This window comes from Vigna umbellata, chromosome 9 (genome assembly GCF_029865625.1).
Source record: "Vigna umbellata cultivar VRB3 chromosome 9, Vumbellata_1.0, whole genome shotgun sequence".
NCBI lineage: Eukaryota > Viridiplantae > Streptophyta > Magnoliopsida > Fabales > Fabaceae > Vigna > Vigna umbellata.
In genome coordinates this window covers 10,663,751-10,735,839 of record NC_142173.1, presented here as the reverse complement: position 1 = coordinate 10,735,839, position 72,089 = coordinate 10,663,751, and the positions used below count along the sequence as shown (strand labels likewise).

Sequence of the window (72,089 nt, the reverse complement as noted above, 5' to 3'; positions counted from 1 at the left end):
CGAAATCAAACACAACCGGTCTAACACTCCAAATTATGGAATATCACGATTTTATAAAAAAAATCTATAAATTTCAAAACTTTACCATAATTTTTAAAACCCTATAAAATTTATTCAAAACATAATAGTTTCAAAGCATCCTCCAATTATATTATTTCAAAACTAATCAAATACCTACATTATGTAATAACAATAGGATTCTTAATCTTCTAATATAAACAATTCAAATATAATTAATTACTCGATCCTCAATCCCTGATCTTAAATCGTTATGTCATTTCTAACATCTCACACTTAAACATTTGGTCTATCAACCCCATTAGCAATTATGCAAACTACCTACTATAACCATTACAATAACATCACTATCAACATAGCAATACCTTGAACATCTAAAGTACCATGATCATCATCATAGATACACCACCGTCATGACTATCTAGTCATGAACAACACCATGAGCATCATCATACCATAACACCATAGTGGAAAGAGTCCATCTCACTCTTATACCCTACCTTATAGATTGTAGCTGGTCCTACAACCCACCTCTAGCCCCCCCTAGAGGACATATGTAGGCTCCCATATAGGACATCTGTAGCCTCCCCTACAGATCATTTATAGTCTCCCCTTCAGATATGCTCGAGTAGTCCCGCAATCTAGCTAAGAAACATGTAGTCCTGCCATACAAGGACACGAAACACACCTTTACCCAAAGGCTCAATACCCGAACAACCATTCCAATGCACACAAGGCAACAGGAAACACTTATCTGTCGATAAAACCAGGATTTACGAGGTACAAGTGGTAGATTTATCCTCCACTCTCATTTTCATCAATCACATACTCATGTACATTCCAACACTCAGCCATGCTCCACTCTCAACCACAAGTCAAATTAACCCTAAACATAACCACTAACATCAATCATCATGTTCCACAACTTCTCGGGCTTGATCCACATCCATTCTTCATCAAATTTGTCATTTTTCACCAAAATGCATTGTGATAACTGATTATCACTTAAGATAATCGATCATCTCAGTGAAATTTACCTAAAAAAATCACGTAGGAAGGGATAATCAATTATCATCCCAATAATCGAGTATTCCTGAAACCACACTCAAAACCAACGTACAAATAGTCAATTATAATTAATGATAATCGATTATTGCTGAATCCAAACACATCCTGAACATGATTCAAGCATTCAAATATACATACATTAACCCTAGATCACGTGGAAACATACTTAACACATCGTACATGCATTCAAGCATCACATACCTATGTAAACATACTCAAACACATATAATACATCACTTGAATCATCCAAATCCAATCATTTACATGTTATACCATAATAAACCCAATTATACTGCATATGATTATTACCACACCCTTACTGATGGGAAAAAGAGTAAAAAACAATAACAACTTAACAAAGAGTAATAATGCAACAGAAATTCAATCCCCCTTCTTGTGAGAATCTATGAGGAGCACCAAACAAATAGAGAAAAAACAGAATCCAAAACACAAAGAGACACCAACAATTTTTAAAGTGGAAACCCCTTCAATGCAAGGGTAAAAACCACGAGTTGTCCATACTAAAGAATAATCTCCTATGATCAATAATAGGGTACAAAAACGTCTTTGATAAAACACCAAATGGGGTTTTCAATCATCCAAACTAACTAAGCATAACGCTTACAAATGAGAACCAAGAAGATGAAAATTCTCCAAAATAAATTTGTTGATGCGAGGTTTTTTTCTCCCAAAATAAACCTCTAATTGATGATCCGAACGGTAATAATGAAGAACCATACGTTTGGAACCCACTGTCTAAAATTTAGCTCGATCCAACGGTGAACGACTTCAAAACAACGAAAACATCAGTGCAGGTTTAATGTTGTGCAGGAATGACTTCTTCTCTTCCTTTCTCTCTCACTTGGTTTTTTCCTCTCTTCAAATGAATCTAATGTGCTCTATTAATCTGACACATCTCCACTAAAAAAAAGTGAGACATAATGGTCCACATTATTTGGCTTATTCTCTACATAAGGGAGTCTAATAACCTAACACTTACAACATATATTTGCATGAAAACTCCAAACATCATGATTTTGTTCTCTCTTAACATCAAACCCTTTGTTGAGATAACCCAACAAAAAAATACATAATACATTTATAGGGAAAACCCATCACAAATATTACCAAAAACCTATTATATGCACACAAAAACCCTTGTCCAACAATAGCACAGATAATCATAATCATATAACACATATCAAACAAGTACTTCATGCAAGTAAATTGAGAATGTATAGCATACAAAAACCAATGGTAAGTTTTCCCATACCTTGCCAATACTAGAGTTTTATCTAACTTCAAAAACAGCATAAATCCCCCATTGCACTAAGGTTTTCTTCATCTCTTCCTCTTTTCTCCTAGAAAACGTCTTTTCTCTCCCTTATCTTTTTAATTTTCGTTTTTTGATTTTAGGGTAACAAAATGTAGACTCGTTTTTACTCTTCTCCTTTCTATCTTCTTTTATTCTAACTCTATCTTTTTAGTTTTAATAAAATCTTTCAGTTTATAAAATCTTCTTCTATTCATTTAACTAATTTTTTAAATAACAACAACTAAATCTTCTAAAAGATTTACATAATATCATTTTATTAAATATATCTAGATTATGTAATTTGCATGTTTTTTCTTTATACACCACCTTAATTAATTTCTACATTAATTAAATAAAGGCAAAAGACTATTTTGCTCCTAGACAAAAATAAAAAAAAATAACATAACAATTATGTTCTAACAAAAATATACACTCAATAACACTAATTTCTAAATAAAATCTCAAAGTCTTAAAACTACTTTATTTTTAAAACCCCTATTTTTTTTTTCTAATTTTACACAAGCTAAATGTTTCTAACATCAAATCCTAACATCAACAACTTCTTTTTAAGATTTATTAAGTGATGTCTTAATTTAATCTTGGGTAAAATTATCAAGTATATATATTGATATGACTTATTTTTAATACACAAACTATTACATTTTTTAATACAAAAACTTTTATGTTATTAATTTTGGCATAACTCCATTGATGATTAAGGTATTTTAATATATTTTTTTAGTTTTTTTAATAATTATTACGTGTATTTATTTTTAAAAAATAATAATTTTAATATGTAATTATTAATTAAAATTTTAAATTTACAAAAAAATTGAAAGACTACCTCCTCACATTTACATATGAATGTTGATTTTTTCCATATATATATATATATATATATATATATATATATATATATATATAATGTACAATTTACTAAATATATATTTAATTACTTTACCCATTAAAATATTTAAAATAAAATAAAATTATTGAAATTAAAAAATTTATACTGAAAACGAAAATATATATTTATAATACTTATTGTATCATTTGATGGGTTCTAACAATAATATCTTTTTACCATGTTTACTCCATATACAAAAGTTTTATAAAAATTATACTCTCATTAATATTTGTTTTAGTTGCTCAGAAATATATATTTTAACATAGAAAAATAATTTTTTATTTGTATAACTTAAAGTCTTATTTAAGACTCAACCTTATTTTTAATGTTATGTTAACATATTTTAATTGAAAAGTGGTATAAAATCCAAATTGTAATATAATGATCGAATATATGACTCTACACTAAAGATGTTGTTGGGCTCTTTAATTCCTTTTATAAAAAAAAATATATATATTACAGAAAAAGAAAATGCACTTAATAGGGTAAGATATAATGAATAGGGTCACGTGACCCTTTCGCACGTGATTGATCCCAAGGAACACAAGAATATGCGATGAGTGGAAGATCTGACAAGAGAGACAATCTTAGATTTATCCAACAGAGAGTGTATGATTGAAAGAAAGAAAACGTACAAAAAAAAAAGTGTTTTCCATTAAAATTTAAATTTAAATTTTAATCAAAATATTCAATAAAATAAATATAATTTATGATTTTTTTATTTGAACTACTACTCATATAAGTGATATACAATTATACACCATAAATAAAATGTAGTGTGTTTTTAGATGTTGTAGAGATTTTGCTTAGATTTTACTGTTAAACGAAGATACTTGATATTAAAATCATGTCACCACTTTACAAATATGTCATCTAAAATGAACATTCACCATCACAATGCAAATATGTAATCTAAGGAAAATCACGTAATCTATTAAAGTAAATATATTTTCTATTTATTATAACAAATTTGTAGGGTTATAAATCTAAGAGGGCCCCTTAAGATAAGAAAATAAAACAAATTTCTATAACCTAAAGTCACAGCTTTTTCACTAGTGCAAAGTGAATGAAGACAACATCATTCACTTCATTGTCCATATTTGCATGACCTATTTGTCAAACCCCACCTCTTTGACCAAACTCATTTTTCTTCTTTTATTAAACTTCATACCCCACACAAAAACATTATATTATGTTTGATAAATTCACATGATGATCAAGCATGATATGCTTCTATGCTTCTATGATAAATTCTCTACTTAACATAGATTGTACTTATGTGGAATGAAAGAGGTGTATTTAATGAGATAGTAAAATAGCATTTAATTTAAACTAACTTTAGTTTAAAAAAGAATACTCCAATTCAAATTATGTTGTATTATTTCTTACTTTTTCTTTTTACTGTTCAATAAACATGAACCAACCTTTTACTCTTATAAGATCAATTTCCAAAGTGCAACCAATGATAGCTCGTAAAATTATAAGAGCTGACATTAACATTAATATTAGTTTATGTCATCATGCCCACAGTTACTCTATAACCTAATTCCTAAAGCCCTTAGCAGTTGACCAACCTTCTCCTTTGAATATAAATTTCTTTGAAATTTGCTCCTTTTGGTCGTGTATGCACCAACTCAATTATCTTTCCTTTCTTGAAGGTTGAGCTATATAAACATTTTCAAAATTCAAATGTAAGTTTAAATTCGGATAGAAATGAGAAAGTTGATAAAAAATGAATATTTCTTAATTTATTATATCAAATTTTTAGATTATAAGTTATGTTCATTTTTTATATTGATTGATTTCGTGTTTTATTAATGTTGTATTTTTTGACGAAACTTTTCTCTTAAAAAAGTCAACAAATGATATTAAAATTGATTGTTAGTCTTAGATGTTAAACTGAGTATAATATGAATGAAGACAAAATTTAGTCTATACAAACAAAATTCAAGTATATTTGTTGCCAGATACTAGTGAATATTTATGTGAATTTTTTAATCTCAACAAAAATTTAATTGAAATACCATCTTCAATACCAAAATATATAGATTCAAGAGTTATATATATATATATATATATATATATACGTGTGTGTGCGCGCGCGCGCAAACATATATAGTGAAAGATAAAAGGGTAAAAAGAACATGAACCAGAAAAGTAGAAATATTGTTTACACAGCTGTTATAATCACATCATTAGTCCTTTTTTTCCAACTTTGTACATCATTTTCTTATACTCACCTTACACTTTTGAAAAAGAGTGTCTTCTTTTCTCTGTCTTTACGTTAAGTAATTTGACATAACAAGAAGTGTAAGGAGAACGCAAACAAAAGTGGGGTGAAAATGTTAATTTCATTCTGAATATAGAATTATGATTTTTGATGTTTTGGAAGAAAATACTGCATAATATATACATTAGATATACCAAAAGTTCACTCTTTTATTGTCAAGAAGTAAATATATGTATTTATGCATCATGAATGAACTTGTGGTAACAGCATCACCCATGTGAGGAAAATCCCTCTCTTCTCTCTCGCTCTATGGTTCCCAAGTAAAAAAGGGCTCTGAAATCTGCATCCAAACAAAGTCTGCACCACGTTTATCTGCCTCAAAGCACCAACCCCTATGCAAATTGACTCACACCTCTCATTGACCATCTTCATTTTCAGAGCTCAGACTTCAAAATTTCATTGAATGAAAGGGTTCCAAAAGGGGTGAAAAAGGAAGCTGCATCAGATCTTTGTTTTTCCTTTGTCTTTTAGGCTTTGTTTGGTTTGCCCTTTTGAATCAGATCCACAAAGGAAGCTCTTTTGGCTTTTGCTGTCTATGGACTTTTGAGAATGTCACAGTTTATCCATGCATGATCTGTGCAGTGAGACCATGAGGTTGATGGGTTTGGCCTGTTTCTTTCTCTTCATGTTGGTTCTGCTGCTATTACAGAGCCTTTCTACTGCCACTCAGGAGTCAGGAAAATTTCAAAACTTTAAAAGTGGGTATATGTCCAAGTCCAATTCCATTGAAGACAAACATGGTTTTAGACAGAATTCAGGTGAAGGTGCTAGTGAGGCAATTCTAGGTGATGAGAAAAGAAAAATCTACACAGGTCCTAATCCTTTGCATAACAGATAAGTGGAACATTCATTCAGATCTTTTGGCCTTTTCTTCTTTTGTTTCAAGCTATAATGTAAAAATGTCAGTTTATGTTTGATATTAGATAAAAATGAGAAAATTGAGCAAACATATAAGATATATAAGATAGAAGACCCCAGATCCAACTCAGGTTTTGGTTTTGGATTCAAAGTGATGTTAATCCATTATATAATCCTTTGAGACCCATCACTTATGTAGAGTAGTTTCTTCACTTCTCCGCATGTTCTTCTTAGAATAAGCTGCTGAGTTTTGATAGATTAGTTTCTTCTGGTCCTGAGATTGTAGCTTCTAGTTACATGTAACAACTCCATACTAAAGAAAACAATTTTGACTTGAGAACAATTTGCTTACACTACTTTTTTCTTCCAAATCCTATAAATAAGAACATATATATCACTGTGTGTTGCCGTAGTGACTGTTTGAAATCTTCTGTCAAAGTTTCTTAGTTTCTTCAAAAGTACATTCATAAGGGAATTTGGATTTGTGCAAAGTTTACGATTTTACATGTCAAGGCTATTTATTGATCAGACAATCTTGTAATCAGAGAGTTGATAGTGATGTGATTTGATAACAGTTCAGAAATCAGATTCAGAATGGGTTTACCCTTTATCACTACCACCTCGTGGCACATGAACGTTGATGCTGGAATCAGACTCGTAGGTTTGGTAAAAGATGAGAATAACAGATGTTACGTGACCTGAATGGTTATTATGATAGCTTCACAACTTTTTTTTTTATAACATTTCATGACCAATTACATAATAACCTGTAAATAATATTAGGTTTAATGTCTCTATAGGTTCTTATTTTGGTCCGGAATCTCATTTAAGTCTCCTTTCTTTTTGCCGTCTCAATTGAGTCTTTATTTTTGTAAAATTGGAGCAATTAAAGGTCTGCCGTCAAATTGGAAAAACGGCCGTTTAATTGTGCGTTACGTGGCATGAACAGTGTTTTCACTAATCACACGTGGAATTAAAAAAGAGTTTTGTATTAAAAATTTGGATTAAATCAGATTTAGGGAAGGGTAAAATGGGAAAACTCATTCGTTAAAGTTCTGGTTTTTATATTGTTAATTAATCTTTAGAGCATTTATCTCCCTCATCCAAGCTTTTCTGATGTTTCATCATCATGCTGTGAGTGAAAGGTGTTACATTGAACTTAAACAAAACCCCGTTTCTGTCCACGAATATCAAGTAATAAGTCTTACCATCTCAGGGACACTTGAAATCAAGTTATCTGATAAGAAATTTGCATGAAATCAAGTCTTACCATCTAAGTCTAAAGCCACAAATGCTGCAATGATGTGGAAGATCATCAAATAATCCACTAATTACAGATGAATGGAATTCTCGTAACACTGCTTCAGGACACCGGTACAAGAACATACAGACGATGGCATGGTTGACTCATCATAAGCCACTTGGTTCAATCCCAAGTCCTGACCTTTCCTAGATGAATCAAATCCCTAATTCCCAAATGAATCAATCTGCAGAGAAAACAGATGAATCAAATCCCTAATTTCAATTTAAAAAAAAAAACCCTAATCTGAAACTCAACCAAGAACGTGATCCGCACCACCCACGAGAACGCCATTGAGATGCCGAAACGAACCCTCCCTCCTTGCACCACGAAGCGGACCGACCAACGTCCTCGTGCAGTCGCCGTGACCTTGTTGCTCCATCGATTTGTTATCGTCGCGCCTCCGCGTCCCCTCCACAAGGTCTCTGCCTGTGCTCGAAAACGCAGAATATTCTCTCCCCCAACATTGAGTCTGTTTGCGTCAAAGGAGAAAGGGAAGAAGCTTCAAACTTCTGGAGTTTTGCTTTTAACTGGAACAGAGAAGAGATGGGAAAGAGTTTTCCCTTACGCGACCTTGGGGCTGCACTTAAATTAATTTTACATTTTCTCCACTTTGCCCTTCCCTAAATCTGATTCAATCCAAATTTTTAATACAAAACTCTTTTTTAATTCCACGTGTGATTAGTGAAAACACTGTCCATGCCACGTAACGCACAATTAAATGACCGTTTGTCCAATTTGACGGCAGGCCTTTAATTGCTTCAATTTTACAAAAATGAGGACTCAATTGAGACGGCAAAAAGAAAGAGACTTAAATGAGATTCCGAACCAAAATAAGGACCTACAGAGACATTAAACCATAATATTAAAATGTTATCATAAAAATATTATCAAAGTATCGTTATCTCGTACTAAGTTGTGCATAGGTGTTTATTGTGTAAATTGAATGAAAACTTATTCATAGATATTTAGTGCATCAATATTTAATATAAAATTCGACGGAGAATAAAAATGATAAATTTATGTTAAATGATGCTATAAAAAAAATAAAAAGATAAATTAAGTATATAATAGATGTTGAATGAAAGATCACCTAGAGTGAGAATTTGACGTAGGCAGCATTAGATTTTTAAAAGATATATCTTTTTTTAAGTTGACGATACTAACTTATTAATATCTTACCAAATTAAAATTCTTAATTCTAAATTTTTTTCAGTATTTTTGTTTTATATTTAAGATTAAAGAAGGAAGCTAATTTAATTTTTTCAATTATTCTAAATCTTTTAAATTAACAGGGTTAAATATGATGACTAAATTAATATATTTTCCGCATATATGGATTATAAACAAATTATTCGAAATGTTTAAGATTCCAATTTTAATATATATCAATTTGAGGAAAAAATTTATTTAATTTGTTCTATTAATGAAAGAAAAAAGAAAAAAAAAAAAGGCACGTTTGCTTTATACGTGGAATTAAGTCCCACTGAAAAAACAATTAATTTAACGATTCTGCGTTGATAAATACATGAAACGCTTTATATTATATTATTTAGAATATGGTTCCACCTTAGAATATGATATGAAAGTTAAGATTAGTGATAAGTAATTAAATACAAATATTGCATGGCCTATATTTTTTTTATCCAACTTTAAAATATTTAGACATATGAAAGGATTACTAGTCGGCATTTTCTTCTTTAAGTATAAAATTACTATGTTCGTCTTTATTTCAGATACTAATGTATCACATTTCAATTCTTTCTTTCAAGTATCAAAATAATTTTATAAATGATTTACTGTAAATCCTAGAAGATGGTGGTGCTCAATTGTGATTAATTGTAGGTAAGTTTATTATCACAAGATTTGGGGTAAATTTTTTCCTAGACAACCAAGTTTATAGTTCTTAGAAGAAGTTAGAATACTATCTCTTCTCATCTAATAATAAGATTATATATATATATATATATATATATATATATATATATAACTTAATTCAACTATAAAATCAACAACATATTTTAAAACAAAAAGAAAATCAATCAACATATTTTTCCATGAACCCTAATACGAAGCTTCAATCTTCTTTCCCCATTCTGATTTGGATTTCTCAATTGCAGGGCTGCACTTAATTTATTTTCTTTTGCCTAGTTTGCCCTTAAGTAAATCTGATTTCCTCTCTTTGCAATCCATTTTTTAATACAAAATACAATTCAAACTCGTTTTTAATGTCACGTCTGATTAAACAATACACTAACCATGTCACATAACCCAATTTTAAACGACCGTTTGTCCAATTTGACGGCAAGCCTCTATTTGATTCAATTTTACAAAAATAAAGAACCAATTGAGACACCGAAAAAAAAAGGGACCTATTTGAAATTCTGAATAGAAATAAAGACCTACCGAAACAAAAAGAAAATCAATTTGTAAAAAAAGAGTTCTAGTATCCCTTACAACTATCATTATCACAACTTGCCATATTATTTCACTAACAGTTTTCATAGAATCATTCAGTACAAATATTATGTAAACAAGACAACTTAGCTCCTCTTACCTCAAAATATTTATATCTTAGAATTCAACTTTTACTAAATGCTAACAAAACTATCTCTTCTAGAGACTTTGTTTTGAAAAACTGATTAATCTAAAATGTTCCTTGACACTCCAACTATTAAGAGGTGCTATTAATTTCTAAAATGGATGAAGAGAATATGTGAATTTGAGAGAACAAAATGGAAGAGGTATAGTTACGCTATGGAGAACCGAAGGAGAGATGAGAAAGAGCGTCGACAATCTTCCATCTCCTTCCCTTCTTTTATATTTATTATATTGTTATTATTATTTTTCTTTTACTACTTTCTTGTTAATGATTTTCATAAAAGACAACATAAAAGCATTGATAGATAAGCAAGGTCATAGGTACACTTTGGAAATTTGACATAAAAAAATAACATAGGAAAAATGAGTGTTAAAGAATAAGATAAAGAAAGAAAATTTTGAGTAAGAATAGTTTAAAATGGAGTTCATAGGAGTTACCAGTGTGATGACATACTTTTTTCTAAGTTAATCTCATATGTGAAAGAAAATGAAACAACAATGTTTTTAAAACTCATAATTTCGTTAGGCTAAAGAACAATGATACTATGGCTTGAGAATATAATTTTAGGGCTAAAATTGTGGAGGGGTTTAAGATTTAGGGTTTAGTTGATACTAGTTCTAGTTCAGATTTTGGGTAGCAGGATCTTTTGTTGGAACAATTTTCCAAGAACTTAGGGAAACAAGATGAACAACAATGTAGACTTGATATAATCTTCTAGGCGTGAATACACACTTTTCTAAAAGCAATATTTCGTCCCTTATAAGAGTGAAGGGGATCACGAAATCTGCTTTTGAGATACAAAGAAGAAATACAACGATAATACTCACTCTTAGTATTAACGTCAAACAAGAATAAAATTATCACAAATTAATTTGTGTGTTAAGTGAATGACCGAATGTAGAGAAAAGTCTCTCTATTATCTGTACATCAATAGAGCACAAGATCCTTTTATATAGATGTTGATCAGGCATCTTTCAAATCTAAGAGATACTAGATTCTGATCAGTTATATTTCTTCATAAATGATTGTAACTTTTCATGAATGGTTGTAACTCTTCATGAATAATTGTAACTCTTCATTGGTTATAACTCTTCATGAATAAATGTAACTCTTCATGAATCTCAAAATGGTCTCTAATACTCTTAAATTCCAATAATCATCCACCATTTGAGAGTATTGTATAATTACTTAACACAAACATCAATTTAATAATTGTAATCTTACACATAAATGAAAGTGTACATAGACTTGAACATTCACTTAGTAGAATACACATTTCAGGAATTCGTATTTTATTGGTGTCGAAACGATTGAACCAACATAATACATAATGAAGTCTTCAAGATACTATACATTTAAGATAAATTACATATTCTTGTTATACTTGACACAATAGGGCCATGCATCCATATCTATTCATAAGTGCAATAAAGTCATGCCCCCTTGACTTCTTGAAGCGGTCAAACTTCGCACTTATACAGGATGATTTCTTAGGTAAACATGTTTCTGTGACAAAACATAAATTCAAGAAATCAATTAAGAACTAGTCAACCTCATAAGCATCACAGATCTAAAGCACTCTTGAAATAATTATTTATGCTTTCAATCATCAAATAAGAGATTTAATCTTATTGAACTTAAGACCCAACGTCATATTAAGCGTTAAGTTAAGATTCCCTTACTTGTGATTAATCGTGGGCTACATTCCTATTCCAATTGTCATTCTGGAAATGGAATCTTTAGCCAATGCCTTAGTAAATCCATCAGCCAAATTAAACTTTGTTCGTACGAAATCTATTGTAATAATTTCATATTTGATGAGTCCTTGGACATAACTATGTCTCACACCAATGTCTTGATTTGCCATTGTATACTTGACTATAAGCCTTTGCCAATGTTGCAACATTGTCACTATGTATTGCTATTGGTAATATTGGTTTTGGTAACAATGATATTTCAAACATGAGATTCCTCAACCATTCAACTTCCTTTCCTGCCGAGGCTGGAGCTATAAACTCTAAAGTCATAGTGGAATCTGTAATGCAAGTTTGTTTCTTGGACGACCAAGAAATTGCACCTCACCCAAGGAGGAAAATCCAACCACTAGTTGAAGAGTGATCTTCTGTATTTTTAATCCAACTTGCATCAGAATATCCTTCCAAACCTGAAGGATAACCACTACATGTTAATCCATAATTAATAGTTTTCTTTAAATACTTAAGTACTCGATGTACTACTTGCCAATGTGATGGACTAGGGTTATTAGTATATCTACTGAATTTGCTTACCGCAAAAAAGCAATATCTGGCCTTGTACTTGTCATTGAATACATTAAATATCCTATTACCCTTGCATATTCCAGTTGTGAAACTGCTTTACCACCATTAGGTAATATCTTTAAACTAGGGTCCATAGGAGTTGAAACAAGAGAGCATTCATAATTGTTGAATTCTTAACATCTTTCCAATTTGGTGGTAGTTTGTCAATTATAGAAGAAAGATTGAATGTCATCCATTGAAATATTATGTTGCTTAAAACTTCCTAGGATTCTTTGGATTTAATGAAATTGTTCCATAATTGGTCTAGCATCAATCATTTTGTAATTATTCAAATTACTAACCAGAAATTTCTTGCTTGATGCATCTTCAGAAATGTATTTGCTTTCAAGTTGATCCTAAAGTTCTTCTGCAGAATCCACATATTGATATATGTCAAATAAAGGATCAAACATACCGTTCAGAATGTGACCACGACAAACATAATCATCATTCTCCCATTTATTCCTTTTTCGTTGTTCCTCTAGTGTCTCGGTTTCGCTTTCTTTGGGTTGAGGAGAACTTAGAACATATGCCACGTTTAGAATCGAGAGAAGGAAATGCATCTTCTTTTGCCATTGTCGGAAACCAACGCCTTCAAACTTGTCAAATTTGTGAAAGTTTGCAGACATCTCACAAATTATTGTCATCTTAGGGAATATATTGCTTTTAGACTGTTGGAACAATTTTCCAAGAACTTAGGGAAACAAGATGAACAACAACGTAAACTTGATATAATCTTCTAGGCATGAATACACACTTTCCTAAAAGCAATATTTCGTCCCGTATAAGAGTGAAGGGGATCACGAAATTCGCTTTTGAGATACAAAGAGAAATACAACGATAATACTCACTCTTAGTATTAACGTCAAACAAGAATAAAATTCTCATGAATTGATTTATGTGTTAAGTGAATGACTGAATGTAGAGAAAAGTCTCTCTATTATCTGTACATCAATAGAGCACATGATCTTTTTATATAGATTAGGGATGGCAAAAAAATCCGTGCCTGCGGATATCCGCGGATAAAACCCACGACGGATAGTTACTATCCGTGGATATTTATTACCTATGGATAACGGGTAGCGGGTATTTTAATACCCGCTTCTAAACGGATCGGATGCAGGTATTATACTATCCAACCCGCAGATACTCGTTACCCAAAAAAAAATAAAAAAAAATTAATTAATATTTTTTAAAATTAATTTTTTTATTACTCTTAAAAAAGGGAAATTTTAATAACAATGACTTAGGATTCCTTTCAATTACCTTTTTTGAAAAGAAAAAAAGAGGTTACATTACTTTTGACCTAACCCTAATAGAGATATCAGACATATACATAGAATCCCAATAGAAAATTCTCTCTTAACGGAGGACTCCTTTCTTCTTCCTTCTGGTTCAGCTCGCGTAGGGAGTAGGCTCCATTCGCTCTTCCTCTCTCTCTCGGTTCTGATTAGGGTTTTGTTTCAATTTGGGATTTGAAATTAGGGTTTTATTTGTTCTCTGATTTTGGGGGTTTCTTTTGCACGTTTTGATTCGCATTTTTGGAGTTCGTTTCTTGATTTCTTCCCTGTTGATTGGTGATGCGATTTTGGGGTTATGATTCGAATGAGTGTTTTGAGTGTTTTTGGATTTTAGTTCATTGATGCAGATTGGATTTTTGAAGACCCTAGTGGTTATCGCGATTTGGAGATTTCTGTGATTGGGTTTGTTTTCGAAATTTAGGTTTAGGGTTCCTGTTTGCGTTTTCTTGGAAATTCTTTATCTCTCTGTTTCATACATTGATAGGTATTTGTGGGTTAATCCTGTCACTAAATTGAGACTTCAGTTATTGGGTGTTTCTTTCTCATATATTTTTTTTTTCAAAAGTTGTTCAGTATTTGTTTTCTTTAACTTGTCTAAAAATTACATTATGTCTTTTTAATATGTAACAAATATATTAAATTGTTCTCTTTAACTTGTAATTTAACTTAAACCTTATTTAAAAATTCACAACATATATTTTTTAAATATTTTTGGGTTGAAAACGGGTATCCGCAGATTGAAAAAATCTGTGGTTTTTTTTATGTGGATATCCAGCAGGTAGCGGGTCGGGTTGCGGGTTTCTTCATAAATGATTGTAACTTTTCATGAATGGTTGTAACTCTTCATGAATAATTGTAACTCTTCAATTGTCATAACTCTTCATGAATAAATGTAACTCTTCATGAATCTCAAAACGGTCTCTAATACTCTTAAATTCAAACATCTTTGAACTTGGATTGATCATCATTGTCTTTGTACATTGTTATAACTTTTGTTAATTAAGCATTAAATAAGTGTATTATGTTAAAATTTATATTATATATATATATATATATGTGTATATATATATATATATATATGTATATATATATATATATAAAAGATTAAACAAATTACCAAATGTATTGTATGGTCGTATAATCATATTCTCGTGATGGACCGTATTGTCATTACGTAACTGGCCGAACGGCCAAGTTTTCACAAAATTAATGCTAACATTAATCAGCTTAAAGCAAAACATGTTTATCAACAATTGGACCGTGATTAGGCTACCGTTAATCCAAAGTCCAGTCCGAAAACTATAAATACAGGTTTAAGATAAAGAAATAGGTGATTGCATTTATTACACATTAACTGATATAACTACCGAACAAACAGTAACTTTGACTTAAGATATACCTTCTGGAGGTAAGTTTCAAGTTTGACTCTACATATTATTCTAAACCCGTACATAACTATATTTTATATGTCTAAATGTGCTTCAGTTTGCTAAATTACTTTTCTCCTCTTGAAAACTTTCTCTATACTTTTGCATTAATGTTTAGTGAGTTTTCAGAATCCAATGAGACATATCCTCTGTTTCCTTAACATTGACTTTGCTGTGAATTAGTATCAAAATCAGCCGAAACTAACCATCATCAATCATCTGTCATTGGATTTTCCATCTTTTCTAATGTTATTCAACAACAATCTGGACTCAAGTAACTGACTGACAGTTACAAAACAACTCGCATGAATTAATTGATGTTTTTTAGAAAATACTAAACCAACAGCTTAAGCCGGTCATGTTTCTGCTGCTACTGATAAGCTTACAAAGGCTCTCTAACCCATTTTGAAGCATTCAAAACCAAACTTAAGCGTATAGAAAAGAAACATCAAAGGAACTAGTAATACATTCAAACAAACTGTTATTTCACAGAATGATATAATGTGCTTGAACTCACTTGTCAGTATGAGATTTGAACAATATATCTGATCTCATCCTAAGTTATTTGATTTTAGGACCTAGGACATGGACGGAGCAAGCGAGTCATAAAGTCCCACATTGAGCAAGGACCTGAGAAGCAACTGAAGTTCAGAATATAAAATTGAAAGACTTACATTTCATTTAGCATACCTTTCTCGGCCTTTTGGCTAAGATCAAGTGTAGTATCTGTTCTTATCAGTTTAATATCTGATACGTGAGCCATTGGTTCACACGATATTAAATTAATTTTTTGAGGGAGAGGGTTTATTACAGTGGCTTCACTGAGACGCTCAAGCATTGTCTTTGCTATGCACTAATGCAAGGACCTGGTGCGTCCCACCCAATTTAGTCAAATTTGTTACTTTTGATAGATAGTTCCATAATAATATGGCTAAGATTTTTCTGATTTAGATTGTAACTTAATAATATGGTTTTACTCAAATATCAAATTTTGTTATGTTCTATTTCTACAAGTAAAAGTTCTACATTCCCTATTGTATTTATATTCTTAGTTTTTATATTCTTAGTTTTTATATACCTGAGAAAGATGTATCATGTGCTTTGATTATATTTTTTATATTTTTGAATTTCTAAGAACAGTTTAAATATTTTAGAAATGCGCTGAGACTATGGGGACCAAATGACTTTGAATTTTCTAACAAGTTTTCTTTCCTTGAGTTAAAGAATCAATATAAAGGTCAAAGGATTATAACAGTACATTTATTTTCTAAGGTTATATGAGGGTTGGACCTTGAACAATGTGGGCTGGAAGACCAACTAGTCATCACAAATGAGAGGGGATCACTAAAAGGCCTAATAAAATAACTATTTTATACCTTGTAAACTTTTTGGAATTTTTAGAATGAGTTTTGGAACATGTTTTTTGACATAAAATTTCTCCAACACTGTTCCCCAAACACATGAAATGCAGTATGAAACTGTTTCGGGTTTGGAGGTCTCTTGTTCAAAACACTCCATGTTGTCTCTGAGATTGGATAGACCTTGAAGATTGGACAAACTTGAAGACTGAAGGAACCTTGAAGATTGCACAAACGTTCATCCAATGGTCATTCACCCAAAAGTCATTGGGTGTAAATGGATTTTCAAACGCAAATTCAATGTGGATGATACTCTCCAATGTTATAAAGCATGCTTAGTTGCCAAAAGGATTTTATCAAAAACTAAAGGTTGTGACTAAAACCTTTGGTTCTGTCATCAAACCAACCACTATTCACATTGTTCTGACTAAGTGACTAATGCTTTTCTAAATGGTGATTGGGAAGAAAATGTCTACATGCAGCAACCACCAAGATTTGTTGCTACTGATTCTACTTTGGTATGCAAACTGCGGAAAGCTATATATGGCTTGAAGCAGGCCCACCATCAATGATCTGTCTCATTCGATTTTCATTCTTTCCTAATGTTATTCAACAACAATATGGACTAAAGTAACCGACTAGCATTAATTAATTGCTCTCTCACCTATTTTGAAACATTCAAAACGAAAATTAAGAATTCAAAACGAAAATTAAGTTTATGGAAAAGAAAGATATCACATGAACCTGTAATACATTCAACAATATTGCTGATCTAATCCTAAGTTATTTGACTTTAGGGACCTAGGACATGGATGGAGCAGGTGCCTCATGAAGTCTCACATTGAACAGTGCTCTGAAAAGCCGCTGAAGTTCAGATTATAAAATTGAAAGACTTCCATTGCAATAATCATACCTTTCTCGGCCTTTTGGCTAAGATCAAGTGTAGTATCTGTTCTTATCAGTTTAATATCTGATATGTGAGCCATTGGTTCACATGATATTAAATTAATTTTTTGAGGGAGAGGGTCTATCACAGTGGCTTGCTACTGAGACTCTCAAGCATCGTCTTTGCTATGCACTAATGCAAGGACCTGGTGCGTCTCACCCAATTTAGTCAAATTTGATTTCTTGATTTTCTGATTTTCCAGTTTATCTAGTTCTAAATGATTGTGACTTCCAATTTGATTTATAACTGTGATTTCGTGAATTTAGTCAAATTTGATTTCTTGATTTCCTGATTTTCAGACAGTTTATCTAGTTCTAAATGATTGTGACTTCCAATTTGATCTATAACTGTGATTTCCTGAGTTGGTATGTGTATCTAGTTCTTAATGATTATGATTTCAAAGGCGTGGTTGTATTTTTGTGCACTTTTTCTTTTAGGTGATAGTTTCACTATGCCTAGTGTTGTATTTTTGTGCACTATTTCTGTTAATTTAAAGTTTCACATTAGTGTTGTATTTTTGTGCACTATACATTGCCTAGTGTATATATAAGTGGGCTTGCAAGAGATGTGTGAAGGCTTAACATGTGCTTTGCAATTACGTTCTGCCCTTCTCACCAGGGTATATCTTATTATTAAGTTTACCACTTCTTCACACTTAGAATCAGAGCATGGTAAGTAATAGTAACATCCACAAAAGTATCTGGAAATAGTATGTGTTTGAACTGAGTTATTATTTTCACATTTGATAAATAGCTGCTGGAAATTCTGACTATGAAGTCTTATCAGTTCAACACTAGATAGGGGAATTACAAGTCTGTAGAGGAAGACAGTAGGGATTTATGGAGTGTGTGTTGGAATGATTAATGGAGTTCTTAAGGTGTGTGAACTAGTTTATAGGTCAATTTGTGCGGGGCTTGAGGTTGTGTAGACCGATCTTATAACGTTGCAGAAAAAGGAGGGCATATCAGCAAGTAATCTAAGACCACTGGAGATGCCTTATGCTGCATCAGGTCAGATCTAGTAGTTTCTATTTTTTTCTTTCTGGTTCAATCTGTTATGGAGTTCATAAACATAGTAGCTGATGAGTGATGGAATTGGCTGTTGTTAGAGGAGAAATTTAGCAGGTTTGGATTATACTTATTGACACTTGGCGTTTTATTAGTTTTTGCTGAGAAAATTGTAGTAATCTAGCCAAAAAAATGGAGTAACAAGGCAGTGAGATAACTAGGATGAATTCACATGATTAAAATTCACATATGAACATTAAGAAATACACAAAAGACGCAAACATTTTTTACCACCACCCAAACTCGAATGATTTGTTTTGAACCTTCTCCAGAAAATTCAAGGTTCGGATGTGCAGTAAGTCGGCCTTTTTTAGCTACCTCGATGACCCTTTTAGAACATAAGATATGCAGAGAATGAACCCCTCCTCAAATTCATGGAGACATTCATAACCTTATCTCTCATAGTGCTAGATTTGAACTAATTTGAACCCAATAGTAACCATACTTACCATGATGACAGAATTTGATAGGATATGATGTAATAGGTTATAATGGGTAATGTGTGCAGAATAAAACGAAACAGTTTAGGAATTAGTTGGGAGTTTTGGTTAGTTGGCTGGGGGGCCTGTATAAGAAGGCAGGGAGCTCTTGTGTGAAGTTACTTTTGGATAATCTTGTAGATTGAGCTTTGGCTCTTTGTGAAGGGGAAACCCTTGGAGGAGAGAGCGCTCTCCTATTCTTTGTGTTCTATACACTCTATACAATAAAGAATATTACTCTTTTGTCTCTTTTCAATTCTGGGTTCCTATCAATTGGTCTGACCTGCCGGATACCCTTAGGAGAGGACGGTCGGATCAAAGGTTGCGGATCAAGAAGTGATCAAGAAAGGGTGGAAGCATGGAAGGAAGAGACAATACCTTGGAGAGGAGGACCAGCGAACAGAGCAGGGCAGAACTGAAAATGAGCATGGTAGAATGGAGAAGAAATATGCAAGAAATGCGGCAGGAATTTAGAGAACTCTTGCAAGTTCTTGGAGGAAGGATGGGGAACCAGGAAAAGCGATTAAAAGGCAGTCAGGGTCTGTAAATGGAGATCAAGATTCTGTTAACAGAGGAAAAATAGGAAGGAGAGAGGAATTTCTTCAAGATGTCTTGAAAGGAAGAAAGAAACAAAGATAAGTATGGAGGCTGGGCAAGATAGTCTGCTAGACATCAAGAAAGCCAAGAAACCCTCATATGGAGGAGAAAGTTCAACCAATAGTGAGAAGAAAAGCGAAACGGAAGCTGCTGTTTTGAGTGTTGATGGTTTTGCAACCATTAGAGGGCAGGATAGGAGAGAAGAAAATATATGTGGAGAGGAAGGCAACGAGGAAAACTGTGATGGAGACATTGATGTGACTACTGCTGAGAAAGTTGCAAAAGTTGTTTTTACTGCTAATGAGAAAGTTGCAAAAACTGCTGTTTTTACTGTTGCAGAGAAAGTTGAAAAAGTTGTTGTTTTTACTGTTGTTGTAGAAAAAGCTATTGTTTTTACTGCTGCTGAGAAAATAGCAAAAGCTGTTGTTTTTACTGCTGCCCAGGAAGTGGCAAAAGCTGTTGTTTCTATGGGAGATAGTGGGGTAGGTTGTGGTGTGTATGTCAAAACAGTGAAGAAGGGTGAAGACAGAGGAAAGAAAGCAGAATATGGTGGGAATAGGGTGACTATGATGGCTGGAAATAAAGTAGAAGATGCCGCTGTTTTGAGTGGAGAAAAATTCATCCAAGAATTCAAGATATGGTTGTCACAAACATATAAAACAGTAAAAGACCAATGGCAGAGATATTTCTTTGCAGGGCTGCAATATAACATTCAGAGGAAATAATTACTTCAACATGATGATGATGAAGAAATTGGATGGTCAGATCAACAAGTTCTTTCCTTTTTAGCTTTCAGGATGAACAATTCTGGACAAGGAGAGGGTTTATCCAGTGCTGCTGCTATAAAAGTACAAAAAAAGTTTCGGGGTTGGAAGAAGAGAAAAGAATTCCTGATCATTCATCAAAAAATTGTTAAAATCCAGGCCCATGTAAGTGGTCACCAGGTCAGAAGACACTATAGAACAATCATATGGTCCATGGGAATTCTGGAAAAGAAGCAACTCTTAAAGGAGTCAACAATTCTTTCATATAGACCACCACCCAAGCCTCCATACCTTAATTGGAGGGCAGTAGCCAGTGGGTTCCCTTCCTATGATGAAGATGAGCCATGGGAACAAGCATTACTATACCAACCTTGAGGACAAGGTTGTTTTGCAGCAGGTTGTAATGATAGGATATGATGTAATAGGTTATAATGGGTAATGTGTGCAGAATAAAACGAAACAGTTTAGGAATTAGTTGGGAGTTTTGGTTAGTTGGTTGGGGGGCCTGTATAAGAAGGCAGAGAGCTCTTGTGTGAAGTTACTTTTGGATAATCTTGTAGATTGAGCTTTGGCTCTTTGTGAAGGGGAAATCCTTACTCTCCTATTCTTTGTGTTCTATACACTCTATACAATAAAGAATATTACTCTTTTGTCTCTTTTCAATTCTGGGTTCTTATCAGAATTACATCAATGGACCATTTTTGGATATCATGTACATCAATGCCGATATATATATAAATATCTCACTATAACTTTGTTGTTGTAACGACACAGAGAAAATGAAGAGTTAGAGTACAAAAAACTGAACACAAAATAAGAAAAGTAAGGGTACGCCTAAATTCTATACAATGATCTGCTGCCAGTATGAGGTTGCACCATCAAAATTCACCTCCAACTTTCCATTTACATATTTACACTGTTTGAATTCAAGCAAGTGGATATTGAAAGTTGAGTTTCTTCTATAAAGGGACATTAAACTAACATTTCAATATGTAAAAATTAAGAGAAGTTCAGTCTCAATTTAGATGTCATTAGTAGTATCAGAAAAGTTCATCTGAATTGGTACTTGAAAAGGATATGTCGTGAACAATAAAAAACTGATGAGGAAAATCACATTAAGAAGATTTTAACAGTTTCGATCATCTGAACACTTTATACTTTGTTTTAACTTAATTCCACAAATAAAATGAATTTTCAAAATCTAATGAGACATATGTTCTGTTTCCTTAACATTGACTTTGTTGTGAATTATTATCAAATTCGAAACTAACCACCCAGCAAGGTCTGATTGTTCTGTATATTAATAGCATGATGGTGAACATGTTCCAAAATAAAATAAAATACAGTCAAATAAAAGGAAATAAAATAAAGAGCACTAACACATGTGCATATACCAACTAAGAGGAAAAATGAGTAAAAACATACATCTATCTCAAAATGAACACCAAAACCCAAGTAAGTTTGAATAGTCTTTAAAATTTAAAAAACAAAGCATAAAAATCAACAAATCTCTATTACATATCTCCAATGCTTAGTGGCAGCAGATTGTATATCTTGTTCTTCTTATGATATCGACAAACTCTTCATTACTAGTGACTCGGGCTGCTTCTTATGATTGCAAGTCTTCAGTTCTATGCGGTATGCTTGTTCTCATGCATGACTCTCAACATATTTCTATATTTCTTCCTCATCATATACATATGAAATCTGGATTGTTGTCAGTTTTGTTCTTTCCTAATGTTCTTCAACAACAATCTGGACACAAGTAACTGACTGACACTGTTACCAAACAACTAGCATGAATTAATTGATGTTTTTTAGAAGATACTAAACCAACAGCTTAAGTCTGTCATGTTTCTGCTGCTACTGATAAGCTTACAAAGGCTCTCTTACCCATTTTGAAGCATTCAAAACCAAACTTAAGTGTATGGAAAAGAAACATCAGAGGAACTAGTAATACATTCAAACAAACTGTTATTTCACAGAATGATGTAATGTGTTTGAACTCACTTGTCAGTACAAGATTTGAACAATATTGTTGACCCAACTTTAAGTTATTTGATTTTACGACCTAGGACATTGTTGGAGCAGGTGCCTGATAAAGTCCCATGTTGAACAGGACTCTGGCATGCAGCTGAAGTTCAGAATATAAATTTCAAGACTTATACTTGTTGAAACATACCTTTCTCCACCTTTTGACTAAGATCAAGTATAATATTTGTTATTATCAGTTTAAGTTTAATATCTTATATGTGAGTAATTGATTCACACTATATTAAATTAACTTTTATGATAAGATCTACCTTGTAACTAAACCAACCGAGAAAATATAAAATAAATGTTATTTTTCGTGATTCCTGTATCTTATAACTAATCTTAATCACAAGGAAATATAAAATAAATTGTAAGAGTTAATTATGACAAAATATAGAAAAAAAAAGCTCATATTCAACAAAATATAAAGAAAAATCTCATTTTTTTTTTGTTTACTGTAAACAAAAACCAGTGTCAATCTTATCATGCACTTTCAATAAGAAATTATATACATAAAAAGAAAAAAATAAATAAATAGAATTTAATATCATGTGACTAGTGCTGTAAACATTAAAATCTTTTGTTCCATGCACATAAAGATTCATTAATCTTGTAATAACTCCCCATTCAATGAAACTGTAACTGTAACCTTAAAATTCACTTCGTTTCATAATTCCAAGAAGATAACACAATCATGCAACTTTTTCTTTTCTTTAACTGTCTCCAATTTATTCTCCTTAATTCTTCTGGAAAAGTAACTCTTATCTTCTCTCTCCCTTTCTGTTTCTCTTTATATACCTCTTTCATTAGCCTTCATCCATCTCAATCTCAGAAATACTTTCTAAGTACCCTTAAAAATGGTTGAATCTGATATTGTGTTTCCATCATCCTATTCTCTTCCTTCTTTTGACCACTCCACTGATACTGATAGTGTTGCTGGTTCACCCTCTCTGCAGAAACCATCATCTTCAACAACTCGTCACCACCATCAATCAAGAAAGAGAAAACTTGGCAGACCAGTAGGTTCTAAGAACAAGCCAAAACCACTACTTGTGATTGACAAAGCCAATAAGAGTGTTGTAAAACCTGTTTTCATTGAAGTTCCTGAAAGCTATGATGTGATTAGGACAATTGTTAAATTCGCTCGTCATCACCAAGTTAGCATCATAGTGCTGAATGCTTCAGGAACTGTTTCCAATGTCACTATTCGTAACACTCACTGTCATGCTTCTCCTTTCACTCTATATGGACCTTTCAAATTAATTTCCCTCACTGGTACTTACATACATAATGCTTCTTTATCATCAACCCTTAACAAGGACCCTCATTGTTCTTTCGGCATTTCTGTTTCTGGAATCAAAGAACAATCCTTCATCGGAGGAGTTGGAGGAAAAGTTGTTGCACAGAATGTAGTTATGGTGACAGCTGTTATTGTGAACAAATTTTAAAGTGTATCAACAATTATAGATGATGGGATATAATAATTGTAACCCTAATGCATATATATTCAAGGTAACAATTAAAGCATGTCTAGCTTCGATCTTATTACCTAACATCTAGAGACATGTGTATGTAACAGAATCAAGTGTTTTTCTCTTTTTTTTTTTATATGAATTCACATCAATTATTCCCTTTAGGTTTTCCTTATATATGTTTTCTTCATTTTCCTTTTAATAATAGCTATTTTAATTTGACTAAAATTCATATCAATAAATGGTTAGTGAAGCATAAAACATAAAGTTTATGTAATAGGATCTCTTTATAAATCTTTCTTAACAAGTTGGAAATATATATATATATATATATATATATATATATATATATATATAAGGGCTTTTTAGTTTAATTCACTTATTTTTCTTTCTTTAATATTTCATTGATTCTACCTTGGAGAGAAGATATGGAATTATGAGTTGTAGAGAAGCAACATGTCTTCTCCAATGGTAATTTATTTTTGTTTTTTTTTCTCTTCTTTTATTATAAAAACATTACAAAAAAATTGATATTACCAATTATCAAAAAGTAATACATAAAATCTACCAATAAACTAAATTATCGATGATTTATTGATGATAAAAAATTCATTCATAAAATTGTCGTCAGTAAATTCTATAGATAGAAATTTTGTTTCGTCGATAATTATCGATAGATTTTTTGTAGGTAATTATCGATAGAAAAATCAGTCGATAAATTCGTAGGTAATTATCGACAACAAAATTCGTCTGTAAAATCTGTCGGTAAATATCACGATTTGATTCATCTTCTATTTCTGCTCTTCTTTTTCTTTGTCGGTAAATATCACGATTTGGTTCATCTTCTATTTCCGATCTTCTTCTTTTTCTTATTTGTTATTTATACCAATCCAAAAGAATGAATAACACATTCTAAAAAAAATATCTTCAATTCAATTGAATCCTTCAGTATAAACTGATAAAATTTTGGGAAAAAAATTATTAGAGTTCATGCCAAACAGTGCAAGATGTGTCTCTGATCATAAAAGCAGTGACAAACAGTGGCTTTGGCCGGACTTAGAGTGGAAAACGGTGGCGCCGCATAGTGACAATGCTTGGATGCATCATTATGTGAAAGAGAAAGAATAGAGGCACTGCCCCTCCCCTACGCGTGTTAGAGAAGAAGAAGATGGAGTGAAAGACCTCAAACGTGATGACATCGGTGGAGATGGAGATGACAACCTGGTTAAATAGAGATGGAGGTGCGTTAAAGGGGCTCGTAGCTATGGTGGTCTAAGCTAAGATGGGGAACTGGGAAATATAGGGGTTGCCTCGCGCAAGAAAAAACATAAGAAAAAGACCTATGCGAGAGAAGATAATAAGTGTCTTGAAGGGACACCTTATCTTATTTTTTGTTAGGATAAGAGTATTACGGGACTATATAGGGGGAATAAGTGTCTTGAAGGGACACATTATCTTTTTTTTGTTAGGATATAAGTATTACATCCTGTGTGGTGAAAGACAAGCTTCCTTGAAGGCTTACGAACATTGTTATGTAACCAGAATGCTTACTAACATTGTTGTGTTACCAGAAATAAAGAGACAATTAACCATTTGTGTGTTAGTGTGAGTTGCATGTACGGTGTTCAAACTAGGATAGTTTTTAGTTTTTTTTTGTCACCAAGAAACACATCAATTGGTCCGATTTGTCAGAACACAGAAAAAGAAAAGAAATGGAAGGATAAATCATTAGAGAGGATGGTCAATGAGCAAGAAAGAGTGTTAGATAATGTAAGGGTATAGACACGAGGGAGTCATTAAGAACTCATGGAGATGCTTAAAGTATGTATAAAAAATTCCAAGAATTCAAACAGGAGTTTAGATATATTTGATTGTTGTGGAAATCTAAAAATATTTGAGAAGATATTTGCTAGATTAAAAAATATTTGACAAATATTATCTTTTGATATTTATTAATATAATTAAATAAGATAATTATTTAACAATATCAAATAAAATATCTTTAAGATATATTTTTCTCAAATTATCTTTAATCATAAACATTTAACAATTATCAAAGCTCTTTTAGTAGAAAAAATAGAGAAAAACGCAAGATCCCATTTTTGTTGTTGGTTCCCTCTTCTTGGCTTAGCCAAATTTCTTCACTTTTTCATGTTATGCTTGGATTGACTTCTTGTGGTATTGATTATTTGTCATTCTTGGATTTATCTTTAAGATGCCATGACACTTTAACCAATTTTTTTTCACACCTCCATGAGCTTAACTTAGCTACAACTACACTAGCACACCTCAAAATATCTAAAGAGCATTTATGCAACTAAAAAGATATTTTTATCATGTTTTTGTATCTCATGCTCAATAAACTCAATTATAAAAAATCTTAATAAAAATATTCTATTAAAGTACAAAAACTAATTATGAATCCAATATTAAAGGCTAAATGATGGCATAAATATGCACAGAGATATTTGTCAGACTGCATATAGGACTCTCAGTTGGAGCAGGGGATTTTGGACTCGGTTCTGAGGATAACCGAGGCCAAAAACCCTGCACAGAGATATTTGTCAGCTGAAAAGTTTTTTCTTGGCAACTTTCGCGGGTTTTATGGCTTTGGTTGCCATTATAACCGAGGCTGTAGGTACTTTATGGCTTCGGTTAAGATAGAACCGAGGCATATATTGTCCCAATAATTTCAAAAATGCCTTTGTGCTTCAGTTTCTGACCAACCGAAACATAATGGACGCGTTAGTAGCCTCGTTTTTTACTATATGACTGACCAAGGTATGGGGAAACTTACCTTTGTTTGTTTATGGTTGTATGTTATATGTGTTCTTGATTATCTTGATTGGTAATCCTTGTTTTGATACATGTGTATATGATTATGATTATCTGTGATTATTGTTGGATAAGAGTTTGTGTATGAATGAGCATAGAGTTTATGTAATATTTGTGATGAGTTTTCCCTATGAAGGTATTATGTATGTTTAGTTGGGTTATCCTAATAAAAGGTTTGATGATAAGGAAGGGAGAACAAAGTTATGATGCTTGGGGGTTTTCATGCAAATATATGTTGTAAGTGTTGGGTTATAGGGCTCCCTTCCTATGTGGAGAATAGGCTAAATAATGTGAGTCATTATGTCTCACTTTGTTTTAGTGGAGATGAGTTAGATTAGTAAGACACATCAGAGTCATTTAAAGAGGGGGAACAACCAAGTGAGAGAGAAAGGAAGAGAAGAAGTCATTCCCACATAACATAAAATTTCCACTTGTGTTTTCATCGTTGTGAAGTTGTTCACCGTTGGACTAGACTGATTTTTGTACATTGGGTTTCAAATGTATGGTTCTTCATTTTGATCGTCCGGATCATCCTTATGCTAAAAACAATTTCTCTTTCTTTTATAAAAAAATACCAAAAAATATAAAATCTTTAAAAACTAAAAACATCTACATTTTCAAACGAACAATCTTTCAGTCAGAACTACGTGATCCTTGATTCTCCATCAAGAGTGGAGATACGTATGAGCAAGGCTAGTCCTTGTCAGGTTCACTTCCCCAAAAATCCGAATATCCATAATCAATTTCTCAAACAAATTACTCAAACAATTCCTCAAACAAACTTTTCAAGCAGTTTCTAAAAGAACTACGTAACCCTGATTTCTCATTTTGAATGAGAATACGTAGGAGTAAGGTCAATCCTTGTCGGGCTAAAAAAACTAAAAAATATATTTTGTTTCTTTAGAGTTTTATTTTAGGGGATAGTTAAGCATTTTGAAAATCACATCATATTCGCGTATTTAGTTAAAGGTATTGCCTTCGGGCAGGCGTTGTAGGGCGCTAATACCTTCCCTACGTGTAACCGACTTCCGAACCCAGAATCTCATTTTCGTAGACCATGCCTTATCATTTTATGGTTTTTCCGTAGTTTTCTAGAATAAACTATGGTGGCGACTCCAAATCTCTTTTTCAAAACCTGTCTCTTTTTTGTATCGTCGTCCCGTCGCGATTCTGGTTGCAACATATGTTTTTCCGTAAGAATTGTCTTGTTAAAACTTAGGACAGTAAGGAGATAATCCTCCAAGGATTTGTTGCTACTGATTCTACTTTGGTCTTCTTAGCCCATATGGTATCCCATCCTTTCAATTAACTTGTCAACCCTTTGCTTATGATACTAATCTTCAAAGTGTGATATCGCCTTTTCAATTGTGGCATTCTCAGCTTTGCCATGCCTATGCCAGAACTACTCATCTTGTTATGAGATTGATAAATGTGAAAAATACTTGTTTTCATACTTATTAATTAACTCAAAGTTGTAGTTATTCATGAAACATTATGTTTTCCTTATTGAAAAGTTGTAATAATGAATAGGAAAGTTGTGTAATCAATTGTAGAGGAACTTATACATCATTTAGAGTATTGTCACCTGTTTCTCATTAAGCTAATTAATCATGCGCTCAACTACAAGGGAGATTATTCGCTCAGCGTACCAGCACAACTCGCTGAGCGAATTAGGGTCAGTTAAAGGATCTACAGTTGATTATTCGCGTAACGCATGAATAGTTGTGTGTTGAGCGAATGAATTAAATTTGAATTGGCTTTTAAGTCAAGATAGAGAGAAAGATGGGTAGTTCTGGTTGGAAAAATAGGAAAAGCATATATCGTTGTTCGTTCATATGCTTTGTCTTGAATTTACTATAATCGTATGAAAATATAATTCTATTTGAATGTCTCTACTTATTGGGAAGTAACTTTGAACATGGACATAGATAGAGCACCTAAGTGATTTGGGATTTAGGGATAGACTTAATATCTTGGTCATTCTTAGCATTTGACTTAATGCAAATTGTATGTTAAATTGACTAAGGGAATAACACTTTGATATATGAATTTAGTTCTAGTTGCTAAGGGTTAGGACTAGTAGCCTTGATGTGAATGTTCGATTGAAATAATAATATATACAAAGTTTTATCTTCATGTGAGTCATGAATCCAATTCCAACGAAGCTTTCTTTAAAACTTTCAATAGTAATTTTTAATATCTTGTTAATTCAATTTAGTTTAAATTACATGAATCAAATTACTATCATTACTAAATTGGCTTTGATAAATAAGCTCAATTAGAAAACATAACTCAATTCCCTTAGGAGAATGATACTCTATACTTACTTTTACTACTTGAAACGATTTGTTATACTTGACAAAAGGTTATCGGAGATTGTGTAATGTTTCATGTAACCAACATGTTTTCTGTGATATGTGTGCTATTGCTAAGTCTCATCAATGATTTTTTTAAACAAATAATGTGTATTTTGTGTTTTTCCCTAAGAATTGTCTTGTTAAAACTCAGGACAATAAGGAGATAATTCTCCGAAGATTTGTTGCTACTGATTGTAGTTTGGTCTTCTTACCCCCTTTCAATCAGTTCTTCAACCCTGTGCTTATGATACTAATCTTCAAAGTGTGATATCACCTTTTCAATTGTGGCATTCTCAGCTTGGCCATGCCTCTGCGAGAACTACTCATCTTGTTATGAGATTGTGTAACGTTTCATGTAACTAACATGTTTTATATGATATGTTTTATGTTATATGTGTGCTATTGCTAAGTCTCATCAATTACCCTTTACTACTACTATCTACACTAAACCCCTTGAACTTGATTTTCTTGACATATGGGAACCTTCCCCGGTTGCTGCTTCTAATGGTACTAGGTGTTACATTGCTTTTTTTTATGCTTTCTCGAAATACACGTGGCTTTATCTTATACACTCTAAATCTCAAGCGCTTAATGTTTTGTGCGTTTCAATCAATTTTCTGAAAATCAAACTAGACACCGTTTAAAATGTATCCAAATTAATAATGCTAAAGAGTTTTGGACTATAACCCCTCTTCTTACCGTATATGGTTTTCATCAGTGCTTCACATGTTCTCACACGCATGAGCAAAAGCGAAAGCATAGACATATTAACGAATTTGTGCCTGCTACTACTCTTGATACATCTTCACACACTGATAACACTGCTATACGGAAAAATATTCTACATGGTTCTCTTATTCTTCCTTCCTCACCCCTCTCTGTAGATACCACTCCACTGCTTGACCAACCACCTACCACAAACGTTCATCCAATGGTCATTCGCCCAAAAGTCATTGGGTGTAAATGGATTTTCAAACGCAAATTCAATGTGGATGATACTCTCGAATGTTATAAACCATGCTTAGTTGCAAAAGGATTTTATAAAAAACTAAAGGTTGTGATTAAAACCTTTGGTTCTGTCATCAAACCAACCACTATCCACATTGTTCTGACTAAGTGACTAATGCTTTTCTAAATGGTGATTGGGAAGAAAATGTCTACATGCAGCAACCACCAAGATTTTTTGCTACTGATTCTACTTTGGTATGCAAACTGCGGAAACCTATATATGGCTTGAAGCAAGCCCACCATCAATGATCTGTCTCATTCGATTCTCATTCTTTCCTAATGTTATTCAACAACAATATGGACTAAAGTAACCGACTAGCATTAATTAATTGCTCTCTCACCTATTTTGAAACATTCAAAACGAAACTTAAGTTCATGGAAAAGAAAGATATCACATGAACCTGTAATACATTCAACAATATTGCTGATCTAATCCTAAGTTATTTGACTTTAGGACCTAGGACATGGATGGAGCAGGTGCCTCATAAAGTCTCACATTGAACAGTGCTCTGACAAGCCTCTGAAGTTCAGATTATAAAGTTGAAAGACTTCCATCACAATAATCATACCTTTCTCGGCCTTTTGGCTAAGATCAAGTGTAGTATCTGTTCTTATCAGTTTAATATCTGATATGTGAGCCATTGGTTCACATGATATTAAATTAAATTTTTGTGGGAAAGGGTCTATCACAGTGGCTTGCCATTGAGATTCTTAAGCATTGTCCTAGCTTTGCACTGCCACAAGGATCTGGTGCGTCCCACCCAATTTAGTTAACTTTGTTACTTTTGATATTAAGTATGATAGTTCCATAATAATACGGCTTAGATTTTTCTGATTTAGATTGTAACTTAATAATATGGTTTTACTCAAATATCAAATTGTTGTTCATGCTCTATTTCTACAAGTAAAAGTTCCACATTCCCTATTGTATTTATATTCTTAGTTTTTATATACCTGGGCTTGCAAAAGATGTATCATGTGCTTTGATTATATTTTTTATATTTTTGAATTCCTAAGAAAAGTTTAAATATTTTAGAAATGCGCTATGGGGACCAAATGACTTTGAATTTTCTAACAAGTTTTATTTCCTTGAGTTAAAGAATCAATATAAAGGTCAAAGGATTATAACAGTACATTTATTTTCTAAGGTTATACGAGGGTTGGACCTTGAACAAGGTGGGCTGGAAGACCAACTAGTCATCATGTTTGGATGTTAATGTTACAAAGAAATCACAAATGAAAGAGATCACTAAAAGGCCTCATAAATACTATTTTATACCTTGTAAATTTTTTGGAATTTTTAGAATGAGTTTTGGAACATGTTTTTCGACATAAGTTTTTCGAACACTATTCCCCAAACTCATGAAATGTAGTATGAAACTGTTTCGGTAGGGTCTGGAGGTCCCTTGTTCAAAACATTCCATGTTGTCTCTAAGATCGGACAGACCTTAAAGATTGGACAAATCTTGAAGATTGAACAAACCTTGAAGACTGGACAGACCTTGAAGACTGGACAGACCTTGATGATTGGACGAACCTTGAAGACTGGGCAAATCTTGAAGACTAGGCGAACCTTGAAGATTGGACGAACCTAAGCACTCTAGGTTGTCTTGAAGGTCGGACGGACCTTACTCGTTGTCTCTAAGACCGAGCGAGTTTGTTGAAGGGCGAACAGGCTCCCTAGTCGTCCTTGCACACTCTGACGCTCAAGTTAGTAATGTAATCGAACAGTTGGCACAACAAGTAATGCATATATATTGTGCATCATGGTCTAAAGTCATACCTGAGACCTTTATTTATACTAGTTGTAATGGGCTTTTACCTTTCACTAGCCTAATAATGGCCCAATCCTACCTTAATCTGCCTTTAGGGGCTTAATGAGTCATTACTAGTGGGCTTGGCCTAGGTGGACGATCATGGGAGGACGTCCTGGGAGGATGGTGGACGACCTGGGCGGTTGGATTGGATGGTTGGTCAGCGTGGTGGTTGGTTGGCCTGGAAAGAGCCATACGACCTGGATGGTCAATCTAGATGGTCGGTCAACTTGGATGATAGACCTGCATGATCGACCTGAGAAAAGTCGTTCAGTAGACTATGTTAGGAGGACCATGCGACATATCGACCTTGGAAGAGTCGATCTTGCAAAAGAGCTGTTTGATTCACGAGTTGGAAGGACCATCCGGATCCAGAAATCAACTTTTGAGAACAAAATTTCGAAACATATATAATACACTATGGATTGAGTGTTCTCGACTAAACTTTTGAACAGAACAAAATTTCTACAACAAACTTTCCAAATATATATGATACATTATGGAATGGTTTAATCGAATAAACTTTTGAATTAAATGTTTTTTTAAATAAAAATTAAAATTAGTTCTTTAAAATTTTTACCAATTTAATTTTCTGAATTTTTGAGTATATTTAATGTTTTAAACATTTTTTAAATTAACAGTAGAAATATATTAAATTGTTTGAATTAATTTAATTTTTTAAATTTATTTGATCTTTTAAATATATTTTTTTTAATTAAAATGTAAAAATATATCAAAAATTATACATTGATATTATTATATGAAACATTAAATAAATTTAATAAAATTTGATAAAATAATATTATATGTTTTAAATTTAAAGAACTAATTGAAAAAGTTTTAATAATAAATTACACAATTAAAAATAGATTGACAAAACTTTTGTATTCTCTTCCTCCAGGTGCACCCCTCTCCTCTCCTCTCCTCTCCTCTCTTCTTTTCTCTTCTTCTCACCATCAATTACCTCTTATCCAATTTTTTTAAAGTTTACACAGAAAGTAAAAGGAAATGCTGGAAAGACCCACACAGTCCTGCACCCTCTTCCCTCTCACGCATAGCCTACTTTCCTACTCCAAGCAGATTCCCTCCTCCATTATTTATTTATTTTTCTCTCACTAGACACATATTTCTCATACTAAACTCTATGGAAAATAAAACAAAAAGATGTATTATAAAATTTATAATTTAGTATATATTTTTTATTTGTGTTTTGTAGTATATAATTTGAAACAGTTTTATATTATAGATTATAGTCAGTAATTTAAAATTTTTTAAAAAAAATTTGAATTGTATAATTCAGAATATAAAATAAAAAAATATATTTTGAATCGATAATTTAGAATGTAAAATTTATATTTCAGATTTTATATTGTATTTTCAATATTATATTTGGAACTGTGTAATTCAGAATACAATTTTTGTATTTTTATTGCATATTCCGAAATTCAAATTTAATAATGTTTGAAGGTGCATGAAAATATTATGGAAGTGCAAGAAGAAATTCCTCAACAGATATTTAAATAGTGGCCAAGACTGGCTTTGGGGGTGCCTCGTCTTCCCAACTTGGTATGATTAGGAAGAAAGCAACTTCTTCCTGCAACTCCATAAATTTCCTATTGCACTCTCATTTTTTTTTCAGTTTGTACTTCACGGATTGTATAATTTGAATGTAAATAATAATTTTTAGATCGTGTAATTCAAAAGTTATTGAAGAGGGTTAAGAAAATAGCTTTTGGATTACACAGTCCAAAAGTTATTTAGCTTTCGGATTACACATTTAAGAAGTATTTTTTGTCTTTTAGATTGTGTAATTCGGAAGTATTTTTTTTAAGAAAGAAAATGACATCGGGATTATATAATCTAAAAGTTGTATTTTTTTTATATGGGGAAGGGGAAATTTATGAAGATCCAGCAAGAAACTGACCAAGAAGAAAGCTATGAACACGAAGAAAGATGGACTTGAAAGAGGTTTTGTTTTGAAAAGTGAATAGATAACGAAAGGCTAGCACCATTTCAAATTTTCAGATTTCATTTTCCATAACACATTAAAACAAATCCAGAATTTATTTTTTCCGGAAAACAATATGTAAGGGCCTAGAAAATTATAAGCCCATTGGGCCCAGTTGGAGGCAGGCAGGCCCAAACTAAGGGAACATGACCTTAGCAAGGGTCTTTCCCCAAATTGTCAGATTCTTCTTTCTGTTTTCCTTTTTCACTCTAAAAAGAAACTCTTGCCCTAAAAGTTTTCTCTGCCTTCTCTCTAGATACCCAGAACCTTGAACCATAGAAAGTTGATTCTGGTGCTACCTAAGCGTCTGCGGAGTAGAGGGTTTCATTTCTACCGAACGTTCTCTTCATTCTGAACGGTAAGTTTCCTTTTTCCTTTCTCTTTCCCTGTTCTAAAACCTAGGGCATGCAACTTTACTGGGTTCACGTGCCTTGTACATTATTCCTTCCATTCTCTGTCTATTCGAGCTCTAAGAGCTATGTTCTATCACCAATTTGGTGATCTGTAGGTTCTGTCAAGTTTCGCTCTGTGTGGAGGGTGCTGTTAGGGCACTCCAGTAGGATATATTGCTCAACTTCAAGGTAAGGGGAGATAACTCTGCTTGTTTGATTGGATGGTTTAATGTATTTCCGATTGATTTCATGTGTGATGTGATAAATACATCTTTGTTACTTGTAGAGTTCGATTAGGCTTTCTTTTGGTCTCGTTTAGTTTTTATTGGGTTATCTGAAGAATGTTTCGTAAGCCATATGATAGGGATGTTAAGCACTTATGATAATGGTTGTTGTCTTGTTCAGTATATTCATGGTTTTAATTCTCTTTGAAAAATATTGGTTACGTATGTGCTTTGTCTGGGGTGTTTATGGCCATGAATCTGGTTTTTGTGACGTTTGCGGGATCATAAAATCTTTAGAGAATCCATGGGTCTTATAGGTTGGGGTACATGAAGAGTAGAGTTGAGAAAGTACGTGGACGTGATCAAACTGTGGTGATGGAAGAAAAACTTGGATCACTGGAAAATGGGTTTGATGTTTTATGTAATGTAATGTGTTGTGTGCAGAGGTGAGAGAAACCAAATGGTTTCGCATACTGAACATAATCAAGTTCATGAAATAAATTGGTGAAAAGGATTTTTGGGGTTGGAGCGCCGTCCAGGTTCTTAATGAGTGAAAGTGGTGTGGGGCCTTTAAGGTTTACACAAAGTAGAAGTGAAGGAAAAATGTAAGTTGTTAAAAGAGAAGGGAGGGGCCATGTGTGATTAAATGAAATTAGAAATAAAATTGAATATGGAAAAGGTTGGAGTGTTACGTATGCTGTAGGAATTCCTTTGGTTTTAGTTCAGTTTTGTGATTTTGTATGCTATATAATAATATATTATATAAAGTTATCATAATTGTTATTTGATTGGTATTCTTATAATACTATTTTATGATATTCGTTATGGAGTTACAGTGATGTGATATTTTAAATAGACGACGTATAGTATATTTAATATAAGGATTTTAGAGAAGTGCAATATCTGTTTTTATATATATAAATCTTTTGAAATATAATTAAATACTATATTATAGAAATTAAGGGAAATTAGGATAATATAATAAGAAGTTTGTTTTGGAGAATCTGTACAGAAACTGAATAAACTATAAAAGTATAAAATAAATAAAGTAAATTGTTTTAATGTTGGAAAACTTATTTATTTAGTGTTATTTAAATGGTGGTTTAGATTTTATGATGATATTATGTACTTAATTAAATTAATTTTATTTGTGGGGATGTATTATTTTACAAGAAATTGTAGAGTTTTATGGTGTGATCGAGACAACATGACAGTATTGTCTATTTGAGATGGTTTTCGGTTTAGTGTTATGTTGTTTGATTGACAGAGTGTCATGTATGTCCATATATTTGAATTGTGTGGCTTGAAATAATATGATTGCAAATTGTAATGATGAAATTGAGTGTGAATTGGACATCTCAGGGTGAGATGATTGAAAGTGATGTGTGAGGTGTTAATGTTGTTCTGTATAACTGTATGGAGCTTTGAAATGGTATGTCTATCCCTACACTCAAAGCACTGTTCATGCTCAAATAGAGAAGAACAGTGTGAGTGGTGAGAGTAGAGGGAGGTCCTCGTCTATAGTCTTAGAGTTTAGACATAGACAGATTGGGGGATTTACCTTGCATAGTGTTGGGGAGTGCCAGCTGAACTACGCAAGTGCAAAGACGACCAATAGTTCGACAGTTATACTAATCCGGATGAGTCGCGTGAGTGTTTGAGTCATGGTTTAAAGTGTTATGTATTAACTGTTTTATATGTACTAAGCATGATGATTATTAATTAATTGAACAATATGATTATTGCCTGTTTAGTTAGCTCACCCTTGCTTCTGTGTTGTGTGCTGCTTGTGTATGTTTTTCTTTGCGATGATCATCCTCTTGGATGGGAGCAGATGTTGTTGAGGAAATACCTCTGGAGCAAGAGCTGGAGGAGAATGATGCTGCTGCACAGTCTACTTAGGATTTACATATTTAAACCTTTGGATATTAAATACTTTAAACTGTCTAAGTATGAAACTCTGTATTATATTTTGGATGACTGTATTTCCGTATTTAATTTCAAGTCATACTCTAACTGTTCTCTTTATTGGGAATGTTGACTCCTAAATTATATGATGTGGTTATTATATTTTGGGATGTCACATTTATGGTATCAGAGCAGTTTCTGTCTTTAGAAAATCCTGTAGGGTATGTGTGTGCCATGCTTATGCTTGTGTACTCTGAGAAATGTCTAAATCGTTGTCCTTATTTATTTGAGATGGGCTAATTTTTCCCCCTCTGTGTGAACAGAAGATGGCACCTAGGCATCCTCCTCCTCCTCCTCCCCCACAGGCCGATCCATCTGACTCTAATCAGATGTTAAATGCGGTGCTTCAGGCGTTACAGCAACAACATGCTTCTTTGGTGCAGCAGAACACTATTGCACTACAAAACCTGGAAGCCGCTAGGATATCGGCTGAGAATGCTAGAGTGTCATCTGAGAACACTCAAAGGCAGTTAATGGAAGTGTTGACTAGCGGCAGGGCCACTCCAGGTGCTTCCTCCTCCGCTATGCCTGTACAAGAGTGGAGTTTGGAAAATTTCCTCCAACATCACCCAGCCAGATTCACTGGGAAATGCAGCCCTGATGAAGCTGACCATTGGTTTAGGGACATGGAGAGAATCTATGAGGCTAAGGGGTGTCCTGATGAGAGGAAGCTGGCCTACACTCAATATCTGTTGACCGGGGAAGCTGGCCACTGGTGGAGCAGTATGAAGATGATATTGGAAGGGAGTGAGACTCCTATTACTTGGGAGCTGTTTAGGGTCAAGTTCTACACTAAGTACTTCCCTGACAGTGTCAGATTTGCTAAAGAGGTAGAATTCTTAGAGCTGGTACAGGGCAACAAAACAGTATCAGAATATGCTGACAGTTTCAAACATCTACTCCGCTTCAACACTATGGCGGTAGATGAGGTGTGGCAATGCAGGAAGTTTGAAAATGGCTTGAGGAGTGATATCAAGCTGCTTGTGAAGGGGTTACGCATCAGAGAGTTCCCGACTCTGGTGGAGATGGCCCGTGATCTAGAGAAGACGAAGAGGGAATCTGAGGGACAACAGAGTCAGCCTGCTAGGAGTGGGGGATCATCTGGGTCTCGTGGTGGACTTAGCACTAGGAAGACCCCTTACACTAGACCATCTCTTTCTTCTGGGTCTAGGGGTTCATCCTCTCAGCCATCAGTACAGTCAAGACCAGTGAGGTCATCTAGTACCATTAGATGTTTTGGTTGTGGAGGGCCTCATTACCGGAACAACTGCCCTCTGACTAATGGTGCAAGGAAGTGTTTCAATTGCGGAAAAGAGGGACACATTGCTGCTAAGTGCACCTCTACAGCTGGGTCAGGACCGCAGGCGCAGAGGACTCGTTTGCCTCCAACCAGGGGAGGTGGTAGACCTCAGGCGGTGGGCAGAGTATACGCCATGACAGGATCAGAGGCAGTCAGCTCAAGTAACCTCATCATCGGTGGTTGTTTGCTTCTTGGTGTACCTTGTGTGGTGCTTTTTGATTCGGGGGCAACACACTCCTTCATATCGGAGGTGTAACACCCAAATATTTTAAAGGGTATTACTGATAGTAGAGACTAAATTAATTCGATATCTCATATAAACAATCAAACTTTATTTCAATTACTCCAAAGTACAATACCAAACTTACAAACTTTAAACAATATAGTCTTCACCGTTGACATTTCAACTTTTAAATTTTACACAACATAATCTTCCCAATACAAATTTATTCTTTTTACAAAAATCCATGAAAGGTTTTCCCCGCATCTCTCTCATCTCTAAGCTTTTTCAACCACATTTGCAACATTATCTAATCACATATAACATGAGTTATATGATCATAGCATAAACAAATAAGGGTAAGCCAACCATATCAAATCAATCATTAAACTTGTAATAAGAATAGTTTAATCATTTATTTCTACAATTACTCAAATATCATTACCCCGATGTCATTAATTCATCATTATCAAAATCATCTTCCTCAATTTCATAAACCTTACAATTTATACTATGCTTACTCACGAAGCCTTATGGTCAGACCGCTCTCTGCCTGCTTCCTTAAGCCTCACCTGTATACTATGTCTTACTCTCTGAAGCCTTATGGTCAGACCGCTCTCTGCCTGCTTCTATAAAACTTATGAACCACATATTTATGTCAAAGCCTTATGGTCAGACCACTTGCTGCCTGCTTTCATTAACCTCAGGTGTTACTTTGTTCATACCAAGCTCTCATGGTATAACCGAACATACTACTTCCCGTAGGAAACATCATTTCATAAGCAATAATTTCTTATATCCACTCCAACATTTCATCACATCAACATTTCATACTCTCTTATCCACTCCAACATTTCATCAAATCAACAATTCATAACCTCTTCTCCACATAACTCAATCATGTTCATTCTCTAATCATAATTTGACAATAACCTATTTTGGTGTCAATAAATTAAACATATCGCCAGCTATCATACTTCATATTATAAACTCATTTTTGACCATAACGAGTATAACTCAACATATTTTCACCAATTAAAGATTCATAGATCAGCCAAAACATTTCATCATATCTTAGCCACTACGTATTAAAGTCTGAGCTCAATGTAACGATAAATAAAATATATATGAAGTTTTTACCATGATAACTTTATGCATCTCCAATTAACTTATTTTATTTTAATTTCATCCTATTAGAGATCTTTCTTTACCCCAATTGGTCACCGGAGAGGACCCAGATGTCTGAACGCATCAAACTCACCTTCGACGCCAACACATATGACTAGTCACAACTGACTGGACCAGGCCAGGGCTGCTCTATGATCAGGGATGTGCCAACTCAGGTTTTTAAGGTTCCTCTATCCTACCAACAAAGGGAGGCCTTCAATAATTAACAATTTATTTATTTAAATTATCTACCTTGTTCGCTTATGCTCTAAATCTAAAATGCCTAATTTTAATATTTTTACTTCCTCTTACAACAACCTCAAATAGTATCACTACATCTATTTAATACTCATATACAAGTTATTACAGAATCCTTACTCCAGACCTTCCAACAAGATCAATTTCAGCCAAGAAACTCATTCATGATAGAATTCATACAAGATAATTATAAACAATTACCCATAATAAGATATTACTATAAATGGTCATAGAAGAATACAATATTTGACAATCATAAGAATAATCTTAATATAAAAATTCATGGGAAACAAGAAGTTGAATCTGGCAGAGCCGGTTAGACAACTTCTAATCCTTCCAAAAATGCAATAAAATAAATAAGTAAAGCAATAAATAGTTTGGGGAAACAAGAAGTTGAATCTGGCAGAGCCGGTTAGACAACTTCTAATCCTTCCAAAAGTGCAATAAAATAAATAATTGAAGCAATAGAAAGTTTGGGGAAACAAGAAATTGAATCTGGCAGAGCCGGTTAGACAATTTCTAATCCTTCCAAAATACAAAAAAATAAACAACTGATAACATACAAGTGGCATAACATAATCAACATTACATTTTACAACTATCACACTTGGATATCAACACAAAGTATACTCTCATTTAAAATTTAAGATCATACAGAAACAAAATACTCCATATTCAAGATATAAGATCAGAAAAAACAAAATATAGCATATCCAAGACTCAAGATAATACAAAAGGAAATACTCAAAGTTAGCTCCCCTTACCTCTATTACAGACTTAATCCCCTCGTCCTCTGAAAACTTCCAGAATATCCCCTTTGAAATTCTTCCCACTCTCTTCTCCCAAAAATTTTCTAAGTTCTTTGGTGTAAATTTTCAGCCTCCCCCCCTTGGCTATTTATAGCAAAAAAATTTACTATTCATTTTTACTATTCATTTTAACTATTCATTTTTTTATTCATTTTACTATTACAAAAATAATTTTTTATTTGCAATTTGATAAATTCTGATCTCAAAGCTACGTGGAACACTTATCCTTTCCAAAAATATTTTTTTTTTTTTATCTAGTATTTAACTTACAAATATTTTTCAAGGATCTTACAGGAGGCATGTGTTGAGAAATTGGGTATGTCGGTAGAAGAGCTAGACGTCGATCTAGTGGTGTCTACACCAGCATCAGGGTTAGTCAGGACGTCTTCTATGTGTGCCCGTTGTCCGATCGTCGTAGAGGGACGTCGGTTCAAGGTAAACCTCATCTGTTTACCTTTGCAGGGGTTAGAGGTGATCTTGGGAATGGATTGGCTATCTGCTAATCGCATCCTCATCGACTGTGGTAATAAGGAGCTGATATTCCCCGATGAAGACGAGAACATGCCCCTGTCACTTGGGGTGTTGAGACAAGACCTTATAGAGGGTGCTTGTTGTTTCCTAATCATGTCTTACATGGACGGAGTTCAGGATCCAAACCTTTCAACTCCAGGAAATCAAAGTGTGGATCTTCGGGTTGTGGAGGATTTTATGGACGTATTCCCTGAAGAAGTTCCTGGCCTACCTCCTCCGAGAGAGGTAGAGTTTTCTATAGACTTGGTCTCCAGATCAGGACCAATTTCTATAGCCCCGTACCGAATGGCGCCAGCAGAGTTAGCAGAATTGAAGAAACAGATTGAGGAGCTGCTAGAGAAGCAGTTCATTAGGCCCAGTGTCTCACCTTGGGGTGCACCAGTCTTGTTGGTGAAGAAGAAGGATGGCAGCTCCAGATTATGTGTTGATTATAGGCAACTGAACAAACTCACGATCAAGAACAAGTATCCGTTGCCTAGGATTGATGATCTGTTGGATCAATTGCATGGAGCCACTGTGTTTTCCAAGATTGACTTGAGATCAGGCTACCATCAGATCTTGGTGAAGGCGGATGACGTACAGAAGACAGCCTTCAGATCCAGATATGGCCATTACGAGTATGTGGTCATGCCTTTTGGGGTGACTAATGCTCCCGCCATCTTCATGGATTACATGAACAGGATCTTCAGACCTTTCTTAGATAAATTCGTGGTTGTTTTCATAGATGACATCCTGGTTTATTCTAAGACTCGAGAAGAGCATGAAGATCACCTTAGAACAGTCCTGGGAATCTTGAGAGAAAGAAAGTTATATGCAAAGCTGTCTAAGTGTGAGTTCTGGATGGGTGAAGTGCCTTTCTTGGGGCATGTTATCTCGGCTGGTGGAATTGCTGTTGATCCAGCCAAAGTACGAGCAGTGATGGAGTGGGAGAGGCCTAAGACAGTTACAGAGGTCAGGAGCTTTGTGGGCTTAGCAGGCTATTATCGTCGCTTCATTGAGAACTTTGCTCGGATAGTAGCGCCGCTGACCCAATTGACCAAGAAGGATCAGCCCTTTGTTTGGACTGATAGGTGTGAGGCTAATTTTCAAAAGCTAAAGCAGAAGTTGACGAGTGCACCGGTGTTGATTATTCCTGACGCAGGAAAACCCTTTGAGGTTTACTGTGATGCCTCCTACCAAGGATTAGGATGTGTATTGATGCAAGAGAAGAGAGTGGTCGCTTATGCCTCCAGACAACTCAAGGTACATGAGAAGAATTATCCCACTCATGACTTGGAGTTGGCTGCGGTTGTTTTTGCATTGAAGATCTGGAGACATTACTTGTATGGAGCTCAATTTCAGGTGTTCAGCGACCACAAGAGTTTGAAGTATCTGTTTGATCAGAAGGAACTGAATATGAGGCAAAGGAGATGGATGGAGTTCCTCAAAGACTATGAATTTGAACTCTTGTACCACCCGGGGAAAGCAAATGTAGTAGCTGACGCTCTGAGTCAGAAATTGGTGCATGTTTCTTGCTTGATGATTAGAGAGTTGGAATTAGTAGAGAGCTTCAGAAATTTGGGATTGCAGGTGGAGTTTGAAGCTGATAGTATTAGATGCGGTAATTTGGTGGTGTCCAATGACTTGTTGAAGAGCGTTCAAGAAGAGCAATTGAAAGATGTTGAGCTTCAAACGTCAGCTAGTTTGATTGGGACTGAACAAGGTAAAGATTTTACTTTGGGGGCTGATGGCATTTTGAGGTTCAAAGGCAGAGTCTGTATCCCTAGCAATTCGGGATTAAAGAAGTTGATCATGGAGGAAGGTCATAAAAGTCGTTTTAGCATGCACCCCGACATGACTAAAATGTATCAGGACCTCAAAGAATCTTTTTGGTGGTCTGGAATGAAGAGAGATGTAGCCCAATTTGTGGCTTCTTGCTTAACCTGTCAGAAAGCTAAGGTGGAGCATCAAAGACCTGGAGGTTTGTTACAGCCTTTGGAGATTCCGGAGTGGAAATGGGATAGCATAGCCATGGATTTTGTTACCCATTTACCACGCACGGTGAGAAGTCACGATGCGGTGTGGGTGATTGTAGACCGGTTGACCAAGAGCGCCCACTTCTTGGCAATCAACCTGAGGATGTCTATGACAAAGCTGGCACAACTTTATGTTAAGGAGATTGTGAGACTTCATGGAGTACCTTCCAGTATTGTGTCGGACTGAGACCCTAGGTTTACTTCCAGGTTTTGGCAAACACTGCAGAGTGAAATGGGTAGCAGACTACAGATGAGCTCGGCCTATCATCCCCAAACTGATGGGCAGTCGGAAAGGACGATTCAGTCGCTTGAAGATTTGTTAAGGACTAGCATCTTGGATCACCTAGGGGTTTGGGATGAGGTGTTACCCCTGGTGGAATTCACCTATAACAATAGCTATCAGGCTAGTATCGGGATGGCGCCATTTGAGGCCTTATATGGGAGGCGTTGCCGAACCCCTTTGTGTTGGTTTCAGGAGGGTGAGTCCTTGTTGACTGGGCCAGAACTTGTACAACAGACCACAGATAAAGTAAAGTTGATTCAGGAAAGAATGAAGGCGTCTCAGAGTCGACAAAAATCGTATGCTGATCGGAGACGAAAACCATTAGAGTTCGCAGTTGGGGATCATGTGTTCCTCCGAGTGACTCCTACTACTAGGGTAGGAAGAGCCATTCGTGCTAGGAAATTATCTCCTAGATACCTTGGTCCTTACCAGATTTTGAGACGTATAGGATCGGTTGCCTATGAGATAGCCATGCCGCCTCGACTTGCAAATCTCCATCCAGTCTTCCATGTATCTCAACTCCGAAAGTATGTGCCCGACCCTTCACATGTATTAGAGGCTGAAGATGTCCAAGTTAGGGAAGACTTGTCAGTGGAGGTACAACCTATTAGTGTTGAGGAAAGACAAACCAAACAGCCCCGGGGGAAGACGGTCAGACTCGTCAAGGTAATTTGGGATGCTAGGACAGGCGACTCTACCTGGGAGCTAGAAGACAAGATGAAGGAATCCTATCCCCACCTATTCTCTGGTAAGTCTAATTTTCGAGGACGAAAATTTTAAATTGTTGGGGAGAATGTAAGGGCCTAGAAAATTATAAGGCCATTGGGCCCAGTTGGAGGCAGCCAGGCCCAAATTAAGGGAACATGACCTTAGCAAGGGTCTTTCCCCAAATTGTCAGATTCTTCTTTCTGTTTTCCTTTCTCACTCTAAAAAGAAACTCTTGCCCTAAAAGTTTTCTCTGCCTTCTCTCTAGATACCCAGAACCTTGAACCATAGAAAGTTGATTCTGGTGCTACCTAAGCGTCTGCGGAGTAGAGGGTTTCATTTCTACCGAACGTTCTCTTCATTCTGAACGGTAAGTTTCCTTTTTCCTTTCTCTTTCCCTGTTCTAAAACCTAGGGCATGCAACTTTACTGGGTTCACGTGCCTTATACATTATTCCTTCCATTCTCTGTCTATTCGAGCTTTAAGAGCTATGTTCTATCACCAATTTGGTGATCTGTAGGTTCTGTCAAGTTTCGCTCTGTGTGGAGGGTGCTGTTAGGGCACTCCAGTAGGATATACTGCTCAACTTCAAGGTAAGGGGAGATAACTCTGCTTGTTTGATTGGATGGTTTAATGTATTTCCGATTGATTTCATGTGTGATGTGATAAATACATCTTTGTTACTTGTAGAGTTCGATTAGGCTTTCTTTTTGGTCTCGTTTAGTTTTTATTGGGTTATCTGAAGAATGTTTCGTAAGCCATATGATAGGGATGTTAAGCACTTATGATAATGGTTGTTGTCTTGTTCAGTATATTCATGGTTTTAATTCTCTTTGAAAAATATTGGTTACGTATGTGCTTTGTCTGGGGTGTTTATGGCCATGAATCTGGTTTTTGTGACGTTTGCGGGATCATAAAATCTTTAGAGAATCCATGGGTCTTATAGGTTGGGGTACATGAAGAGTAGAGTTGAGAAAGTACGTGGACGTGATCAAACTGTGGTGATGGAAGAAAAACTTGGATCACTGGAAAATGGGTTTGATGTTTTATGTAATGTAATGTGTTGTGTGCAGAGGTGAGAGAAACCAAATGGTTTCGCATACTGAACATAATCAAGTTCATGAAATAAATTGGTGAAAAGGATTTTTGGGGTTGGAGCGCCGTCCAGGTTCTTAATGAGTGAAAGTGGTGTGGGGCCTTTAAGGTTTACACAAAGTAGAAGTGAAGGAAAAATGTAAGTTGTTAAAAGAGAAGGGAGGGGCCATGTGTGATTAAATGAAATTAGAAATAAAATTGAATATGGAAAAGGTTGGAGTGTTACGTATGCTGTAGGAATTCCTTTGGTTTTAGTTCAGTTTTGTGATTTTGTATGCTATATAATAATATATTATATAAAGTTATCATAATTGTTATTTGATTGGTATTCTTATAATACTATTTTATGATATTCGTTATGGAGTTACAGTGATGTGATATTTTAAATAGACGACGTATAGTATATTTAATATAAGGATTTTAGAGAAGTGCAATATCTGTTTTTATATATATAAATCTTTTGAAATATAATTAAATACTATATTATAGAAATTAAGGGAAATTAGGATAATATAATAAGAAGTTTGTTTTGGAGAATCTGTACAGAAACTGAATAAACTATAAAAGTATAAAATAAATAAAGTAAATTGTTTTAATGTTGGAAAACTTATTTATTTAGTGTTATTTAAATGGTGGTTTAGATTTTATGATGATATTATGTACTTAATTAAATTAATTTTATTTGTGGGGATGTATTATTTTACAAGAAATTGTAGAGTTTTATGGTGTGATCGAGACAACATGACAGTATTGTCTATTTGAGATGGTTTTCGGTTTAGTGTTATGTTGTTTGATTGACAGAGTGTCATGTATGTCCATATATTTGAATTGTGTGGCTTGAAATAATATGATTGCAAATTGTAATGATGAAATTGAGTGTGAATTGGACATCTCAGGGTGAGATGATTGAAAGTGATGTGTGAGGTGTTAATGTTGTTCTGTATAACTGTATGGAGCTTTGAAATGGTATGTCTATCCCTACACTCAAAGCACTGTTCATGCTCAAATAGAGAAGAACAGTGTGAGTGGTGAGAGTAGAGGGAGGTCCTCGTCTATAGTCTTAGAGTTTAGACATAGACAGATTGGGGGATTTACCTTGCATAGTGTTGGGGAGTGCCAGCTGAACTACGCAAGTGCAAAGACGACCAATAGTTCGACAGTTATACTAATCCGGATGAGTCGCGTGAGTGTTTGAGTCATGGTTTAAAGTGTTATGTATTAACTGTTTTATATGTACTAAGCATGATGATTATTAATTAATTGAACAATATGATTATTGTCTGTTTAGTTAGCTCACCCTTGCTTCTGTGTTGTGTGCTGCTTGTGTATGTTTTTCTTTGCGATGATCATCCTCTTGGATGGGAGCAGATGTTGGTGAGGAAATACCTCTGGAGCAAGAGCTGGAGGAGAATGATGCTGCTGCACAGTCTACTTAGGATTTACATATTTAAACCTTTGGATATTAAATACTTTAAACTATCTAAGTATGAAACTCTGTATTATATTTTGGATGACTGTATTTCCGTATTTAATTTCAAGTCATACTCTAACTGTTCTCTTTATTGGGAATGTTGACTCCTAAATTATATGATGTGGTTATTATATTTTGGGATGTCACACAATCACTCCACTCTTATTACGGAACGGAAACTTTTGATGGGTGCAGCAAGAAATCTGATAGGGTGCAAGAAGCCATAGCCACCTCCTTCATATCAAAATAGATATTTGGAATTGTATTTTTTACATCCAGAAATATCAATTCTAGAATGAAAAGAGGTATATTTAGATTCTTTTAAGGTGCATGAAGTTGGATCAAGATAATGAGTGCACACATGGGTGGATCAAATGCTAAACATACTAGTTAGTAGAAATTGAAGACAACATTCTTGGGAATTAAGCCCTGAAGAAACCCAGACCCTGTTGATATAATATAACCAAAAGGACTTCCAAATGTTACAAGCATAGGCTCTTTCTCTGCTTCAACCATTTCATGATAGAATAAGTTAACTAAGTGGTGCAGACTACAGTTGGATTCCTTCTTGTCTCTACTCTTTCTATTGGTTTTAAAGAATGATTGATCTTTCAGATTGCAAGCTCATTATACCAATGAAATCAGAAGTTGGTTTTCTCCAGTATGAACTTTTTGAAATATGCTTAGTAAAATCAATTTCTTTTCTTTTGGACCAAAGCAGATTTCTTGGATGTATATGGCTGTCCTCAGATTAGAGATTCAGGTATTCTCACACTCTAAGTAACATACAACTCTCCTTGTTCTAGCAGTGTCAACTCTCTAAAACAGCTTCCATTTAATGCTAGCCGCATCAACTTTATATGCCATTTCTCAAAACAGTTTTAGGACAACACATTTTCACCCCACATGACCAATACGATTAGCATTAGACAGAAAATGGCTAATATAAATGGCCCTGAGGAAGTATACCTGGATAAAAAATCATAAGAAAATTCCGTGGCTAAAGGGAGCAAGCATTGTTTATGCATATAATAAATTAATTGTTTGCATATGAATAATGCCTTAACTTGATTGCGATGGAAGCTGTTTTAGTATCAGTTCAAAGGTACTAATTTGAGATTATCAGCTAGATTCTATATATAGTGGAATGAATATTCTACATTTGTGCGTAAATGAGCAATTTACAATGAGGGAAAGCACATCAATATGCATAAATTTTCTCATGAAAAAATGTGACAAAGGACAGAAGAAGAAATCGGGTTGGCCTAAATATCTGAAAGTCCACTTCATGTTTGTATATTGGCATGTATAAAGCAGAACCAGTCAATGCTTCAGTTGCTGAGACAGCTTCTATAAAATCATGCTAAGTTGAAGAGAATTTGATCAGATCCAGTGCCTACTAATCCAAGACTTCAGATGGCCAAAGGCGTTTCCAAATGGCAATCTCAGCCTCACTCTTAATCTTTCTTATTCCTCCATAAAATCCATCAGCCTCATTTCCCTCCTCCCTATGGTCTTTCCTACTCACAGTTGTCTGCCTCCATCGTGAGCCAGGTGTGTAATGATTAAACTCTAGCACCACAGTGTCTGCAACCAACACATTTAGCATTAAGTAAGCTATGTTTGAATCTCAAGAAACCCCTCTCAGGGAGAGGATGTTATATAAAAATGTTAATTCCTAGACTCTTGTTGTAATCGCCTTTGACCACCTCTTCAACATCATTTTAGCAGTCAATGATTGCAACCTTTATAAATTTAAAATTTTCATCCAATTATGATTGATTGGTAAAATGTGAAAGACTTAAAATAACTAAATTTTAACGAAGCACAAGTTTGTTGGATTTCATTCTTCAGAATTCAAGGCAAGGAAAATAGGCCTTATCAACACAAAGCAACTAACCCCGTATTACTTGATTTTGTTACATAAGCATAATCATAAAATGAGTGCTATTGCTTATGAAGGGAATGTGAAATAAAATATTGCAACCGATACCTTATAAGGATGTCATGGTATATTCTATCTATATACTTAACAAGACCAGAAGACAAAAAACACTCTCTCCGTCCCAATAAGACCCTTTTAGTAATTCACACTCTTTAAGAAAACTAGTTAAAAACAATAAATTTGTCACTAATATGTATTTTTGTTTCAAAATTATCCTTACATTTTTTTGAGTTAAAGCAGTTGAAAGAGACTTCGGTATCGGTGAGGGACTTATATTCTCAAATCAGATTAAGAGGGAACAACTTTTTATGATTTATTTCAAATATTTAATTAAAGCCGTTTTAGGAAATAAATAAGTAATGCATCATTCCATTACAAATGGGTCTTATAAAACGGGACAATTTTTTTTTCTAAAAGGGTTTTATAAATAGGGATAGAGGAAGTAGTGTTCGGTTTATAAAAATCATGTTAGTCCCACAAAGCAAAAAGATTCCTAGCAGAGATGAAACAGCCTACAAAAGGAATCTAGTTCTTTAGCATAGTTAGCCATAAATGCCCACTGAGACACAAATTATCAATGTGTTGATGGAAATGATGACATACTGACCATGAATGTCTTGGGGACCAACCAAATAGCATAGCAGGTGGTCCATATTTAGATAGATTAGAATCCAGAAAGACCTAGCCAAACCTTTGGTCTGGCTGCCAAATTAAACTAACTACAAAAGCATGTCAATTTTTTTCAATGTATATCCACAATAATAATAATAATAATTGAAGATTGTAAAAATCTTAATATATTAAAAATAATAAACCAGCAAACTTTATGTGCTTCTTAATTTCTGCAAAATTCCTAAGCATCATCCATCTATATCCTACAACCATTTTTTCCCCAAGTTTGTTCCTTTCACTGATCGACAAGATTATCAATCATACTCAGAGGCAGAATATGGTCCTATTTTGCTAGAAGGGAAGAAAAGATGAATAAATTGATGATACATTTATAACCAAGAAAAACCAATGATTGATAATAGCAATCATCCAAAAGGAAGTTAAAAAATTAACTCACCACTTTTGTGACATCGGCAATAATTTTCACTCCCATTGCATGACTCCAGGTGGCCTACAACACCATACCACCAACCTGCCATTAAGGTGGAACTCGTCATGCAGCAATTCATTTTAATTTATTATAAGTTCATCATATACTTCTAATATGAAGAATACAAAGGCTCTTATATCAATCAAGGTATACAAGATTAAGGGCACAGCTTAGAATAATGTCAATAACACTCGAAAATGAGTTCTCAATCATCAACATCCCAACACAAGGGTATAAAGAAAATGAATAATTGAGAAAAATGGAGATCATTTTTATATATCAAAGGCTCAAAGTAGACCCAAATGCCCCTTTTGTTGACTCTGTTAATATATACACATGGTCCTGCAGTATGTAGTTATTCTCTTCAATGTTTAGTAAAACTTAAATGGTTCTTAGGGGTAGACCTTTTACCAGGATTAATGCAAAAATTAATAACACAAGATATTTGAGAATGGAACAAACCATAAGGAAATTCTTTATTTCTCCTCCACTGAATCTCTATATGATCACCCGGATACAAATCATTTAAACAGTCGGAGACATGAAGATCATGTGGAGAAGCATCAATAGGAGGGGCTCTTAGCCTTTCCCATGGGATGCCACACTCTTTAGCATCTGCTCTTCTTCCATGCGGAGGATACCTGTAGTAAGCAACAAATCAATAATTACGTCATCAGATCTAAATTTCATTTTATTTTCCTCTTACGCTTCTTTTAAAATATCTTCAAACTTGATAATGAAATCTCTAAGATTATGGAACTAATGTGAACATATGTATCTATAGACTATATGATCATCTTTAATCATGCCAATTACCTGGCTTGGAAAGTATCAGTTCGTGGATCATAGCTAATTGTAGCGTCATAGCAAGATAACATGAATCCAACATGACCATTCTACATCAACAACAGAAAAAATGTAACTTGTGAGAAAAAAAAAAACAGAACCCATGGTATATAATTGAAATTCAAGCAACTGGTTTTATTTGTAGCTAGCAAGGTAGGTGTAAGTTTTCAATAGAAAAGTAGAACAAAAGGGTTTGCACATATTACATACCTCACGGTTATAGACCTGAGCAGGAAAACAAAAGTTGCCCGACTCAATAGCAAGATACCAGTTCATGATTGAGTCAACAGGTAAAGAAGTCCTCTGCTTGAGGCTATTATTTTCATCAACCTTTGGTCTCATCCATTGCAAAGGCCAACGAAGAGACCAAAATCTCATCAAGCCCCTTTGCCTGCCATGTTTAAGACCCCCAACATTCCTTTTGGAAGCAACATGCCACTTCCACTCCCTGTAAGCAGCAGGACCAATAACACTACCCCACTTCTGCTTCATGTGCCTCTCCCAAAGGTGATCACTCACACATCTCTCCCTCAAATAGCGGCAAACGGCAACCATTTGGCACAATGAAGAAGGAGGTAACCTTTCAAGAATGCAATCCAAGGCCAACTCAGGCAAATCCAAAACTGACATGCCATGGCTTTCCTCAACATTCTCTACTCTTGAAGTCAGGCTCTTCCTCACCAGAGACATTCCTGCAGGTATTTGACAAACAAATCCAAGCCAGAAGCGGTTTCTGAACAGCTTGGAGATTGTTCTCACAGACAACTCTTGAGAAAACAAAAGGAGTAGCAACCGCATCTCAGTTGCCCATGATGGGAGAGGTCTGAGAAGGAGGGACTTTAAAAACAAGAAGAAGGAGATGCAAGTGATGAAGTAAAGTAGCATTAGAATATTGAAAGTTTTTTACGGGTCAAAATTGGATTTGGCATATGTGATGAGAGAGAGAGAGAGAGAGAGAGGCAGGCTAGACTGTAGATAGAGTCAGTGGAGAACCCAATTGCGGAAAGGCAATAGCTTATAAGAAGAAACCTCACTATTAACCAAAACTGAAGCGAAGTTGGTATCTTCAAACACCTTTTTAAAGATGGGTTTTATTTTGGTTCAAAGAAACCCACCAAAACCCCAATGGTGGGCCTTCTACCCAAAGTTTGAACAAGATTCACAACCACGCAGACCGACGAACTTGGGTGGAAATTGCCTTGACTTGAAAGCCTGAACCACTGTTATGCTACTATGTAGAGTAGAAAAGAAAGAAAAGTAAAAGATTAAACAAGCCTATGAAACAGTTTTCTCCCTCTTATTGGCTTACAACAGGAAAAAGGAGCACAAGCGTACATACGAAGTTAACAGCTGTCATTCAATGAAAGATTGAATCTATAGCAATGGGTCCTATGAAGGAGTTGAAGCAAGGAAGTTAAATAAGGTGGGGCACCAAGATCTGTAACAGGGTTTTTGACACCTGGAAAATGGGATTAGCAAGACAAGAACGATAGGAAAAAAAAACAGAACAAAGATGAAGATAAGTCTAGATGCAAAGACCCATATCTAAAGAATCTCTGGGGCAATTGAATAATTAATCCTGTTATGGGAATATTTTGTTCCTATAACAGATCCGTGGTAGTTGCAATTGACGCAGTAATTGGTCCACACACCCCAAGAAAATGGAAACAAAAGAAGGCCAAAGGACAACAATTCTCGGGGTGGTGTGCACATGAACAGAAGAGGATTGATTAAAAGGTATTAATGGTGGTAGTGATGGTGGAGATGAATATTGAAGAAGGGAAGAGGGGTGTTGTACGGTGGGGTAGGTGGGTAGGTCCTCTCCTCCACCTCCTTGCCCTTCACCTCACCTCACCACATACCATTTAAGCTCTATATTCAAGGGATCCCCAGCCTCGTACTGCTTTGTCTCTGGGGCAATTTAGCAAACAGTTTATAGGTAAAAATGGATAAGAGAATGATTTATTTATTTTAGAAAGAAAAAAAATACATGGGCGGCTATGGTTAAATTAAAGTAACATTATTTGTGGATGTGAAGACAGATTTCTACTTGTAGATTCTGTGATCCAATAGAATCGATTTCCAATTTATTTATGACGAAATTAATAAAAATAAGAATGTTGTATTGATGAATTGGAACTGGTATATATTATAGTGTTTTGAAAATCTTACCTTTTGCAAGTGGGTGGGAAGGAAAAAGACAGCCGTCATTGGATAACGTAAGGAGCAGAGCAGTTGGTAACACTGACACTAACGCTACCCTTCCACCACCTTTGCTTCCCTGCAACCGTGTGTATTGTTATGAGTTTAATGAAAGCATCACATCCATTCACGTTTCGTGTCAGATAACGCATTATGAGTTGAGTTTTTGTATTCTTTTATTAACAAAAGTTAAAAGCTTAGTCATGTTTTTTTGTTTAATGTCTTAACTTGAGATAATTAATCTTTAATCTTATAAAAAATTAGTGGACATTGTTCCGCTAAATGATTGTGTTTTCATTATACAATTAATTAGATTAATCTGATTCTTTTTCAAAATAACAGTATTAAAAATGTTTTTAATTCCTGACAAAATTGGATATATATACAAATTTTGAATATATTTTTTTTTCAAACGTTAAAAATAAATAATTATTTTGACAAGTAAAATATATATCATCCTAAAATAGTTTAAGGAAATTGAGTTAAAAAATTATATTATTTTATTTTTAAAATTTAAACAAAAATGTATCAAAATTTATTATTGCTTGTTAGGCACGGACTAGCGGTTTACATACCTCTCGATTCAATATGAAACGACTGATAGACCAATCGATTGGATCACAAACAAGATTAACAATAAGAATAATTATGTTAACACTAAGTGAGGTCATTATTGTATGAGTCGTAATTGGGTCATCACTAATTAGAAGCTCATCCCAAAATCTATAAATACAAGTTTGATATCCAGGTAGTTGATTACTTTTTGAATACACATTTATTGTCAGAACATTCGAACAAACATTGACTATAGCATCAGAGTGCTTTCTGCAAGTAGCACCCGGTTCGACTGTACGATGCAAGAGAGGACTGGAGACAAAAGCTTGACCTAAGGTTGGAACTTGGAGATTATTTGTGTAAGAAAACCTAATCTTGATCCCATAAATTGAAACATTTTAACGCCCATCATGGGACTCGAGGACAAAAGAAGAAACCCATTGGTGACTATAATGAACATGAGAGACCAACAAAATTTGATTAAGCTGATCAGGGAAATTCAAAGGAAGATTCAGGAGACACAAAGAAGGCATGAGGTCGAGATAGTCGCATTCAGGGCCGAGCATGCTGCTAGTCAGTAGGAACAGTTGACCCAACACTCGGTGTCGCTTATTTCCACACCATTGAAGGAGAAAAATCAGGCGGAAGAACTAAGTAGGATCGGTCAAGAGATGAGTACCGTCACAACCAAGACAACTCTTTCCGTTCAAAGGGCACAGGTTGAGGGCCTGCTACCCTTCACTAAGGCTATTATGGAGGCATTGATGCCTGAGAAGTCGACACCCCCTACATTCAAGAAGGATGACAGGTCAACTTATTCGAACGAACACCTTCGCTCGTTCGTAAACATTATTTAATTCTACTTATCGAGCTATTCTGTGTGGTGTCGATCATTCTCTCTATCCTTAAAGGGGGAGGCATTGGCATGATTTACCAACTTGCCTCCCAACACGGTAGATTGTTTAACCACCGTTCGTTCTTTGTTCGACAAATAATATTCTTTTAGCCAAGCCCAGAGTTTAACACACCTTGTGTTGATCAACACTATACAAGGGAAGGATGAGTCACTAAAAGCCTTCATGGAACAGTACAACAAAATCGCTTGTCAATTTATTGATGTGAGTCATGAGTTCATCCTCAACAACTTGTCGACGACCCTAAAGGTAGGACCATTCGCGGATAGCCTATGTGTTAGGCCGCCGAAGACCATGAACGAGTTGCAATAGAAGGCAACTAAGTTCATGCGCATAAAACACAACTAGAGGAGATGACAAGGTGGTGGGTCAAAGCCAAAGGACCTTTCTTTGATACCCAAGTTTAATCAATACATGCCTTTGAATGCGCCAAGGGCTAGGATCTTGGAGGAGGTATTAAGTGTTGACCTCCTCCCTCCTCTCAAGAAGAAACCGACCCCGAGGAACATCGACGACAAGAAACACTGTTGGTACCACCAGAACCTCAAACATACAACAGGGGAGTGTTCCACACTCTGCGACAAGATCAAAGAGTTGATCTAGGCGGGTCACTTTAAGAAGTACGTGAAGGTCGAGGGGGTGGAAAGGAGTCCCCCATGCAGAAGAATCCTCAATCGTCTCCCGAGATGAGACGAGTGTCACTATGGTAATCGACGTCGAAGTCGAAGCAGGAGCTGTAACAACGAGTGTCCACTTTGTGACCATATAAACACTATCTCCAAAGGGTTCGTGGGTGGCGGATCGTCCTCGATCGTCACAACTGAGATTGCTCAGTATAACGTGAGCAAAGTGCTCATCGACTAAGAGAGTTCTGTCAACATCCTCTACTACAAAACAGTCATTAAGATGGACTTGTTAGAGGACCTGATCGTCCCATATATATATATAAGGCATGCCTGAATGATGCATATCCTCTTCCGAGCATAGATGGCCTAGCGCATGGCGCCTCCAGCCACCAAGTGCTTAGCTTCCATGATGCCTATTCTGGTTATAATCAGATCCCTATGTTTTCACCCGACCGCGAGAAGACGACATTAATCATTAATGGACAAAGTTTTCCCCAACAAATCGGGAGATCTACGAACATTTACGTTGATGATATGGTCATGTGAAGCCGATCGGTGGAGGAGCACATCAAGGACTTGGAAGAAGTGTTTTGTGTAATTGTACAAGTATGGAATGCACCTAAACCCGACAAAGTGCAGGCTCAGTACTTCTATAAGGCCAAAGATTTAGAAAAGAGCTTCAAAGCTTTAGATGTGAAGCATATTTCGAGAGAAGAGAATGCATGGGCAGACACCTTGTCCAAGCTAAACAGGACAACTCTTCTTGGTGGTAAAATAAGTATTGACCAAGCCCTCTATAGAGAGCTTATCAGCCTCAACCGTCTCTAACCATAATGACTGGTGTAAGGAGGTTCAGGCCCTGATGCAAAAGCAAGAGGCAGGGGAATCAATAAGTTCAACAGATTCAAAGAAGATCGCTCGGTACATCTTTGTGGGTGACAAGCTTTACCAGCGAGGTTTCTCTACCCCTTTGCTGAAGTTCATTTCAGGTGAAGAATCCGAATATGTCCTAAAGGAACTCCACAGTGGGGGGTGTGTGGCATGCACACCGGATCACAGACCCTTAAAGCTCACACCCTACGAGCTGGGTATTTTTGGCCTACTCTGGACAAATATTGTAACATGTTCGTTCAAAGATGCTAAAGTTGCCAAGAATACGACAACAATATCAACATACTCCCAACCAAGCTGCACAACATCATTTCCCCCTGACCGTTCCCCTAGTGGGGAATGGATATTGTGGGACCTTTCCCGATCGGGCAAGCACAAAAGAAATTCCTCTTCATGGCTGTCAACTATTTCACCAAGTAGGTGGAAGCCGAGCCTTTGACCACCATTACTGCCCAACATGTTTAAAGATTTGTTTGGAAGATCATATGCCACTTCGGTCTACCCCACACAGTTGTAATTGATAATGGCTTAAAATTCCTCAATAATAAGCTGGCCGAGTTTTATAAAAACTTGGGCATTAAGCACGTAATCAGCTCTATCGAGCATCCCTAGACGAACGGCTAGGACAAAGTTATGAGTAAAACAATCGTAGTCGAACTGAAGGTAGATTGGTGGATGAGCTATTAAATGTCTTATGGGGAGACCGTTGATCACCACATGGTTCAACTAGAGAAACCCCATTCAATTTGACGTATGGTACTGAGGCCATGCTACTTGTAAAAGTGGGCAAACTATACATTAGAAGACAATTAGAGGATTTAAGCCTCAATGAAGAACAGCTCTGAGCAGAACTAGACACGCTGCCAAAAAGGCACGAGGCAACAATTATGTAGGAGAAGCTCAAAAAAGAATGGTCGCCCGAATGTACAATACCAAGGCCATGCCAAGAAATTTATTGGAAGGTAACTTGGTATGGTGGAAGACCTATGAAGCAAGAAGAAACCGGGTGCATGGGAACCTCACCGCAAATTGGGAAGGTCCATTCAGGATGGTTGAAGACCTGAAGAATGACACATATTGGCTTGAGCACCTGAACAACAAAACGATTCCCAACACTTGGAATGCTTCGCACCTCAAATTTTATTTCATTTGAAAACTCGATGCAACACATTTTGACAGTCAATAAAATCAGGAGTTTCTGAACAATATGTTGCGCAATTTATTCATCCGAGTGACCTTTGGAGTACACAAAGCCTAGGGAATGTTCTAAGTGAACTCTTAGAGCTAACCGATTGGTGAGGAACGTTCCATGTGAAATCTCATGGCATCGTCAAACACTTAGCCTACAGAACGTTCTTATTGAACTCCTGGAGCTAACTGATTGGTGAGGAACGATCCTTGTAAACTCTCTCCGCGTCGCTAAAACGCTTAGCTTGGGAAACGTTCTAAGTGAACTCTTAAAGCTAACCGATCGATGAGGGAAAATCCTTGTGAAATCTCACCGCGTCGCCAAACGCTTAGCCTAGGGAACGTTCCAAGTGAACTCCTAAAGCAAACCAATCGGTGAGGAACACTCCGTAGAAACTCTTACCGCATCGCCAAACGCTTAGCCTAGGGAACATTCTAAGTGAAATCCTAGAGCTAACCGATTGGTGATAAGCCTACCTAATATTCTATGAAAGTTCTTAGGACTAGACGATTGATAAGAAATGTTTCTTAAATACTCGTAAAAATAAAGAACCCGCATTCATTATCATTAAACTTGAATCAAAAGGGTTAAGTGAGTTAGCGACAATGTAACAATACATAACCGAACACGACACTCAAACGCGTAAAACAACAATAAGAATATAAGAAAAATTCAAGTCTTAGAAGCAACAAAGTATCAATTTCATTAAAATTTGCATAAGGGTGTACAAAAGAGAGGCCGAGTGGGGAAAAAGGCGGTCCCATGCAAAACCTCTCGTTCTCGAACAACCTCATTTACAAAATAACTTGTAAAAATAAAAAAGAGAAAAACCACAATATCCCCGAAGGTCTCTCATTCCTCCCCAGTTTCCTCTTCCTCCTCGACCTCTTCAACGTGAACCTCTATATGTTGAGGCTCTTCTGGAACGACCAGTGGCACCTCGTCGGCCTGAGCGGTGGGATTAGGAATATCCACCAGATTCCTTCATTCACCACACAATTAATCTCTTCATTCGCCTTAAAAGCCTCCTCCAAATCTAACTAGGCGGCTTGCAGCTCCTCGACAAAAGCGATACCCTTAGTCCAACCGAGTAGGCCATGCAAATACTGACCCAATCATTTAGTTCATAGGCCACATTCACAACCTCTTCAAAAGTTATCCCCTTGAAGAAAAGCTTCTCCTAGGGGATAAAATTAAACGTCGCACGGGGACCAACCCGCTCATTTGGATCTAGTGGCCTAACGAGGAGAGGCCTCTCCAGTGAACTCCTCTTTCTATTTTTCTACGAAGAGAAAGACTTCTCTCGAGAGGATTTTATTTTCCCCTTATCCTTGGAAGGTGGCGAAACTCCTGTTAGGGGTGTTGGGTCGAACACTTGGGGAGAAGTGCGCATAAGTTGAGGATCTTGGACTGTTCAGGCAACGGTGGTAGCCTTGGGATAGTGGGACGAGACATATCCTTCCTGGCCTTCTCGATCAATTCCTTGCGTCAAGCGGCCATAAGAGTGAAGGCATTTGACTTTCCCTTATCCATGGTGGCCAATGGATTTGGAAAGAAACACAAAATTTACAGGCTTAATACCTTTTTTGGTCCCTCGAAAGACGGGTTGTGTTCAAAATGGTCCTACCTTTTTTAAAAAGTTAAAAACGATCCCAACTTGTGAAAAAATGGATCAAGTTAATCTTTTTTCCTAACGACGTCAAAAATGTAACGGTGTAGGCTATCAGCTTCTTCCTTACAACCATATCACATTTTCCTCCTCCATGTGCACTACAACGAAACCAAAAAACCACCATCATCTTCCTAACAACGAATCATGGCTTTGATCTTGGAATTTACTTCCGTAAATGGTTGAGAGGGAGAAGAAAAGTGGAAAGTTGAAAGAGAGAGAAAGATCAAGGTGCAATGCAGTTTTTAGTATCCCTCTTGTCGTTGCCGGTAAAGAATCTCTTAACTTCCAAATTTGATTTTCTTACTGCATCATTCCCTTGATTCCCAATTCACTCAACAAATTGCTTTTTCCATTTCCCCTAATTTCAGTGCTACTTTTTTGAAGCACGAATTCAACTAATTGAGAATGTTTTGTGGTTAATCGACTTTGAATGTTGACCAGGTGCTAGGTTTGTAATCAAGAACCATGTTGAGGCCCATGTTGCTTGTCTTCTTGCTGATTAAACTTATACTATTTTAATCAGATATTTACTGATGTTTTTCTTGAATTGAGTGTTCTTGGCCGAAGATTATTTTAGTTCAAAAGAAGAATATTCAAAGATTGAATGTGCTAGTGCGACATCTCCAGGAACAATTGCAACAGTTTAGAGGACGAAACAAAAAAACCACCATCATCTTTTCCGTCAGACTTTCGAAAAAACTCAGAAACAAAAACGTGAGCTCTTCCATCAATTTCCTCCGTCGAAACCTGCAAGAAACCACAGAGACCTAAAGAAACCCAAATCGAGCCTCATCCATAGCCACCGAGAACCTATGAAAGCCAAATTTCAGATGAACACTAATAACAGGACAGGAAACCCTAAATTAGTTACCCTAATCATGAGTTCATCGCGAATAAAAAAATGTCCAACCCTCTCGGGAAAATCACCCAACCAAGATTTTCCATTAACGCATCAAACTCTTTGAACCTGCAAGCAAACCCTTCATCGCTAATCTTCATCGCGCCATCAACATCTGCATCTTCTTCAACGCAAAAGCCTATTTTCTTTTAGCCCTCTGTCAATTTTGTTTTTAAAATTTAAATTTTACACGTCATTTAACCTCACATGCCACGCAATAAGATAAATTGGACACATCATTAAGTTTTGGCCAAGGAAGTAGATGCACCGTTACATTTTTGACATCGTAAGCAAAAAGGATTAGTTTGACCCATTTTTTCACAACTTGGGATCGTTTGTAACTTTTTAAAAAAGGTAGAACCATTTTGAACACAACTCCTGTTTCGAGGGAGCAAAAGAAGTATTAAGCCAAATTTATATAAGTTAAAAAAATGAAAGTTCTAAAACTGTACATAATAAAAGGCTTACCGAACACTCTACTACACAAAGCATATGAGCCAAGGTAATTAATGAGCTCGCGGGAAGGGGCCTTGCGAGGTAGCTGATTGGTCATGTTATCGCCTCTATCTCCCCCGGTGCATTGCATATTTTGCTCTAGCGATTATCTTCCTAGGGTGCTCGATCCAATAAAAAATGGAATTTAGGTCAACCATTATTTGTATAAAACCTTGACCGGTCGACCTCCATTATTGCGACATTTATCAAATTTGCCTTGAACCCTTTATAAGAGGTGTTGAAATGGGTAAACAACGTCCGATCTTCTCTGAAATAAGAGATACCCAAGACTTATTGGAGTGCAGCCAGGTTCGAAAAAATACAAGAATTATTGTTTTTGTTTTACTAACCCTTTTGTATAGTTTTTAAAAGAACTGATTTGTTAAGAATCAATTTTGTGTTTGTTGGGAGATGACTTAGGGTTGAATTTACCCTTTCTATTTTGTTGACTACTATCTTAGAAATACTGAAGTTGCTATAGTTTAGTAGTATTAATTGATCGCATCAACGAAAAATGTTATCAATCCTACAAACTAAGAACATCCTTCAACTCTTATCGTCTAAATCTACTTCTCTATAAAAGTATAAGAATTTAGGAAAGTTGTTAACTCTCATTGGCAAGTGTACCAAATCGTTTAAGTAATATAAAATGGTAAGACAAGGTATCGTTTTCCAAGAGACTCGTGTAACACTAGTTAATTGCACTATTAACAACTCATTTAGACTCAAGAGCAACATATCAATTGACAAACAAGTGCAAAGAGATAAATTCACAAATAATTACAAGGTTGAACTTTGGTGTTGAAGACACTTAGAAATGGAAAAGACTAGAAATGGTATGAAATGACAATGTTAAGATTATTTTTCATCAATTCACTCTTGTGTATACCCAATTTCATCTAATCTCCATCAATTTACTAAAGTCAATCAACAAAAACACTCTAGCCCTAATCCTTAGGTGAAAGAGCCTAGAGTTTCCCTATTAAACTCCAATTTCTTGGAAAATCTAACAACTAAAACCCGCTTTAAGAACTAGGATCTAAGACAACAAGTGAATCATCTTCCATTCCTAGAATCAATGAACCACTAAGACTCTTGTTTCAGTTCTAGATTACACAAGATACATTCCCATACTCATGAATCAAAGATCAAGCCATGAACATCTCTATTACATACAAGCTTTAAAATTGGAAATAAGAATACTAGCAATTGATAGAAAAGGCATATATATATATATATATTAGAATCATTCAATAAATACAAAAGAGTTCAAAGGTTACATCTATCCCCAACAAGATGGGTTTGGCTCTCAATTTCCATGAAGAGCCTTAAAGCTTACAAAATGACCATGGAAGAAGAAGAACCCAAAGAGGAAGAAGGGAGTGTCCCCACAAACCCTAGCTTCCCTCCAAGCTTTCCTTTAAGTGAAATTGCGCCTCCAAACCACCAAAGACCTAAACCCCTTCACGTTTTAGGTTTAAATAAGCTCAAACTGCCACATCAGCAAAAGTGGCGCTCAGCGCGAGCTTTAGAGACTTGGATGGCACTCAACGCCTTGAATGGGATGCCCAGGCGAGTGTGCGAAGAAAATGGCGCACAACGCCCCTAAAGGAGCGCTCGGGCGCGAGCACACCAGAAATTAGCTTTTGTGCAGTTTGTGCAGGTGGCGCTGAGCGCCCTTGAACCAGGGGCGCTCAGCTTGACTATGCTACACTGCATCTTTTTCTCCTTTTCTGCAGATTTGCTTGATTTTGTGGTTGGTTCAGTCCTCTACATTGTTGGAGATTCTTCCAAGCACAATTTTAGCTACAAAATAAAGGGATTAGTGATGAATTTATATCAATGTACCCCAAAATATAAATAACATTAAAAAAGGATAAAAGAGAGGAGTTAAGCAAGTAATAAGCTAAATGGGGAGTTGATTTTGTCTCTAAAATGAACCTCAGATAATGGTAAGAATTAGCGGTATCAAAAGTCAAGATGAGCTCACGCTGTTAGCATAAAGCTAAAGAGCAGAAATTTTGATGATGTCTCAAAGTCAAGTCTCAAGTGCTCTTATTGCAGGAAGATCTTCATGAAAACTTGTTTTTATATTAAAGCTTTTATAATTTATTAGATTTATGTATAGGATGTGGTTTATATTTGATTCTATGTATTATTTGTCTTAGGTTGCGTTAAAATTTATTTTGAATAAGAAAACCTCATTTTATACTCACGATAATTGATTATCAATTTATAATAATCGATTATCAGTAATCAATTATGACTTGCCATAATTGATTATAATGAGCAATTATGAGAATTTTTAAGCAAGCTTTTTTACCGTTGTGCATTCATTAAATTGTGAAGATTCGAAGGAGGTGTTCATCCTTTGTGAAGATTAAGAGGAGGTGTTCATCCCTTGTGGGTTATAGGGGAAGTGACTTTCATCTCTTGGGGTAACAAGAGAGGTGATTTCTAAACTTTTACAAATTGTTTCTTTGTGATTGTAATTTGTAATTGTTTTGTGAGTATTGAATTGTTTATCTAGATTTGACATAAGTGACTGGATGTAAGATTGGTAAGATCCGAACCAGGATAAAATCATCTATGCAAATTTCTCTCAACCATACTCTTTTTATTTGTTATTTTTATTTGCTTAGTAAGTTTAATTGAGTAGAAATTAAAAGGCACACGTTCGTATTAAAAACCCTCTTGGTTTGTTATTCCATGCTAATCATTTCGCTGCAGCCGCTCTTACAATTGGTATCAGAGCTCGATTTGATAGTTATTCAAATGGCAGGATCATATCAAACTTTTGCAGAGGGTGCTTCTATCAATATACCACCCCTATTCACAGGTGAAAATTATGCATTCTGGAAGGTAAGAGTGCAAATATTTATTGAGCCTATTGATTGTGATATTTGGGAAGTTATTGCATTTGGTTCATCTATTCCTATTGACAATATGCAGGAACCAAAGCCTCGTGTTCAGTGGACTGCTAAAGAAAAGAAAAGGTTTCAAAATGATGTGAAAGCTCGAAACATTATTTCATCTGCTTTAACCGTTGACGAGTTTTACAGGATCTCTGTTTGTATGACCGCTTAAGAGATGTGGGAAGTGCTAAGAGTGACCCACGAAGGTACATATGACGTAAATAGAGCGTGAAAGAATACCTTAATCCAAGAATACGAAATGTTCATGATGAAGCAAGGAGAAACAATCTCAGACGTTCAGAAACGGTTAACCAACATCGTTAACCATCTCATTAGACTAGGTAAGTCTTTCGAAAATGATGAGCTTAACATAAAAATATTGAAATCTTTAGACAGGTCGTGGCAACCAAAAGTGACTGCAATTTTTGAGTCACAAAATCTCAACACAATGACTATGGCGACATTATTTGGGAAATTGAGAGAGTTTGAACTTGACCTTGGAAGACTAGATGAAGAAGAAGCAAAAACTAAGAAAAAAAGGAATTTAGCCTTAAAATGTGATGTAGAAAAGAGCAAGAACAAAATAGAAGATGAAGACTCAGAAGATGAAGAAAATTTGAGACTCGTGATAAAAAGGCTCAACAGGTTCATGAAATCAAAAGACAAAGGAAGATTCAAATACGAAAAGAGAGAAAATCAAGGATCTTCCTCAAACTATAGATGTTATGGTTGCGGAGAAAGGGGGAACTTAAAAGCTGACTGCCCAAATTAAAAGAAGGGTGAAGAAATAAAAGAAAAGAAGTTCTTCAAGAAAAAGAAAGCCTACATCGCATGGGATGATGACAACGAAACAATTTCTGACTTGAGCAATTATGAAGAAGAAGCAAACATCTGTTTAATGGCGGACGACGCCACTACTGGAAACCATGTAAGTACATCTAGCGATTTTGATAATTATAGTCAATATAGTGAAGATGAATTGCATGAAACTTATGCTGCTTTAATAGTAGAATCTGAAAAATTAGATAAAACTCATAAGAAATTGAAAAAGGATTTCAAAGAATTAAAATTAAATTTTGAAAATATTTTTGAAGAAAATAAAAATTTAAAATTAAATTTTGAAAATATTTTTGAAGAAAATAAAAATTTAAAATTAAATTTTGAAAATATTTTTGAAGAAAATAAAAATTTAAAATTAAACTTTGAAAATATTTTTGAAGAAAATAAAGATTTAAAAAATAAAATTTCCTATTTAGAAAAAGGAAAATTTGTTAGTAACGATGAATGTATATCTTGCATAAATATGAATAAATTACAAGAAACAACTCATGCTGAAAGTAGTAAAAATAATTCAAATATTAAAACGGTTGATAAAAATGTTCCTAAATATAATTATAATTGTTACGATTATGGTTATGGTAATAAAATTGAAAATGTTCCTAAATATAATTATAATGATTATAATTATTAAAATAAAATCAAGTATGTTCCAAAATATAATCAAAACTATTATGATTATAATTATAAAAATAGAAATTATAGGAACCCAAATGATTTTACTTGTTTTTATTGCATGAAAAATGGTCATACATCAAATAAATGTAGAATAAAACATTATGGTGTTCCAAATGGAATATATGCATGAAATTATAAAATAATTTGTCTCTAACTTTAAAGGACCCAAATAAGTATTTTTGGGTACCAAAATATTATGATAATTGTTATTTATTTGTTTATGACTTATATTCAAGAGGAGTTCTTATATTTAGGAGGAGAAATTTTTTTATATCATACATAGCGCCTTTTTAGTAATGATAAAAAATGGGGAGAAATATGTTTAAAGGCTTAATTATATTTATCTTTTGTCTACTAATTCTTCTTCTTTAAGTTATATATGAGTTACATATCAGTACAGGTTACAAAAAGCTTTAAATTAAAATATTTTTTATCATCATAAAAAAGGGAGAGATTGTTAGCATAAAGCTAAAGAGCATAAATTGTGATGATGTCTCAAAGTCAAGTCTTAAATGCTCTTATTGCAGGAAGATCTTCATGAAAACTTGTTTTTATATTAAAGTTTTTATAATTTAGTAGATTTATGTATAGGATGTGGTTTATATTTGATTTTATGTATTATTTGTCTTAGGTTGCGTTAAAATTTATTTTGAATTAGAAAACCTCGTTTAATACTCAAGATAATTGATTATCAATTTAAAATAATATATTATTAGTAATCAATTATGACTTGCCATAATTGATTATAGCAATTATGAGAAATTTTAAGCAAGTTTTTTTACGTTGTGCATTCATTAAATGCATAAGTAATTGCCATAATTGGATAATTGATTATCACACGTTAATTAGTTAAAAACGGATTTTTGGAGGTATTCTTGAGTGAGATCTCTATAAATTATATTTGGACTCTCATTCTAAAATACGAAATACAAAATACGAAATAAGTGTATTTTGAAAAATCTTATCTGCAGTGTGCGGTGATAAGTGTTCTAGGGTTTGTTGAACTCTTGTGCTGTGACTTTGAGAACTTGGTGTGTTGGCATAGAGTGAGAACTTTCACAGGGAGTGTGATTGAGTGTTGTTGTTGTTGATGAATTAAAAGCTTATCATCCTTCGTGAAGCATTCAGAGGAGGTGTTTATCCTTTGTGAAGATTTAGAGGAGGTGTTCATCCCTTGTGGGTTATAGGGGAACTGACTTTCATCTCTTGGGGGTAACAAGAGAGGTGGTTTCTAAACTTTTACAAATTGTTGCTTTTGATTGTAATTTGTAATTGTTTTGTAAGTAGTGAACTGTTTATCTTGATTTGAGATAAGCGACTGGATGTAAGATTGGTAAGATCTGAACCAGGATAAAATCATCTGTGCAAATTCCTCTCAACCTTACTCTCTTTATTTGTTATTTTTATTTGCTTGGTAAGTTTAGTTGAGTAGAAATTAAAAGGCACATGTTCGTATTAAAAACCCTCTTGGTTTGTTATTCCATGCTAATCATTTCGCTGCAGCCGCTCTGACACACGCTGGAATCCCTACACCAATGTATACATTACCTTATAAAATATGGACATTTGTCCTTAGAAATATCCATATTCATACAATTTATTCAACATATAACAATACAATAATTCTAGGTATTCTCAATCACACAACCCACTTCAATTTGAAAGCAACTAATCTATATCTTATTTTCTGAAAATAAAATTTTTTATTTTGGTATTATGCCTCCTACCTCCTATCCAATAGCCTTTACTTTGAGTTATTCCTTTCACCTAACATTTTCAGAACTTCTAAACTATGTTCTTCTAATTCTTCAAACTAAGAATAAAAATTTTCTTTTCTTGTAAAAATCATTATCACAATTAACACGGTATGGAGAGTCGTTGTTGAAGTTACAAGGAGAACACTAGAGGAGGAAGGGGGTACTGAATATTGTTTTCAAAATCTTTTCTCAAATTAGCATTAATAGTTCACAAAGATGGTATGCAAGAGTTTTAAGATGATTAGACACTATGTTGTAATGATATAGGTAAATGGAAAACGTTTGAATAGAGAAACAATATACCATAAATTTTTATACTGGTTCAGTCAACCTGAGCTGGGTTCAGTTCTCACTTAAAACCTCTTAAGGGGTTGCGCTAATCATTTCCAAGATTACACGATTTTTGCCTCTCTAGGATCTCACCAAGTATTCTCACACTTCTTGTTTCCTAGTCAACCTAACTAGACCGAGGTTAGCCTCTCCAAGATCTAACCCTAGAAACTTTTCTAGACATTCAAGTCAACCTGAGCTAAACTACCAAGTATTTCTCTATTTACAAAAATTTCTCTCTCAAGATATTGAGCGTTAGACGATATAAGAACACCTTAAGTTTTTCTCTCTTTGCTCGTTAATATTCTTCTTATGTCATCGTGCACTTTTTCTATCAACACTTTTCAGCAACTTCTTTTCTTCATGTTTTCTTATACACACATACACATATGACTGTTAGACCTGCAAGTTTACTTCTGAAGAGTTGGTAGCCTTTGGATGTGAAGTATGACTTTAGTATACTATGTAGGGTTCAAAGCTTTTTCTCATAGCCTTAAGAAAAATTTGAACTTGTACGATGTGATAGGACAAATGGCTAATATGTAGGGTTCAAAGCTTTTTCTCCAGAATGTTCTTATTTTCTCACAACGGTTTTTGCTTGGGTGTTGTGATTCTGATAATATTTTTTTACTTTATTGATCTGCATAGGTATCAAGAAACAAAGTATACAAGTATCAAAGTACTTTTTCATCCACGCATTAGATGTTGTTTTGAACGTTGATAAGCGTTCAGCAGTGTAGCGTGTTCAAAATACTTTGTCTTTTGTCTTTTGTCTTTTCACTAATAAATCCATTTTGTGTATATCCATTAAATATAATCATAAGATGCTTTTCTTCAAGGCTAAAGCATTTATCGATCACTTATCAGATAATATTCACTACAGAAGGCTTTGCTTGATATAGCATTATTTGTATTGAAACATCTCTTTAATTCTTAGTGTTATATAAGAGTTGGACTTTCGTTTTCATAAGAGGCTAACTTATTTTTCTCATATAGTCTATTGAGAGATTTCAATGAGAGATAATTATTCTTAGACATTATTTATGATTTTCTAATTCATTTAAACAGTTTGATCTAGAAAGCATTGCTTCAACTCTTGGCTTCTGATGTTGTAAGATGCATCTTGACTAGACACTACTTGTTTCAAACAACTTTTTCTAGATAATAATATTTCATTTAATGTTGTTTGTTAAACTTCAAAACTTGGGTTGCTTAGACAGTCTTTTCTCTAGACGATTTATGTCTTAACAATTGTGTCTTATCCTTATGTAGGGTGACGAAAAAGCCTTGCATCGATTTCGAAGGTTCCTCACTTTTCCAATCAATATACTAATTCTCCTCTTAATTTATTTATTTTATGGATGAGCAAGATTCATTTTTGTTTTAAAGTACTTCAAAAGTAAAAGTGAGACGGAATGAGGTTATTAACACCACATTCAATAATAATATTTCCAAATATAGAAATAAATAAATAAGAATGAATTTAGAACATCTCACTTAAATAAATAAATATAAATATAAATAAATGAAAACACTAGATAAATAAAAATAAGGATTAAATATGTTTTTCGTCCCTTAAGTATCACACGATTTTGGTTTTAGTCCCTACTCAAAACTTTGATGGTTTTTAGTCCTCGTAGTTTTGAAACTCTTAGTATTAGTCCTTAAAAATGGATGGCGTTAAGTTTTAGTAGATGTGGCAAACGACGAGGCCAGGTTTGATGTCAGCTGTCGTGCCACGTTGATGGTTTCATTTTCCAAGTTGAACCTAACTTCGTCCTCTACGGTGACCCAAAAGCTTCCCGTTTCTGCCTCTCGCCCTCCACGCCCACCAGCAGCACCGTGGCCAGGAAGGGGTCTGCACCTTTTGATCCAATCACCTCTGTAGTTTACTAAAATTCTGCACCTTTTGAACCCCCCACCCCTCCTCCAAAAATAAAAAATCGCACCTTCCTAAAACCGTGGTTTATAAATAACTCAGCAAATTAGCAGACAAAAATTGTTTTTCAAATGATACAGTATGTATGAAGTTTAGATTTTGGTGCGATTAAAACAGAAAGTTCCAAACCCATTAACTCTATTAGAAAGAGGGGCAAAAAAAGGAAACCCATGAATGAAATTCAGAAGAAGAAGAGAAAAGCTTGTTGAGAAAGTCAATGCTAAGGACATACATACCTTGTGGCCATTGAAGAAGGGGTGAAGGCAGAGAGAAGGGAAGTGGATCAGGGTCAGTGAATTCATGGACAGAGTCCCAGAATAGTAAACTCTTGTACCCAAACATCACTAAGAGAGACAAGTATTCTTCACAGACCCCTTCCACAAAAAGAGAATGCTTCTGGCCACGGTGCTGCTGGAGGGCGTGGAGGGCAAGGAGCAGAAACAGGAAGCTTCTGGCTTGCCGTAGAGGACGAAGTTAGGTTCAACTTGGAAAATGAAACAATCAACGTGGCACGACAGCTGACATCAAACCTGGCCTCGCAGTTTGCCACATCTACTAAAACTTAACGTCATCCATTTTTAAGGACTAATACTAAGAGTTTCAAAACTACGAGGACTAAAAACCATCAAAGTTTTGAGTAGGGACTAAAACCAAAATCGTGTGATACATAAGGGACAAAAAACATATTTAACCCTTAAAATAATAACAATAAATAAATAAAATTGAGGTTATAAACACATCACTGATAAAATAAATAACAAACAATGAGGTTAAAGTTATCTCACAAATAAAATAAAACTAATAACAATAAATTACTAAAAATGAGGTTATACACATATCACTAATAAAATAAAAATAATCACAATAAATAAATAAAAATGAGGTGATAAATACTTCACTACAAAATAATAATAATAATAAATAAATAAAAATGAGGTTACAAAAACTTCACTAATAAAATAAAAATAATGACAATAAATAAATAAAACTAACGTTATAAATATCTCACTAATAAAATAATAATAATAATAATGATAAATAAAAATGAAGTTACAAAAACTTCACTAATAAAATAAAAATAATGACAATAAAAAAATAAAAATGAGGTTATAAATATCTCACTAATTAAATAAAAATAATGATAATAATAAATAAATAAATAAAAATAAGGTTATTAACCCCTTACTAATAAAATAATAATAATAATTTAATAAAAATAAGACTATAAACATCTCACTAATAAAATAAAAATAATAATAAATAAATAAAAATGAGATTATTAACACTTCAGTAATATAGTAATAATAATAATAAATAAATAAAAATAAGTTAAAAAAATAAGAACATGAAAATAAAATAAATAAATATTAAAATAAATTTAGATCTTATAAATATATATAAATAGGCTTCTTTTACCTCAAAAACATTTGTCAAGTAAAAATTTTCTTCTGAATAGATTGAATAATTTATCAAAACTATTTTAAAATCTTGATCAATTGAGAAAGAAAATAAAGAAAGAAAATGGACATGGAAAAGAATGAGAAAGAAAGATTGATGACGAGCAATTAACAAAACTCTATTGTTTCACTTTTCCTCTTAACATTATATAAAAAAATTATATTACTATTATATTATTATTGTAATATTATTTTTCTTCTTACATTCACAAGCATTTAATAGTAAAATATTATAATAGTATTTAATATTTGACAACTTATAGTACTTGGGAGAGGACTTGTTGACTTTTCAGAAGAGTTAGAGTGAAGATATTTCTTATTATATACTCTAAATGTAAATCATAATGGTTAGAGTGAAAAATATTTTTATAACAACATATTGTAAAATTTTTAGCTTGATCTAAGGTTACCAAATTTGGTATCAATTTGTTATTGAAGTAACTCAATAGGAAATATGTCTAGTTAAAACTACAAAAAAAAAATTCTCTAACCACATACCTCTAAATGAAAATCTTGACGATCAAAATAAAATACTATGTCTCATGAACTCGGATAAAAATTCATCTCGATCTGATTGTTAATAAAGCAGGAATAAAATATTTACCAAGAAAACACCGAATTAGACCGTATGTAGAGACCTAACTTTATACTAAAACGTGGAAATTATTTCTCTAACCATAAACTTTCAATTGTAAATCACATCGGTCATAGTTGAGAATTATATTTCAATAAGACTCTATAAAAATTGAAGAATAATCTAATGATTCATGAGGATGTGATTATTATTTCATGGAGACAATTCAAGAATAAAAATTAGTTGATACTTTAAAATTATCTTTTAATTTTTACAAAGTTTTTTTTATAATTTATTAATTTACTTATAAAATTATATTTATTTAAAAGTTTAAATATAGTTAATTAATATAAAAGTGAGGATGTTACAAAACGGTGTATCATAAATTTGTGGAACAATATTTATGAGATTATTCTAGTTTAATCAATGATTTTAAATTTTAATTTTAACTATACAGTTACATTAAATATTAGAATTGACCTCTAATATAAGACACCTTTTGTTTATAAAAGAAGAAGACAAGCCCTACTACTATTTTGCCTGCAATTGCTGTGAAAGGGACCTAATACCATATATATCCAATGATTTATGATATTATCTCAAATTTCAAAATAAAAGGCTTTTGGTCTTCTAGTTAGTTTTATTTAATTTTAATTTTGATGCAAATATATAATAAATTACGCCGTTAAGTTATTTATACTTAAATTTTTTATATAAAAATGCAAAAACAACTAAGTAATGTACATACCCAATTTTTAAAAGTTAAAGAAACCCACTTAGTTTGAAATACATGAAATGTAATTTTAAGAATGTCAAGAACACAAAAATATATATAATTTTGTTATTAAAGCAATAAATGTATGATGTACACGTGTGAATACGCGTTTGATTAAATTAATATATGATCTAGATATATAACTTATAACTAAATCTCGTAGAAGACAAAACATTGAAAAACAACTTAGTAGTTAGAACAACATAATCAATGTCATTCTAAATATTATAGAAGAGTACCAACCTTATTAAACAAAAGAATAATTATTTTGCCCTGTCACATATAGGTTTATGGTTTCTGGGTCCAGCATGAATATCATACACGATTTTAATTTACCATTTTTATTTTCCTTTTTTCCTTACAATTTTCTTTATTACATATCTGTTTTTGAAATTCAATTAAACCTCGAATCTATTTAAATAATATGATTATGAAACATATATATTCTTTATTATAATTTTATCTCCTTTTAAAGTCTGATATATCTGTCCTAATTTTAATTTTTTAAAAGACATGTGAGATAAATGAAAAATGAGTATAAATAACTATTAATCTTAATTTTTAAGTCATGTGAAGGTTTTAGGTGTATCAAAACTATATATTAGTTATGTATTTTATAGCTTTTTACAATTCATTGGGTTAAAAATGAATTCTATTCAGTTACTGTTAATTTAAAATATTTTTACATGCAACAGAAATCAAACTCAATTTGTTTTATTAAATATTATTAGTGACGTGTAAAAGAGTATTTAAAATACAGTTAAACGAGTCTTTTTTATAACACTTATAAAATGAAACTGGAAAAAATAAGTAAAATTAACATATCTATAAGTTTAAATTATTTTTTATTTTTATTTTGTTATGCATAGTTCTTTTTATTTTACAAATAAAAGTTCATCTCTTGTTTATTT

The 72,089-nt window shown here is 34.3% G+C and overlaps 2 protein-coding genes, 3 non-coding genes and 1 pseudogene across 5 annotated transcripts; 5 read left to right on the top strand and 1 right to left on the bottom strand.

Annotated features, from left to right (window-relative positions):
• The first annotated feature begins 16,090 nt into the window (after window positions 1-16,090).
• Window positions 16,091-16,284, top strand: LOC124845521 (U2 spliceosomal RNA). The gene has a single exon (XR_007029459.1). It is a non-coding gene; the product is annotated as a U2 spliceosomal RNA (small nuclear RNA).
• Window positions 16,285-17,671: 1,387 nt separating this feature from the next.
• Window positions 17,672-17,867, top strand: LOC124845528 (U2 spliceosomal RNA). The gene has a single exon (XR_015782473.1). It is a non-coding gene; the product is annotated as a U2 spliceosomal RNA (small nuclear RNA).
• Window positions 17,868-22,793: 4,926 nt separating this feature from the next.
• LOC148192517 (U2 spliceosomal RNA) lies at window positions 22,794-22,919 on the top strand (annotated as a pseudogene).
• Window positions 22,920-23,506: 587 nt separating this feature from the next.
• LOC124845484 (AT-hook motif nuclear-localized protein 17-like) lies at window positions 23,507-24,285 on the top strand. Its single transcript, XM_047322590.2, has one exon. It carries the CDS (start codon window positions 23,507-23,509, stop codon window positions 24,095-24,097), a length of 591 nt encoding a protein of 196 aa, XP_047178546.2. The 3' UTR covers window positions 24,098-24,285.
• A 6,601-nt stretch (window positions 24,286-30,886) lies between these two features.
• On the top strand, window positions 30,887-31,082 carry LOC124845515 (U2 spliceosomal RNA). Its single transcript, XR_007029458.2, has one exon. It is a non-coding gene; the product is annotated as a U2 spliceosomal RNA (small nuclear RNA).
• A 16,496-nt stretch (window positions 31,083-47,578) lies between these two features.
• On the bottom strand, window positions 47,579-51,578 carry LOC148192516 (F-box protein At2g26850-like). Its single transcript, XM_088099530.1, has 5 exons — window positions 50,685-51,578; window positions 50,445-50,524; window positions 50,091-50,269; window positions 49,596-49,670; window positions 47,579-48,168 (listed from the first exon to the last, which is right to left on the bottom strand). The coding sequence occupies exons 1-5, from the start codon at window positions 51,357-51,359 to the stop codon at window positions 47,981-47,983; spliced, it is 1,197 nt and encodes a 398-aa protein (XP_087955656.1). The 5' UTR covers window positions 51,360-51,578; the 3' UTR covers window positions 47,579-47,980.
• Window positions 51,579-72,089: the final 20,511 nt, after the last annotated feature.

Bases quoted from the DNA above. Each gene is read 5' to 3' on its own strand.
- LOC124845484 (XM_047322590.2), top strand. From the start codon at position 23,507: ATGGTTGAATCTGATATTGTGTTTCCATCATCCTATTCTCTTCCTTCT.
- LOC148192516 (XM_088099530.1), bottom strand. From the start codon at position 51,359: ATGCTACTTTACTTCATCACTTGCATCTCCTTCTTCTTGTTTTTAAAG. The intron at 50,270-50,444 runs GTAATTGGCATG...TGCTTACTACAG, and splicing joins ACTGATACTTTCCAAGCCAG to GTATCCTCCGCATGGAAGAA. The intron at 48,169-49,595 runs GTGAGTTAATTT...TGTTGGTTGCAG, and splicing joins TTGCCGATGTCACAAAAGTG to ACACTGTGGTGCTAGAGTTT.